Raw genomic sequence first — 72,089 nt, 5'->3', positions numbered from 1 at the left:
GACATTATGAAGACTTGGGGGGAGATACACATGAATCAAATGCACTAAACTGTAAATCAAATAATTGTAAGAAATATGAAATTGTAATTTTGACAGGTGCAATAAAGAAAAGTCACATTACATGGCCAAATGAGAACCTATAATAGGGAGCTTCAGTCTGGTCAGGGAAGGCTGCTCTGAGGAGGTGACCTGGGGCTGACATCTAAAGTATGAGTAGGAGTTCACATGGGGATGAGGGTGGAAAAGAGCATTTGCCCCAGGATGGGATAGAAAGAAAGCCAGTGAAAGAATGGAGAGCAAGATGAGGCTAGAATGATAGAAAAGGCCACACCATATAGGGCGCTATAGGCCATGTTGGGAATTTGTTTTTATCCAAGGAGTATGGAAGCCATTCAAATTGCTGAGTGGAGAACTCATCAGAGGTGAGCCAGAGTGAATCTAGATGAGCTGTTTAAAAAGCTATTGAAGTGGTTCAGGATGGTGGTAACTTAGCCTAAGATGACGGTGGTGGAAGAGATGCTGAAAAAAAATCAATTCATGTGTCTAGATCAATCCCTCTTCTACAAAGCAGTTGAACCCACACAGAGCTGGCTTTGTAATAACTCATAGACACCCATTCACTTCTCCAGAAATCTCCCCTCTGTACCTAAAGGATTGGGAAGGGGGAAAGAAGTGGTCTGCTGTTACCTCAATTCATTCAAGCAAAGCATTGTGCAGAAACATGTCTTAAAATTAGACATGTTCTCTGGAACATCTATTATTAGGATCTAAAAAGAGCCCCAGGACTCTCTTTCCAGCCTAACACCCACCTATAACCATGCACTTTGGGGCCTACTATTTACTCTTCATGACTGCAAGTTTGATTTATGTACCTGGGAATTTCAAAGCTGGGAGGGATTATAGAAGTCATCATCACCCTCAACCATATGCAAAAATTCCTATATTTCTGAAAAACGTCTCAAACAAGAGTCAACTCATTCTATACCCAATTATACTAATTGTTAGCATCACAAATACAAGTCTTTCATCCTGTCCCCAAGCCTCTGGGGTCTTTAGAGTTTAAGCATCATCTCACAACTGCCCATAGCAAATCCTGACATTCTTACAGTTACCTACTCTCTTATTTACTCACAACAACTCCAGTTTACAGAGGCGTTAAGTGCCATGCCCAAGGTTACACACTAACGACACTTAGAGTCAGCACCCCTCATAAAACATTGCTTGGAATGTAATCAGAATTCTATACTGTGCATTCTGTACTGTCTGGAATGTTACAATGAACACATATAACTGACCTGGTTTTCCCAGTCTGTGCTGGTCTACTTTCACTAAATTTTTATACTTGACAACTTTTTTTTTTGACAGATAAAATTCTATGTATTTATCGCATACAAGATAATATTTTGAAGGCTTAACTTATAAATATTTATATTTTAATTATTCATTGACTAATTTTTAAGTGTACCTGGTTTTTGTCCCCATATAAGCAAATTCTGGGTAGGAATCATATCATGATTTTCTCCCTGTATTTTAACTGTATTAGGCACATAAAACATGATTAATAATGATTAATTAGTTGATTTATTAAAGGAAATCACAATTTTTTTTTTTTTTTGAAACAGAGTTTCGCTCTGTCACCCAGGCTGGAATGCAGTGACGTGATCTTGGCTCACTGCAACCTCTGCCTCCTGGGCTCAAGTGATTTTCCTGCCTCAGCTTCCCGAGTAGCTGGGACTACAGGTGCCCACCACCATGCGTGGCAAATTTTTGTGTTTTTTGTAGAGACGGGTTTTCGCTATATTGCCCAGGCTGGTCTCGAACTCTTGACCTCAAGCAATCCACCCGCCTCAGCCTCCCAAAGTGCTGGGATTTGAGGTGTCAGCCACCATGCCCTGCCTGGAACTTACAATTTAAAAATTTCATGGCAATACTGCTTTTACTCATGCTATATATATACAAACATTTGCAGAAATCCACTTTTTTGCTTTTTTTTTTTTTTGAGACAGAGTCTCTATCTGTTGCCCAGGCTGGAGTGCAGTGGCTCGATCTCAGCTCACTGCAACCTCTGCCTCCTGGGTTGAAGCAATTCTCCTGCCTCACCCTGCTGAGTAGCTGGGATTACAGGCACACACCACCACACCTGGATAATTTTTGTATTTTTAGTAGAGATAGGTTTCCCCATGTTGGCCAGGGTGGTCTTGAACTCTTAACCTCAAGGAATCCACCTACCTTGGCCTCCCAAAATGCAGGATTATAGGTGTGAGCCACCACGCCCAGCCAAAACTCCACTTTTTTTCTACTAGATGATTTACAGCTGTTTCAAGAGGCTGGATTTCTCTAAACTTTGTCTCATCTCGCTAATAGTGGGCTCACAGAAATAGCTTGTGAGATCTCAGAAGTTGATTGCATTTGTGTGACAGACTTGATGTGCTAAAACACCCCAGAAAATATCTGAATCTACCACGTTTTGTCCAACTGAAACACAGTTGGCTGGGAGCAGTGGCTCATGCCTATAATCCCAGCACTTTGGGAGGCCAAGGCAGTCTTCTACGTAATTAATTTTAAAACCATAAAAAAGAAGAGGAAAAAGAAAAAAGAAACACAGTTGGTAACAGATGTACTCATATTCTATCAACTTTATAACCATACCAGTTTTTATAGGTGGGTGGAATTTCAGATGTGAGAGATAGGAAGACTACATAGAATATACTCTCAAGAGCTCTTTAAATTGATATCTCCACCAGACACTAGAAACAGCAAGAGAATTTTGCCTAATACCCAATAAACAGCTGAAAATCAAACTTTTATTGTCTCTGACTGTAGACGCTTTGTCCAATAATTGAGAGTCGCTGAATCTCCATCTCCTTTGCAAAACACCTAAATTTTGCCTCTAAACTGTCCACAATCAAGTGAAATATTCTCTTGTGGTTTCTGTAAACTACTGAGGTTAAAGTACCATTCTTGAAGCAGGCAATTAATAACATAGTTACTGTATATTTCTACATTACATTTCTATAGAATTGTCTGCACCACTTGTTATCAACTTTCCCGTTAAAATATTGCACCTATTCACAACAAAGAACAGGAGAATGGATATTGGTTACACAACAAGCAGTGTCATCCACAATATGGAAGGATGACTTAAAATCAAATACTTGGCACAGACTGTGGTAGCAGCCAGGGGATCAATCAGGGTACACATATTATTCTTCTTAAATATTTGTAAAATATATTAGATCTCTAAGCCTCAGTTTCTTTTTCTGAAGAAAAAGGGATTATAAGCCTACCTGTCTCCTGGGGTTGTTGTGAGGGTAAAGTAAGCTAATGTGAGGAAAGTTTTAGTGGAGTGCCTGGCATGTAGTATGTGCTCAATAAAGGCTGGCTTTTATTTGTCAGTGAATGGATCATGTGATGATTTATTTGTTCACATTTCTACTTTGGGAAGGAGAGGCAGCTTCTCAAGACCCATGTCATTTCCAACAACCTGTTTCACATGGGATACAGTGGAAAGTGTCCAGTGGTGGCAGTCAGTGGACTTGAGTTCTGTCCCTTGCAGACTTATGTGCCAAATTGGGAAAGTCACAAAACATAGAATTACAGGACTTGACAGGGAGAGATTCTGTCTAGAGAATCTGGGGCTCCTGAATGGTGCCACTGCTCCTTTCCCTTCAACTCTACTGCCTCCCTCTTTAAAAACAAAACAAGGAAGGCCGGGCATGGTGGCTCAAGCCTGTAATCCCAGCACTTTGGGAGGCTGAGGCGGGCGGATCACAAGGTCAGGAGATGGAGACCATGCTGGCTAACACAGTGAAACCCCATCTCTACTAAAAGTACAAAAAATTAGCCGGGCATGGTGGCGGGCACCTGTAGTCCCAGCTACTGGGGAGGCTGAGGCAAGAGAATCGCTTGAACCCCGGAGGCGGAGCTTGCAGTGAGCCGAGATCACGCCACCGCACTCCAGCCTGGGCAACAGAGTGAGACTCCATCTAAAAAAAAACCTAAAAAACAAAAAACAAGGCCGGGTGCAGTGACTCACGCCTGTAATCTCAACACTTTGGTAGGCCGAGGCAGGTGGATTATCTGAGGTCAGGAGTTTGAGACCAGCCTGACCAAAATGCTGAAACCCCGTCTCTACTAAAAATACAAAAAATTAGCCGGGCGTGGTGGCAGGTGCCTGTAATCCCAGCTACTCAGGAGGCTGAGGCAGGAGAATCCCAAGAACTTGCGGGGGCAGAAGTTGGAGTGAGCAGAGGTCGCACCACTGCACTCCAGCCTGGGCAACAAGAGCCAAACTCCATCTCAAAAAAACCAAAAAAACAAATACTACCAACAATAATCATAATTAGCTGAATTTTAGTTTTCTAAATCTGCAATTTAGTGTTCTAATCTGCAATTAAGATATTAATGTTTGTCTTTACTCATATGATTACTGTGAGAATCGAATTAGATAATGTAAGTCAAATCATGAAATGACATGCTATAATCGAATCTTACTAAGTACCATGGACTTTACATGCATTGTGTCATATAATTCACCCAGTATGGAGTTGTGGAAGAAACTGCTGGTTGGCCCCAGTGTCTGCTCTTCCCCTTTTCCTTAGATATAAAACCTCTGCTTTTCAGCTGGGCTAAAATAAATTTAAAAATACACTTCCCAGCCTCTCTTGCAGCTAAATGTAGCCAGATGTCTATGTTTTGGCTAATGAGATATAGGTGGAATTTTAGTGTGTCACTTCCAGGTAGTGTTGTAAAAGGAAGCTGGCATGCTGCTGTTCCTCCCTTCTTTCCTGTTGGCTGACTGGAATGCTTATCATGGCTGCAACTTGAGAAGCCATGTCAGATCATAATTCAGTAGAAGTGCAGAGCCACAAAATAGAAGGAAATAATCTGTTCCTTGAAAGTTTTCTGAGTCATTTAGAGGAAGCTGGAGATATCCCTTTACTTTACCCTTTGTGAACTGGAAGTATCTGAGATAGGTCTCAATCAATTAGAAAGTCTATTTTGCCAAAGTTAAGGACGCATGCCTGTGACACAGCCTCAGGAGGTCCTGACAATATGTACCCAAGGTGGTCAGGGCACAGTTTGGTTTTATACATTTTAGGGCGACATGAGACATCAATCAATACATGCAAGATGTACATTGGTTTGGTTGGGAAAAGTGAGACAACTTGAAGCGGGGAGGCAGCTTCCAGGTCATAGGTAGATAAGAGACAGATGGTTGCATTCTTTTTAGTTTCTCATTAGCCTTTCCAAAGGAAGCAATCAGATATGCATTTATCTTAGTGAGCAGAGGGATGACTTTGAGTTCTGTCTGTCCTTTGTCCGCAAGGAATTTCCCTGTGGACAAATTGTGAGTGAGGTATGTAGCTTTTTTATCTTAGTAGCTATCTTTTTTAGGAATAGAATGGGAAGCAGGTTTGCCCTAAGCAGTTCCAAGCTTGATTTTTCCCTTTGGCTTAGTGATTTGGGGATCCCACGATTTATTTTCCTTTCACACCTTAAGTATTTCAGCATGTGTTTCTGACCTTAAAGGCATTATCTTAATAACCCCAGAACACTGATCAAAATCAGGAACTATAACATTGGTACATTACTATTAACTAATTCATAATACATATTCAAATTGTATTAATTGTCCCAGTACAGGTTGAGCATCCTTAACATGAAATTTCAAATGCTCCCAAACCCAAAACTTTTTGAGTACTGACATGAGCCGCAAGTGGAAATTTCCACACATAAACGTTAACACAAACTTCGTTTCATGCACAAAATTATTATTACTTTATTTTCTTTTGAGACGGAGTCTTACCATATTGCCCAGGCTGGAGTGCAGTGGCACCATCTTGGCTCACTGCAACCTCCACCTCCCGGGTTCAAGTGATTCTCCTGTCTCAGCCCCCCAAGCAGCTGGGATTACAGGCGCATGCCACCATGCCCGGCTAATTTTTGTATTTTAGTAGAGACAGGGTTTCACCATGTTGGCCAGGCTGGTCTCGAACTCCTGACCTCAGGTGATCCGCCCGCCTTGGCCTCCCAAAGTGCTGGGATTACAGTCATGAGCCACCGTGCCCAGCTAAAATTATTTAAAATATTGTATAAAATTATCTTCAAGTTATAAGGTATATATGAAACATAAATGAATTTCATGTTTAGACTTGGGTCCCGTCCCCAAGATATCTCATTATGTATATGCACATATTTCAAAATCCAGAAAAAAAAATCTGAAACACTTCTGGACCCAAGCATTTTGGATAAGAGATACTCCATTTGTTTTGTGCTTTATAGCTTCTTTTCCCATCTCTAGGATATAAGGTAGCATTAGGCATTGATTTTATTGACATGTCTCTCGTCTACTCTGGAAGAAATTCAACTTCTATAATTAAAAACTTGATAGCTAACTGGAATAAAGCGAATTTCCTTAAGGTAAGGATAATAAGAAAACAAACAAAATGCGTAATAAACATCATCTTAAATGGAGAAACATTAGAAGTACTCCTTTTAAAATTAGGAATAATAAGCCAGGTGCAGTTGCTCACACCTGTAATCCCAGCGCTCTGGGAGGCCAAGGCGGATGGATCACCTGAGGACAGGAGTTCGAGACCAGCCTGACCAAAGTGGTGAAACCCCGTCTCTACTAATGTAGCAGGATAAGCCGCAGACAAAACCCCTCAGACACCAGGTTAAAGAAGGAAGAGGCTTTATTCGGCTGGGAGCATCGGCAGAATTGCGTCTCAAGAACCGAGCTCCCCAAAGAAAGAGTTCCTGGCCCTTTTAAGGGCTTACAACTCTAAGAAGTCCACGTGAAAAGGTCGTGATAGATTGAGCAAGCAAGAGGTGTGTGACTATGTCCACAAACACTAGCGGCAGGGGTAAGCAAGGCAAGTATTTCTCTATACCATTGTCTGTGATCTATAGATAGCACGAGGAGTTAGGGTGGGCGTTAATCTTTTTTTTTTTTAAGACAGAGTCTTGCTCTGTCGCCCAGGCTGGAGTGCAGTGGCACAATCTCGGCTCACTGCAAGCTCCGCCTCCCGGGTTCATGCCATTCTCCTGTCTCAGCCTCCCGAGTAGCTGGGACTACAGGTGCCTGCCACCATGCCCAGCTAATTTTTTTGTATTTTTAGTAGAGACAGGGTTTCACCATGTTAGCCAGGATGGTCTCGATCTCCTGACTTCGTGATCCGCCCGCCTTGGCCTCCCAAAGTGCTGGGATTACAGGCACGAGCCACCACGCCTGGCCAGGGTGAGGGTTAATCTTTAACCTACAGGCCTGGCCAGTGGCGCCGATCAGTCTGTTATTTTTCAGTTTTTACTTCCTCCTTTTCTTTGGAGACGGGACAGGAGGAGAAATGGCCTCTCTCCTCACTAAAAATAGAAAAAATTAGATAGGCCTGGTGGCGCTCAGGAGGCTGAGGCAGGGGAATCACTGGAACCCAGGAGGCAGATGTTGCAGTGAGCCAAGATCATGCCATTGCACTCCAGCCTGGGCAACGAGAGCGAAACTCTGTCTCAAAAAATAAATAAACAAAAAATAAAAATAAAATAAAATAAGGAATAATAGTGCTTACCATCATTCTTTCTATGTAACATTCTATCAAAGATTCTATCAGTCAAAGTCAGCACAGTAACACCAGAAAAGCAAAATCATAAGGATTAGAAAGGAAGAAATACTCTTACTATTTGTAGATGATACGACTGCCTACATAAAAAACTAAAAGGGGGTCAGGCACAATGGCTCATGCTTGTAATCCCAGCACTTTGGGAAGCCAAGGTGGGGAGATCGCTTGAGCCCAGGAGTTCAAGATCAGCCTGGGCAATATGGTGAAACCCTATCTCCACTAAAAATACAAAAACTGAGGTGAGAGGATCACCTGAGCCCTGGGAGGTCGAGGCTGCAGTGAGCCGTGATCACACCACTGCCCTCCAGCCTGGGCAACAGAGTGAGACCCTGTCTCAAAAAAAAAAAAAAAAAAATAGCAAGGGGCTGTATTTCGAATCCTGACAACAGACAAATAAAAAGCGTAATTTAATTTAAAAAGACACCATTACCAATAGTTATGAACCATACTAAAAGAGATGCAAGAGTATTCATCAAGTATACAAATTTTCCTGAAAGAAACGAAATAAGACCTAATTAAATGAAAAAAATCCATATTCACTGAAATACTTTTTTAATAAGGAAAAATAATTTTTTTATAGGGAGACTTTTTTTTTGTCTTTTTCTTTCCTTTTTGTGGAGAACAGGGTCTCGCTATGTTGCCCATGCAGATCTCAAATTCCTGGGCTCAAGCTATCCTCCCACCTCTGCCTCCCTAAGTGCTGGGATTACAGGTGTGAACCACTCTGCTTTATAATTTATAAGAAAGAACAAAAATTTAATATAGTCAAATACTGGTGGCAGGGTTGGGGAAAGTGATGAGGATTTCTTAGACAAGATACAGAAAGTGCTAACTATAAAATGTTGATAAATTCAATCTTATTTAAATTAAGAATTTGTTTCTTAAAAATCAGCTTAAATTGTGTGAAAAGATAAGCCACAACTAGAAAAAGATGTTTGCCATACATACACTCTATAATAAAGGATAAGGATCAAGAACATGTGAAAAACTCATATACCTATAAGAAACATACAATTCAATAGAGGAGCAAAATACATGAGTAGATATTTCATAGATGAAGAAATATATATGGCCAGTAAACTTATAAAGAGATATGCAACCTCACTAGTAATCAAGGAAATAAAATATCAAAACCACAGAGACATGCTATTTTATGTCCATTTGATTAAAAAAAGTTATAAAATGTTAGTGACGTGGATCAATAGGATCTCTTATACACTACTGATGAGACTGTAAATTGCTAAACACCACTTTAGAAAACAATTTGACATTATCCTGTGAAATTGGACATTCAATATAACCTTTTTTTTTTTTTTTTTTTTTTAAGAGACAGGGAGGGTCTCACTATATTACCCAGGCTGGCCTTGAACTCCTGGGCTCAAGTGATCTGTCCACCTCAGCCTCCTGAGTAGCTGGGGTTACAGGCCAGCTTCAATATAACTTTTTAATCCAGTAATTCCACTCCTAGATATCCTTCACCTCTCCATCCTATCCCAGGGGAATTCTTGCATGTGTGCCTCAGGACATATGAATAAGAATCTTCATCATAGCACTGCGTTAGGCCATTCTGCGTTGCTATAAAGGAATACACAAGACTGGGGTAATTTATAAAGAAAAGAGGTTTTAACTGGCTCATAGTTCTGCAGGCTGTACAGGAAGCATGGTGCTGACATCTGCTCAGCTTCTGGTGAGGTTTTGGCCTGCTTACAATCATGGCAGAAGGCAAAGGGGGAGCCAGCATATCACATAGTGAGAGTGGGAGTGAGAGAGAGTGGAGTGACATATACTTTTAAACAACCAGAACTCTGGAGAACTCACTCACTATCACGAGGACAGCACCAAGCCGTGAAGGATCCTCCCCCATGATCCAAATGCCTCTCACCAGGCCCCACCACCAACACTGAAGATAACATTTCAACATGAGATTAGAGGGGACAACATTCAAACTATATCAAGCACTCTTCATAATAGCACAAAAAGTAAAAAATACTCATAGCCCAAATCAAAAGAAGAATGGATATATAAGTAGTAGTATATTCAATATAATGGAATATTTTACAACAATGGAAATAAACTATAGCTACTACGTATGATAACATGCAAGAATCATAGTAACACAATAAATGAAAAATGCAAATCTCAGGAAATTATATATAGTGTGTTGTTCAAATACACGTTTGTATAAAGTTCAAAAACAACCAAAAGGAAAAGAATATACTTTTAAAGTATGTGTGTGCACACATGTGCAAGCACACACACATGAATTCTTTAAAATTCCTTTAAAAATTCCTTTACAAGGCAAGGATTGTTAAATGCTAGATTCAGGATATCTATGAAGATGGGCAGTAGACAGGATAGAGGAGCAGCATTTAGGTAGATGTAAATTACTGATAATTTTCTATTTGTTTGAGTGCTGGATTGAGTGCTGGGTTCAGGGATATTCATTATGTTATTAATAAATAATAAACGTTGAAGGGCCCATATATGGACCATTGATGATTGTATACCATGAATTAAAGATTACAATTAATCCAATTCTATGTACCCAAGTTCAAAGAGAAAATATATTAATAATAGCAATCATTTATACAGTGCTTACCATGTGCCAGGCACTGTTCTAAGCTCTTTATATAGTTTAACCCATTTAATTTTCCCTGTGAGGAGAAAACCAAGGCCCAGAGAGGTTACCAGTAACTCTTCTGAGGCCCATAGCAGAGCTGGGATTTAATCCAGGCTCGCAGCCTCCAGAGTCTGTACTCTTAATCACTACCCTATAAGGTGTCTAAATAAATAAAAGAGATAATTACGGCTTAGTCATGAAAAAGTTATAGCAGAGTGCTTTCTATAACAATATTAAAGGAGGAACCACATGGACAGCTCTGTAAGGATACTAAAACCCCCTGAATTGTATTACTTTGAGTGGGTAAACTTTATGGTATATAAATTATATCTTAATAAAGCTGTTTAAAAAAAACCCTCACAGACCACAAATAGTGATTTTGTAACACAAACTGGGTCCTGAATGCTTGTTTGCTACTTGTGGGACTTAATATTTGCCTAAGGGTAAAAAGATACACTTTTTCTGCAGACCAAACAAAATAAACCTCACTGTCAAGACACCACTCATTTTATGAAGGAAGATGAAATAGAAAATTTTAATCTGCTATTATGGATAGAAAAAAATTTTCAATTCCCAGCTTTAGCCTCTTTTTTGCATCTGCCAGGAAATTGGATGGCTCTCAACTCTCAAGATAAATTTCATATTGCAGTTGTAATTTTTTGTGCGCATATTGAGGATACACAAACAATAAAACCTAGGAAAGATGAGGGTGGAAAGAGGACATTTGATTGAAAACATACACATAAGTTTAAGATGCCAGTATGTTTTCAATCTTTATTAAGCTTAATTTATATACCATAAAGTTTATGCATTTAAAATATATGATTCTAAAATTAGCTGGGCGTGGTTGTGCATACCTGTAATCCCAGCTACTTTGGAGGCTGAGGCAGGAGAATCACCTCAACCCGGGAGGTGGAGGCTTCAGTGAGCTGAGATTGCATCACTGCACTCCAGCCTAGGCAACTGAGCAACACTCCATCAAATAAATAAATAAATAAATAAAGTATACAATTCAGTGGTTTTTTTTTTTTTTTTTTACTATCCTTACAGAGCTGCTCTGATGCTCAGGGAATCTGCTGGTAACTTAACTCTGTTTTCTTTCATTTTTTTCTTTTTTGAGACAGAGTCTTGATCTGTCGTCCAGGCTGGAGTGCTGTGGCACCATTTCAGCTCACTGCAACCTCTGTCTCCTGGGTTCAAGCGATTTTCCTGCCTTCGCCTCCCGAGTAGCTGGGATTACAGGCGTCTGCTACCAGGCCTGGCTAATTTTTGTATTTTTAGTAGAGACACGGGGTGGGGTTTCACCATGTTGGCCATGCTGATCTCCAACTCCTGACCTCAAGTGATACCCGTCTTGGTCTCCCAAAGTGCTGGGATTACAGGCGTGAGCCACTTTGTCCAGCCCTGTTTTCATGACCACCGAAAATCCTCCTCACCTAGGTCAGCTCTCCTCACAAATCTGGCCATTGATCACAAAGAGATCAAATGAAAGCTCAGGTTGCACCTTAACAATTCCAACATCAACAGCAAAAGAAGGGTTCAAAGTCCTGGCCAACTAAACCATGGGTCACTTTTATCCACTTTTACACATGTGCCCTCTCTAAAGCACACATGCAAACAGAGGATAAAACCTAACTTGGTTGGGTGCAGTGGCTCACATCTGTAATCCCAGTGCTTTGGGGAGGCTGAGATAGGAGGATCACTTGAGGCCAGTAGTTTGAGATAAGCCTGGGCAACATGGCTAGACCCCATTGCTACAAAAAATTAAAAAATTAGCTTAGTGTGGTGGTGTGTGCCTGTGGTCCTAGCTACACGGAAGGCTGAATGGGGAGGATTGCTTGAGCCCAGGAATTTGAGGTTGCAGTGAGTTATGACTGCACCATTACACTCCAGCCTGGGTGACAGAGCAAGTCCCTGTCTCTAAAACAAAAACAAAAACAAAACAAAACAACAAAAAAGAAAAAACAAAACAAAAAAAAACTCACTAAGCAGCTTTATGCTTTAAAGCAGGGGTTCCCAGACCCCAGGCTGTGGACCAGTAATGGTCAGTTGCCTGTTAGGACGTGGCTGCACAGCACGTGAGGGGCAGGGGAGGGAGCATTACTGCCTGAGCTCTGCCTCCTGACAGATCAGCAGAGGCATTTGATTCTCAGAGGAGGGCTAACCCTATTGTGAACGGAGTATGTGAGGGATGTGGGTTGTGTGTTCCTTATGATAATCTAATGCCTGATGATCTGAGGTGGAACAGTTCCATGAAACTGGTCCCTGATGCCAAAAAGTTTGGGGACCACTGCTTTAAAGAACACAAAGGATTTTCAGGTAGTATCTGCTGGAAGCCAGGGGAGGGGGTAATTTTGGGGGCAATAACACAAAGGAAATGAAAACAATCACTTCTTTTAACTACAGCATGGATCCAACTTATGTCATTATTCATTTGTTGTGGAAACACACACACACACACACACATACACATCACAGGCAATATTTTGGCTGTTACTCTTAATGGAATCTAGGCCTTTTCCATCTAACCATAACACTTACTAGCACTCTTGGCTCCAGGCAGATTTCCAGTCCCCCTAGGCAAGCCTTTGTACTATAGCCAGCTGCGGGCAGTAGCTTCCATCAAGCTCCCTGGTATTTGAAGTGGCAAGCCACTAAGCTTGGCATGCCTCTGGTGCATGTTCACACAGACTGGGTGTCTATTTATCTCCCTGAATTATTTCTCTCAAATCTTGTGCTCCCTCAACCCCTATCTTGAAGTTTGGAAAACTACTGATTTGGTCATTATCTTTTTCTTTGATCAGTGAGTCACCTTAGCAGGTCAATTTAGGTTAAAAAGTCACTCTGGTGCCTGGTTTATTATCTCGATTGGTTATTACATTGAGTAATCAGATAATGGCTTAACTTCAATTTCCATTTGTGGTCTATTAATATAACCTTGAAACAGATTTAAACCCAGCTATAACTTTTTATTTCATGCTTTTACAAATAATGTGTTCATGTGTTTTTTATCCTCCAGCATCCAGATTTTTATCTTTAAATACCATCTCCCACTAAAAGGAACCAGAGCTCTCTGGAGAAATGGCTGATTCCACAACTGGGGCAGGAAATGTATCAGATAAGTCTGGAAGAAAATAATGGAGAAAGGAAGAGTGGGAAGAGTGACGCAGATGAAACAAGATTGACATGATTTGGTAATTGTTGAAATAGGGTGTTGGGTACACATGGGAGTTCTTTAAAGTATTCTTTTATATATTTTAAACTTTTTCCATAAAAATAGTTTAAGGAAAGTTAAAAATGTTATTTTTTAAACTGAAGGAGTAATAGCGCCCTTTGTAGAAACAAAAGATTTCTACAAAGAAAAGTCAAGTCTCCCTCCTACTCCAGACCCTCGCACTCCTCTTCAGGGCAATCCTAGTAACAATTTCCCGTGTATTTGTCAAGAAAGTTTCCATGAAAATATATTTTTTAAATGTACATACTCATAAATACAAACATTTTTAAAACCACAAATGGTAGCGTATTATACACATTATTTTATGCCTCATGAAGTTTTATTTCCCATTTTAATACAATGAATATGTCTACAGATTACAATATTGTGGATTTTTTTGCTTTACAATTGAGCTTCTTCCTTCGAGTTTCTTTGATCTAATCAAGAGATAGAAGGCCTACAGCTTCACATTCCTCACGATTATTTACAAAAAGAAGGATGGCTCAGCCAAGGCTAAATTTAGGTTACAGTCCCTAATCTTAACACAGTTTTTAAGTTTAGGTTTCAGCTTTTGGGATATTATTGTTACCTTGAAAAATGTCATGTTTAAAAACACCTCACACCCTCTACTATAGATTGGATCTTGGGAAATAGGGTTGAGGACCGATCAATACAAGAATCCTCTTAACCTCCGCCCCGGCGCGAACCTGGGAGGGCTGCAGACAGTCTAAAGGCTGTGGTGACCTCAGCGCTGCGTCCCTCCAGCAACCAGCGAGTGCTGGGGCACAGGCCATACCCCCCTAAGCTCGGCATCGCCTGCACCTCTCACAGGTGCTCTGTCCGCCACAGTAACGCTCTATGGAAAGGAAAGTTGTACGGCGAACGACTGAAGGAGCCAAACGAGGTGGATCTGGAGCGGCCGCAAGGTGCCTGTGCTGCTGGCTTTTGACACACAATAAGAGTGCCAAGGGATACAAGAAGCCACAGGGGGAAAAACAAGTGACATATCTGCACGGAGCTTAAATTTCGCTTGGTGATTTTCAGGGTAGAAGCATTACATATTAAAAACACTGCTATTTTAGGGGAATACAGAATTTAAAAATCCACACAGATTCGCAACATAAAACATGCCGCCCAAAGACACGTCCGCGGTGTCCCGACAGTTCCGGCTCCGCCCGCGGGCCACGAGGCGGGGAGCGACGGTCACTCCCCTCGGTTACCCGGAGTACTTGGGCGGGAACGGGTAGCTCGCGGGAGAGACGGGCTCCTGGGCGAGGGCTGCGTCCTAGTCGCCCTGCTTCTTAGCTCTCGAGGTCCCCCGTGTTACGTGTTAGCACCGCCCGGGGGCGTCAGCATGACCCGAGGCTGCAGGAACGGTGAACTCTCTGCCCTGCGGGCCCAGGTGACCGCGGGCGGCGCTCTCCCGCGCGGGGGGGCGGGGCCCCCCCCCGGCTGTTCACTCAGCTACCACAGCGACGTAAAATGGTGTCCGCTAGGCGTCCCAGGACGGCTTCCTGAGGGACTGGAGGGCCCCGACAGCCGGAGAGCCTGCCTCGCCCCTTGGCCGGCACAGGTAGGACGGCGGGGAGCTCAGAAGTTTCGAACTCCAAGGGCCGAAGCACAGCCAAATATCCCACGGAACTTAACAAATGTTTGTGAGGAGAACGCCGAAAACGCGGGGAGGCGGGGCTGGCGCACAGTCACCCTCTCGCGACATCTAAGTGACGTCGCACAGCAAGCACGTGTTCTGGTCTTTCACCTTCAGTCAGCCTCCTCCGTTATACAGGCCTACCCCTTTAAGCGAGTGATGGACAGTTATTTCAGCCTATCAACTTCCTTGCCGACATCCAATCAGATTTAAACTTCTTTTAGCCGCCGGAGGAGTTGGAAAAAGGGGGTCGAAAGAGGGAGCTTACCGTCTCTCGCGATATCGCTGTGAGCCTGCCTCTCTGGAAAAAACGCCGAGACTGATGGCCCGACCTCCCAAATAGTGGCTTAAAGGACGGGTTTACAAGCCAATGAAAGGGATAAGGAGGTGGGGTTGCTGCTTTCACTGAGCAAGAGGTACCGTTACAGGGCAGACTTTTTGTCCAATCAACACCGCAACACTTTGGGTCACGTGACCGCAGAGTGCGAGGGGCGGAGCTACAGTCTGGCGCGAGGAACCGTTAAGATAGACAACAAATGTAACCAATGAGGTACTCCGACTAGGGGGTTGGGAACCCAATAACAGTGGTTGGGCGGGCGCCTTCCTGGAGCGCGGGGAGATGTAAAGATAGACAAATAATTTTCCCAATGAGACTGTAGAAGAGAGAGCTAATTGGCCAATGAGGACTGCGGGGCGGGACCCTGTGCCGCGGCGGAGTCCAAGATGGCGGCGTGCGGTTCCGCTGTGTGAAACGAGCGCGGGGCGGCGGGTTAATCAGCTCCGCGGAGACGACCTCCGACGACCCGCAACAATGAAGGGAAAAGAGCGCTCGCCAGTGAAGGCCAAACGCTCCCGTGGTGGTGAGGACTCGACTTCCCGCGGTGAGCGGAGCAAGAAGTTAGGGGGCTCTGGTGGCAGCAATGGGAGCAGCAGCGGAAAGACCGATAGCGGCGGTGGGTCGCGGCGGAGTCTCCACCTGGACAAGTCCAGCAGTCGAGGTGGCAGCCGCGAGTATGACACCGGTGGGGGCAGCTCCAGTAGTCGCTTGCATAGTTATAGCTCCCCGAGCACCAAAAATTCTTCGGGCGGGGGCGAGTCGCGCAGCAGCTCCCGGGGTGGAGGCGGGGAGTCACGTTCCTCTGGGGCCGCCTCCTCAGCTCCCGGCGGCGGGGACGGCGCGGAATACAAGACTCTGAAGATAAGCGAGTTGGGGTCCCAGCTTAGTGACGAAGCGGTGGAGGACGGCCTGTTTCATGAGTTCAAACGCTTCGGTGATGTAAGTGTGAAAATCAGTCATCTTTCGGGTTCTGGCAGCGGGGATGAGCGGGTAGCCTTTGTGAACTTCCGGCGGCCAGAGGACGCGCGGGCGGCCAAGCATGCCAGAGGCCGCCTGGTGCTCTATGACCGGCCTCTGAAGATAGAAGCTGTGTATGTGAGCCGGCGCCGCAGCCGCTCCCCTTTAGACAAAGATACTTATCCTCCATCAGCCAGCGTGGTCGGGGCCTCTGTAGGTGGTCACCGGCACCCCCCTGGAGGTGGTGGAGGCCAGAGATCACTTTCCCCTGGTGGCGCTGCTTTGGGATACAGAGACTACCGGCTGCAGCAGTTGGCTCTTGGCCGCCTGCCCCCTCCACCTCCGCCACCATTGCCTCGAGACCTGGAGAGAGAAAGAGACTACCCGTTCTATGAGAGAGTGCGCCCTGCATACAGTCTTGAGCCAAGGGTGGGAGCTGGGGCAGGTGCTGCCCCTTTCAGAAAAGTGGATGAGATTTCACCCGAGGATGATCAGCGAGCTAACCGGACGCTCTTCTTGGGCAACCTAGACATCACTGTAACGGAGAGTGATTTAAGAAGGGCGTTTGATCGTTTTGGAGTCATCACAGAAGTAGATATCAAGAGGCCTTCTCGCGGCCAGACTAGTACTTACGGCTTTCTCAAATTTGAGAACTTAGATATGTCTCACCGGGCCAAATTAGCAATGTCTGGCAAAATTATAATTCGGAATCCTATCAAAATTGGTTATGGTAAAGCTACACCCACCACCCGCCTCTGGGTGGGAGGCCTGGGACCTTGGGTTCCTCTTGCTGCCCTGGCACGAGAATTTGATCGATTTGGCACCATACGCACCATAGACTACCGAAAAGGTGATAGTTGGGCATATATCCAGTATGAAAGCCTGGATGCAGCGCATGCTGCCTGGACCCATATGCGGGGCTTCCCACTTGGTGGCCCAGATCGACGCCTTAGAGTAGACTTTGCCGACACCGAACATCGTTACCAGCAGCAGTATCTGCAGCCTCTGCCCTTGACTCATTATGAGCTGGTGACAGATGCTTTTGGACATCGGGCACCAGACCCTTTGAGGGGTACTCGGGATAGGACACCACCCTTACTATACAGAGATCGTGATAGGGACCTTTATCCTGACTCTGATTGGGTGCCACCCCCACCCCCAGTCCGAGAACGCAGCACTCGGACTGCAGCTACTTCTGTGCCTGCTTACGAGCCACTGGATAGCCTAGATCGCAGGCGGGATGGTTGGTCCTTGGACCGGGACAGAGGTGATCGAGATCTGCCCAGCAGCAGAGACCAGCCTAGGAAGAGAAGGCTGCCTGAGGAGAGTGGAGGACGTCATCTGGATAGGTCTCCTGAGAGTGACCGCCCACGAAAACGTCACTGCGCTCCTTCTCCTGACCGCAGTCCAGAATTGAGCAGTAGCCGGGATCGTTACAACAGCGACAATGATCGATCTTCCCGTCTTCTCTTGGAAAGGCCCTCTCCAATCAGAGACAGACGAGGTAGTTTGGAGAAGAGCCAGGGTGACAAGCGAGACCGTAAAAACTCTGCATCAGCTGAACGAGATAGGAAGCACCGGACAGCTGCTCCCACTGAGGGAAAAAGCCCTCTGAAAAAAGAAGACCGCTCTGATGGGAGTGCACCTAGCACCAGCACTGCTTCCTCCAAGCTGAAGTCCCCGTCCCAGAAACAGGATGGGGGGACAGCCCCTGTGGCATCAGCCTCTCCCAAACTCTGTTTGGCCTGGCAGGGCATGCTTCTACTGAAGAACAGCAACTTTCCTTCCAACATGCATCTGTTGCAGGGTGACCTCCAAGTGGCTAGTAGTCTTCTTGTGGAGGGTTCAACTGGAGGCAAAGTGGCCCAGCTCAAGATCACTCAGCGTCTCCGTTTGGACCAGCCCAAGCTGGATGAAGTAACTCGACGCATCAAAGTAGCAGGGCCCAATGGTTATGCCATTCTTTTGGCTGTGCCTGGAAGTTCTGACAGCCGGTCCTCCTCTTCCTCAGCTGCATCAGACACTGCCACTTCTACTCAGAGGCCACTTAGGAACCTTGTGTCCTATTTAAAGCAAAAGCAGGCAGCCGGGGTGATCAGCCTCCCTGTGGGGGGCAACAAAGACAAGGAAAACACCGGGGTCCTTCATGCCTTCCCACCTTGTGAGTTCTCCCAGCAGTTCCTGGATTCCCCTGCCAAGGCACTGGCCAAATCTGAAGAAGATTACCTGGTCATGATCATTGTCCGTGGTGCGTCCTAAAGTCCATGTGTAACTTGTATTTACTACTTTGACATGGTTCCTGTTTTGTGATGTGTAATGGGATACAGCATCAGATGCAATTTTCTTTTTAGTTGTTAGTTGTAGCATTTTCTTTTTTATATTTTTATAAACGTCTTTAAAATAGAAATCAGGACAGTTTAGCTATTTTTTTGTTTGTTTAGCTATTATTTTAAGTGAAAGGGATGCCCTAAAGGTAGTAGGCAGGCAGACAGATTTGCTTTACTTAGGAGTTCCCACCCTTATGAGTAATTTCTTTTCTCTATTCAGTTGTTTTTTTTTAATCTTGAGCTTAAAAAATCCTCAGAGTTACAAAACCAAAATTTTGAAAAGTCAGAATTTGGAGAAAGGAGTCCACTGATCATATAAAGAGAGTAATAGCCACCTAAAAATGACTCGATTGGTGTGTAGGTAAATAATTCTTTTACCAGAAATGTGTGTGACTGAAATTTGATCAGGGATCTCAAAGATATGCTGGTAAATTGTATAGCAATGTAATTATTTTAATCAGGTATTTGAGTATTTCTTAAGATACAGTTTATTCCCAGAGAGTTTGCTTTAACATGCATTTTTTAAATCATTTGTTCTAGAGTTCTGTATCCCATATATGCACTTTTGGTTTGTAGCAGTAACTGTTCAGTAAAAATTAAGGACTGTGTTACAAACCATATATGTCTTATGCTTACACTAGTATGCAAGAAGTGAGTAGGTGCTTTTAAAATCAGAATTCTTTGGTCAGTTATTGGTGTGTGGTGGTGTTTTTACTGACTTTTTCAGAGAGGTGTAGCAGGTACAGTTCTAATCTTGCATATTTCAAAACTAAGTGTTCTTCATCAAAGATGAGTTTTTGTTTTTGTATCAGTTCAAATTTCTGGTTTCAATAATAGAAAGAAGAGTTGTCTGCAGGCTCATAGTCATCTTTTATTTCAGTGGGCATTTAAATGAGCCATATTTGGATTGCAGAATTTCTTAAAAAGTCATCATAAAATGCCTTTGACATGCTCTTTTAAAATTTTGCTTGTCTTTTTATTTTCATATTTAAACAGTAGTGACATTACATTATTGAAAATGTTTTGAACATCTTGGAAATTTTATGTTCAATATTCTCACTGCTGTCCAGCTACGGAATTGAAATGTCAGTGTAGGAAAACCTTTTTTAATTGTTTTATTATCCCAGACACCCGGAATTAATACAGGATCATTTAACTTAGCCTCACAGTTTTTTTTTTTTTCCCAAAGGTGAGAATGATATCAACCTCTGGTTCTCAACAAGGACTTTTGCTGCTTAACAGTAATGGATTTTTTTTTTTTTAATCTATCCCCTCTGTCCCACCCCTAATTTGTCAGGTCATTAGTAAGTATATTTTTCTCCCTTGATTTAAGTGCTGAAGACTTCAGCTAAGACCCTTGATATTTAATTATGATTAGAGACTTTTGGACCTTCTGGATCATGGTCATGTTTGTGTTCTATGAAAGTGACTTAACTTGAAGCCTGGCAGAACCCAACTGTTTTCTTTCTGTTATCAAAGCTGGTAGTTTTGAAATAGCACCAATAATAACCCAGGGAAATGTCATGTAATTTTTATTTTCCATTATGACAGGTGTCTGATGCATGTCAGCACGAAAGTGTCATCACTGCTGTGTCATCCCTCTTGGTTTTCACTATGCATCTATAATTTTTTAAGTTTGCAGGTTTTGTGGGGGTTTTTGTTTGTTTGTTTTTAAACTGGAAAAACTAGCCATTTTGAGAGAAGGAAGGTTCTAGGCTCTGAGCATGAAGGTCCTTGTGCCTCTTGGGAAAATACCTGAAATCCTATAATGAAGACTTTTGATGCTTCTTGCTTTCAAAAAGCTGTGCTTGGTATGGAGTAGACACCTGTTCAGAAACTAATGCAAGTGTGGAGTCTGCATACGTGGGCTCATAGTATAATTTGTGGCCAGCTACATTTTTCCAGTTTAAATAAACTCACTAACCATTAATTTTTGAATATCTTTTGTTGAGATAGTTGGACAAATGATTTTGCTCTTTTGGAGAGTGAAGTCCATGACATCTAATTTTACTATCATCCAAAATGTGTGTTTTATTTCTTTTTTCTTTTTTTTTGTTTGTTTTTTGTTTTTTGTTAGTGTGACAGCTTACAGAAGAGTACTATGTTTTTGCTCCATGTTTGTTTGAATCTTTACCTGACATTGCCGCTTTTGTTAGGTCTGGGCAATTTGTGCTTCAGTGTTTTTGAAACAATGGCTTGATACCATTTCTAAATGTATGTATTATAAAAAACTAATTATGTTTAGTTGGTCATTACCTACAGAGTGCCATAGTCCACATGAACCTCATATTTGTACTGCCCATTCTTTTGTGCAGGTTCATAATATCCATAAAGTATCTAGTTAAACCTTAAGAATTCGAATGAAAGCAAAAGTCTAAAACCGGTTCTACTTCTCATTAGCCAGGATTTAATAATCCCAACATTGAATGTTCTTTGTAACAACCAATTTTTTTCTATCTTTCTTCTTTAATTATTTTAATGTAGTTGATTTTTCTGGAACTCAGTTAAAATGAATGGAAAGAAAACTTCAGGATATCATTTAATGACTATTAAGTATTATTGGTAAAAACGTGAAGATAAGACTTTTAGATCACAGCTTCAAATTTTATGGAAAATTAAGCAAGCAATACCTAGCCAATAGTTCTGCTTAACTTTTTGGTTAAGTATTTTGTTGGGATTCCTATAAATAATTTTTCACACAAAGTTTTAAATTTCTGGTGTACTTTGACTATCAACTGAGAGTGGATAGAGTTTTTCTTTTGAGGATTACATCTTAAAATGTCCATCACCTGGCTGGTTATAAGCATTTGTCACCTTTTGAAGGTAAAATATACTCTGGCCCTTCTTGACTCAGTTACAGATCATTTTAGATCCAGTAATAAGAGTCAGGTGTTTGGTTATTGCTTTCAGAGTCAGACATTGTTTAGGTTTATTTAAAAACTATTAGCAGGTTTTCACTGACAATGCTTTTTTAAAAATAAAAAATGTAAATCCACTTTTTTAAGGCGGATTGTTCATTATGCATATACAGCTTGAACTATAGTTTGGGTCCATATAGGAACCAATCACCAAAAACTCTGGTAACAGAATTAGGAAATCCTCTTGAGAAGAGGGCCTTAATGACCTTTTATGTGAAAAAAATTTTGGAGAGAATTTCTGGACATTTTTTTTTCTGTCTCTCTCACAGGGTTTGGTTTTCAGATAGGAGTTAGGTATGAGAACAAGAAGAGAGAAAACTTGGCGCTGACCCTGTTATAGTGGTTATAGTGGTGTCCCTAAAGGGAGAAAATGATTTCAGGTAACCACAGTGAAATGTTAAGCTGAATGAAGAGTTTTATATGTATGGTTTAAACAGAGTTGAAAAGTGAGATTCCTGAAGTGTTCTTTGGCTGTTTAACAATTATTTGTATGAGTGTTTTCTTAAAATAATGGCTGCTGTCTTTGGTAACATAGATGAGGGTGGATTTTTAAATGGCTTTGTATCGACCCCTTTCTACAATAATGGAGTAGTTTATGTTGCTCCATATAAATTACAGAATGAAAATAGATGGGGCAAAAGTTTGACTAAACTTCACCTTTTTATAGTTTCACTTTTTAAGTTATATTTAGAATATATTGATAGATTATAAATTGATTGTGAAACTTTTCTGAATTTTTTCAACATGTTTTACTCAGTTACATGAGTATAAAGGATATTTTCAGTCCTGTTATCTTCAATTGCAGTCTTTAAAAAAACCCACCCTATTGTTCTACTTGTTATATGTCTATTCATACAGTAAATTCATTTCAAGGTTTATGCCAGTGGGTATTATTGGTGCTTTTTGAAGTTGAGGTGAACCATCCAGGAAGGTCTTGTTAATGTTATGTTCATCTATAATGGCATAGGGGAAATATATATATTTTTAATATTGTAAACATTTGTACTGAATAACCTTTTTTTCCCCCCTCCGCAAGCAAAACTGGTTGAACAGCGGATGAAGATATGGAATTCAAAGCTCTAATGGACCTTTTTGAAGAGAAGTTGTGGCTTATGTGGAGTTTACATGGGCCTCTGATGGAAGAAAGCTAATCTGTTTAGTATTTGTGCATTTTACTAAAATGGCAGCTTAAAGTTGTGTATCTGCTATTGTGATGCCAATGCCGGTGTTTTAAGTGGAAAAAAAATGACCTCTTTGCTTTGTGCTGTGTACACAAGATTTCTGGAAAAGTAAAGAAAAACCCTTTTTATGGCTCACACAGCTTAAGAGTAGCTGTCTCTCAAACGTGCGCTCACAGTTGAGCTGCTTTTGTTTTATTCTAAATAAATTGTTTCTTTTGAGGAAAATGTTTTTCTGCCTGGAAGTGAATTGACGGCAAACCTTTGACCCCTTTGTTTGCAGCCGAGGGGGTGCTTGCTGCTGCTCAGATCTTGTATGTCTTGAGCAAGAAGCAGGGAGACCATCAATTTCATTTTGACTATCACGGTGTGTCAATTCTGAAGGATCACTAGTGTTACTGTTGACCCCCTTTGTTTGCAGTGAAGGGGATCATTTGCTTCTCGGTTCTCAACGTGATGAGGAAATGGTGCTGTTTGCTGGCACGCAAGAAGCCGGGGCAGGCACCCTAAGCCTCACCACAGTGCCTGAGTCGGGGGCTTTTGCTGGTTTGAAGAGCTGGAGTTGCTGAAATTTAAGTTTTGATTTATTTTGTTCACCCATCACGTTTGGCCTTAGTTTCATTTTTAATTTGAAGAAAAGTTTGAAATTGCTTTATCTTGCACTTAACATTTGCACCAAATTGCCAAAAGAAGGAGAAATGCTCCGTTTGCTTTTTAAATGTTAATGATGATGTTAATAAAGCCTTTCCTGACACATTTGAGGAGCTCCTCCGTCTCCAGGGGCTTCTTACCAGAGTTATGCAGTGATGGGTTTAGTTCTGAATGGATGAAGAGTTCCTGAGAGCTAGCGTTTGTAATTAGAACCGTTACTTGGTATCTGTGCCTTATTTGACCTTTGGTTCCACATGCCTTGGATGTGCATGCACCGTGACGGTTTCATAGGTACGAACGCACACTCAGGCCCAGTCACTTCGGTTGGTAGTACAGATTGTGAGGAAAAAGATGGAGGCATCCCTAAGGAGGAAAAATGTTTGCCTTTAGTTCCTGCATTATCCTGTACAGAGGGGCTCCTGAGTTTTGGAAGCCTGTTCCCAGTACAGGAGAACAACTCCCCTGTTTGCAGCAGGAGACTTCAGTGCACGGTGACAACGCTGGAGTTCAAGAGGAAGCCAGCAATGCTGCACCATTGGCTTCAGACACCATTGTTGTTGTTTGCCAGTTTTAAACTTAACTAGTTGCAGACGAAGACCACCTTGAAATGCAGGCTTGTTGGGCTTGTTTTGAATTTTAACCTCGGATGGAAGAGCCCTAGTGCTGTCTGTCTCCATGCGGGATGATGATTGCTAGGCAACAGGTGATTATCAACAAAGGATGCCACGGTTATACTCTGCAAGGTGGTGTTCCAGTGGCAAACAGCTGTATAAACTCTTGTAAACAGGTAAGAGGGTTTTTAGAGGTCAAAATGCATTATAATTAATAGGGTGAGGGCTTTTAATGTTTTGGGTCTGTTTCTCTAGATGGAAGCCTTAAGGCACTCTGCTGCCATTACTAGCTTCCTTCACTGAAGTGTCATATTTCAGGTCAGAACTTTTGTTCTACTTGATATTTTTAAATTTATTTTTAACATTAAAAAAATACTTTTAATGTGGGAGCCAAAGTTTTAAAATCTTGGTTATGGATTTGGGACCTATAGCCTTTATGTCCTTTAAAATTTTGACATTTGCTGTTAACCTCGGCCTTTACCCTTAGTCATGATTTAATGATGCAGGAGGACTTACTGCTGTAAAAACTTTGCTTGTTTACGAATACTGATTTCTAAACTTCAGAGTTAAGACATTACAGTGTATAACAGCAACAAAAGTATGCCATCAGATTGTGAATGATACATATTTTAGCCAGGATTTTTTCTTTCTTTCTTTCTTTTTGTCCCACAGAGAGATTATAAAATTAGGCAACCTTAACTTTAGGGAAATTAATAAGCGGTGTTGAGAAGTCTGGCTTTTTTTTGTCTCCCCTTAACATTTTCAGTATTTATTTAGTTTTACCAGCCTTCTGAGCCCTTCTTCCCCACATTAATCAAATTTGAAGCTTTGGCAACTTATCACAAGCCCAGCTTTGTTAGTATATAATACAACTTAGGTTTCCTTGCTTTATTTCAAATGGGATCAAAATTTTTGAATAGAATTGTTATTTTTTCATCTCTTCTGGAAGACATCCAGTATCTAGTAACTACAATAGCTGATCTATACTAGCTACTTTTTCCACAAGATAGAGCTCCTTGGATTGTTTTGCTAGGCAGCTTATGTACCCATACTTTGATATAGTAAAAGGGAAAAAACGAAGTACAGTGGAATTTTTCAGGTTCTCAGTGTGTCATAAGAATTTTTAAAACAGCTGGTTATGAGATGATGGCTGCCATCTGAGGCTTTTCTAAATGATCTCTCCCCTGCATTTCTTTAAACATTTTATACTTGTTGGAAATGTCAGTTTTCAGTGTGTTTTCTTTTTCTTGCTGGTTCACACCATGAGCCTGCTGAGTGGTTTTTTCCAGTTAGTAAGCAAATATTTTAAATCACTATGGAGATTTAGAAAGATTATGTTACACTTTCTACATATTTCTATATGTCTGGTATCTTTTTAAAGTTTCAAGCTTCATCTCTGTAGTAAGAACAAGGAAAAAAAGTTGCAGACAGGGCATTTGTTTATTTGTGTATAAAACTATGTCATATAAAATGGGAAGGTACACAGCATGACAATTTTTTGAAATTACTCATGAAATCATTTTATTTATTCCCATCTGCACTGTGAAAAAAATTAACTGGACTGAGTGTTAGATTCAGTGTTCTGGTTTTATAAATTGGAAACTTCTCTTTTGAAGTATTTGTGTGGTTTCCCAGTGTCCTTCATATGATCTAAATTTAGGATTCTGTAAAGGAACTACTTCCAGGAACACCTCCAAGTTGACTTGGGCTCAATTTGAAAAGCTTTGTTGTTAGTACTAAAATTGAAAATGAGGATTACCCTGATTTCAGTAAAACAACCCAAATTTTATAAATTGCCACTTCAATAGCTTAAGTTGTATAATTGTTTATAAGCTGTTTATCTGAGGCAATATATTTAGTGTTTACAGCTTATAGAGCATCTATTTTTCTTCTGACAATAGTGTATCTGATTATGGCTTCTGACCATCACCTCTATCTCCTATTTCAGTTTAGTCTTTTTGAGCTTCCCTGTTTAAAGATCCTTTAACTTAATAACTTGAATTATCTAGTTTTAAAATCTTGGCAGAGGGCCGGGCGCGGTGGCTCACGCCTGTAATCCCAGCACTTTGGGAGGCCGAGGCGGGCGGATCACGAGGTCAGGAGATCGAGACCATCCTGGCTAACACAGTGAAACCCCGTCTCTACTAAAAAATACAAAAAATTAGCCGGGCGTGGTGGCGGGCGCCTGTAGTCCCAGCTACGCGGGAGGCTGAGGCAGGAGAATGGCGTGAACCCGGGAGGCAGAGCTTGCAGTGAGCTGAGATCGCGCCACTGCACTCCAGCCTGGGCGACAGAGCGAGACTCCGTCTCAAAAAAAAAAAAAAAAAAAATCTTGGCAGAGGAATTTATTGAATAACAAAATTCCTTCAAACCCCAGACAAGTTTGGTCTTAACAACAAATAAGTTATTTTGACCAATCTATTCTCTTCAGCAACTTGTACTCTTAACTGGAGAAACTATTAAACAGATGAATAGTTAATTTCTAATGATTTTTTTTTCCTGTCGCCCAGGCTGGAGTGCAGTGGCATGATTTTGGCTCACTGCAACCTCTGCCTCCGGGGTTCAAGCGATTCTCCTGCCTCACCCTCCTGAGTAGTTGGGATTATAGGTGTGTGCTGTCACGCCTGGCTGATTTTTTGTAATTTAGTAGAGACAGGGTTTCACCACGTTGGCCAGGCTGGTCTCGAACTCCTGGCCTGAAACAATCCCCCCACCTCAGCCTCCCAAAGTGTTGGGATTACAGGCACGAGCCACTGCGCCCTGCCTCTAATGAATTTTTATGGGTGATATAGGTGTATGAATGAGCATATGAACAAGTTACTTGAAACTGGGATGGTCAAGAAAGGCTTTACAAAAGAATTTGTTAGAGTAGGACATGGAATGGTGGAGAGAGGTTGGGATGGACGTGTCAGGCAGACAAGCATAAGTAAGAATATAGCAGCTTGTGGATTGATGGGAAAGATAAGATGCAAACTGAAGCGTGGAATACTAGTAAAATGATTGGGTCAACAAAAATAGGGAATCCTGAAGGGTAGGCCAGTTTGAGGGGTGGAGAGTGGAAACAGATCATTTGGGGCACATTGATAGCAGTCATTTATTGACTGTCTACTTCAAGCCAAGGATTCTGCCAAGTACTGTACACACATTGTCTCATTTAAGTCTCACCACAGACCATAATTTGACAGTTTAGTGATAGAGCCACAGTTCTAACCAGGCCTTTGTCCCAGCTAAGGCTCTCTTGGTTACCGTACTTGTGGAGGCTAGGAATGAGATTAAAGCTGCAAACCTGAAAAAATGGGCAATGGATTTCAAACTATAGTTTATGAACATTGGCAGTACTTGGGAAACGTACAGGCCCTTGGTACCTCCCTAGACATTCTGGAATTTGTTAGGACCAGCATGACTTAGGAGTCTTTGTTCTTTTACAAACCCCTCAGGTAATTCTGATATATTCTGTGGTCAGTGGGCCATGTGTTGAGCAACATTGGCCCATAGAGAGTAGAGTACTAAGGTAAACTTAGGATAATGTCATATTTGAGGCATGGGAAGAGAAGATGGTGCTGGAAAAAAGCCTAGATAGGAAAAAAAGAAGTGTGTTGTCTCAGAAACTGAGAGGAGCTTCTAGAAGATAACTTTAAAGCTGTTGCAGCAGACAAGGAGAACAAAACTGCAATTGCCATGGAATTTATTACTTAAAATTGCCACTTAAGTAACATAACAGTTTTCTAGTCATGTAATTATTTCTCCAAGAAACTCAATCTAGATTACTATTTAATTTTGCCTCATAACAGTCCTGAAGATGGGCCACTGTTTTGTTTATGAAATGGTAAAGGGACACCAGAAAAGTTTTGTGACTAACTGAAGGATACACAGCCAGGAACTGATTGAGGTATCTTTGAGTTTTCAGATGTCTATCTAAAAATACTGTGACTGCAGTCTTAAAATTGAAAGTGATGCTGGGATTGAGTGTGTACACATGAAACTTATTTCCATTAATGGACCATCACCTATATCTACTACTCCTAAGTTATCAATAGGATTGAGGCAAAGGCATTATAGGTAAAGTTGAGTGTATCTTTGTCCTGTAAATGATTATTTTGAATTACAGTATCTATACTGCATTTGTGTTTGATAAGTATAGCCAATGAACTATTCAAATATTTGAGTACATATTATATATCAGACATTATTCTAGATCTTGGGAGTGTATTTGTGGAAAAAAAAAAGACATTTTTCTCTTTTCTTGTGGAGCTTACAGTCTGGTGGAAGAAAGGAGGTGGTAAGCTATAAATTAGGGCCTTTAGGCTCCAGACAAAGGGTTTGGATTGTATTCTAAGTGCTGATTGCTATGGGAAGACATTGTAGGTTTTTAAGCAGAGAGTGATGTGATTTGATCAAGATTTGACTACCTGTCTGAGGAAAGTAATGAATTTCCTTCAAATGCCAAAGAAAATAAGTTACTTAGCATTTCACAGATTCTCTGTCAGATTGTAAATATGTTCCTGTTCAGAGGTCAGCACTGTTCTTTTATTTAAATACAATAATAAAGATTTTATTTCTTTTTAGGGCTCATAGTTGTTGACCATCCTGAACTTTCAAAGCAGTCTTCCTTCTGAAGATGCCTCATTTTCTGAATATGCTGCTTCATATTTTCTGCTTTCAATAAACTGTCATGACAGTTTCCACTGTAGTCATATATATGACTGATACAACACACTGACCATGCTTTCTATATTTCATAACTTGCAGTTTTTCTAGTGATATTTAACCAGACTCCCTTGCTAAAAAATAGTTTAGAGGGTCTTTTTGTGAAATGGCTGTTATCCTATGCAAATAAGATACATGTGTGTATACAGTTTTTAAGTGCTGAATTTATCTGACCTTTCTGAGGTAACCAGCAGATTCCTTTTTACCTAGGAAAAGGACTTAATGAAAAATTTTTATGCATCAGCCTAAGTCATTACACCAGTGTCTGCAATATAATTATTACAGGTAAAATTATTAACACTTTGGGATGCTGTATTTGTATATGTTTTTTATTACACAGTTTAAGACCTATTGGGAAAATTAATGTTTCATAAAATTGATTTTCATTTTAGCAAATAGAAATTGACTATCAGAGGCCAGGCGCAGTGGCTCACGCCTGTAATCCCAGCACTGTGGGAGGCCAAGGTGGTTGGATCATGAGGTCAGGAATTTGAGACCAGCTTGGCCAACATAGTAAAACGTGTCTCTACTAAAAATACAAAAAATTAGCCGGGCGTGGTGGCGCATGCCTGTAATCCCAGCTATTCGGGAGGCTGAGGCAGGAGAATCGCTTGAACCCGGGAGGTAGAGGTTGCAGTGAGCCGAGATCACACCATTGCACTCCAGCCCGGGTGACAGTGCAAGACTCCGTCTCAAAAAAAAAAAAAAAGTTGCCTATCAGGCTGGGCGCTGAGTCTTGCACCTGTAATCCCAGCGCTTTGGGAGGCTGAGGTGGGAGGATTGCTTGAGCCCAGGAGTGCAAGATGTATCTCTAAAAAAAAAAAAAAAAAATTGAGTATCAGTAGTTTTACCTAGCTCCCAAGATAAGTATCTTTCTTTCTTTCTTTTTTTGTGATGGAGTCTTGCACTACTGCCCTGGCTGTAGTGCAATGGCGTGATCTTGGCTCACTGCAACCTCTGCCTCCTGGGTTCAAGCGATTCTCCTGCCTCAGCCTCCGGAGTAGCTGCAATTATAGGTGCCTGCCACCACACCCGGCTAATTTTTTGTATTTTTAGTAGTGTTGGGGTTTCACTCTGTTCGCTAGGCTGGTCTTGAACTCCTGACCTCGTGATCTGCCCACCTTGGCCTCCCAAAGTGCTGGGATTACAGGCATGAGCCATCGCGCCCAGCCTACGATAAGTATCTTAATATACGTCATTTGTGTATATTTATGTACAGAAACACTTCAGTAAACTAGACCCCTTAATTGGAATTTTTCTGCATTCTATGGCAGAGGTCTCAACTCTGGCTGTACAATGGAATCACCTGAGGAACTTTAATAACGATGACTGGGGCCCACTCTCAGAGATTCATATAAATTGATGTAGATTGAGTGGGTTTCTGCAAAGGCCCAGGTTTGTTTTCATTTTGTTTTAAGTGCTCCCAGGTGATTGTAACGTGCAGTCAGGGTTGACAACCACTGCTCTAGAGACACATTTTATACCTACAAACACACACAATCAGCCTTTTAAGGATTGCTTGAAAATCAAAACACAAAACTTTGAGAATGTAATTTGGGTTCAGTACAGTATGTATATTGCTCGGTCTTCTAGAATCTGTTATTGAAGTGTGGTCCTCAGACCAACAGCATTAGTCTCAGCCGGAAGCTTATTAGAAATGCAGAATTGCAGGGCCTTATCCCAAACCCACTGAATGGAACAAGATCCTCAGGTGATTTGTACATATATAAGTTTGAGAAGCAGTACTTTAGATGTAGATATAAATGTTCTGTGTGATAAAAATTGATAATTAGAATCTTCTTCCATGTGCATAGGATTCTCAGATTTGTGCATTAGTCAGTGACATTTACTGTAAAGCATTTTTAAAAATACTTTCAACAAGAAAAGTGGAACAAAGGAGTTCTTACTTAGTGAGCCTCAGGTGACCAGAAAATTACCAGAGGTCTCTGTCACCAAGGTAGGGGAAAGGGTTACTATTTTGCCTATCCTAGTTGGTTGGTTCTTGATTACTTTGCTCTGCTTATCTCTTTTCTTGCCTTCCCATTCTATCCTCGTCACCTGTCTTCTTTATGAGATAGAAAATGTTACTTTTTTACAAGTACAGGTGCAGATATTGGAGACACTCTGCTAATAGGTGCTGCAGGATTTAGGAAATTTGGTAGTGGTAGGTTTAGAGCTTTCTGTGAGGGGATAGTTATGGGCAGGATTGAGGAATGGTTCCTAATTGCCTTTGTTTCTTAAGTGTAGTATACTAACTTCATAAATCAATTTTCCTTACATAACAAGAATCAAATACCTATTAAAGTACACAGTGACAAATAATGTATTAAGATTCATATGTATTGAATGGTTCAGTATGAATGCTCAGGGACAAATAATGTATTAAGATTCATGTATTAAAGGGAATGGTTCAATATGAGTGTTCAGATAGTACTCTAAATTGCAGTGTATCAAATTAGGTTCAGGAAAGACATTTTTAGTTTTTTTTTTTTTTTTTTTTTTTGAGACAGTGTCTCACTCTTGTCATCCAGACTGGAGTGCAGTGGTACAGTCTCAGCTCACTGCAACCTCCACCTCCAGGGCTTAAGTGATCCTTCCACCTCAACCTCCCAAGTAGCTGGGACTATAGGCATGCACCACACTGGGTAATTTTTGTATTTTAATTAGAGGCAGAGTTTCACTATGTCACCCAGGCTGGTCTTGAACTCCTGGACTCAAGCAATCCACCTGCCTCAGCCTCCCAAAGTGCTAGAATTACAAGCATGAGTCACTGCGCACGGCCAGGAATGACCTTTTTTTTTTTTTTTTTTTTTTTTCTTTGAGACAGAGTCTTGCACTGTTGTTCAGGCTGGAATGCAGTGGCACCATCTCGGCTCACTGCAACCTCCGCCTCCCAGGTTCAGGTGATTATCCTGCCTCAGCCTCCCGAGTAGCTGGGACTACAAGCACGAGCCACCAAGCCTGGATAATTTTTGTATTTTTAGTAGAGATGGGGTTTCGCCATGTTGGCCAGGCTGGTCTTGAACTCCTGACCTCCTGCCTCGGCCTCCCAAAGCGCTAGGATTGCAGGCATGAGCCACTGTACCTGGCCTGATACTTTTAATATGTAAGTTTTTCATACTCAGAGGCACATGAAGAGATAAAATAATGTGTAAATTTTTATGATAAAAGAATCTCAAATACATTCACCAAGCAACCATGTGGATTTCAATTGAAAAATTGTACTCAATCCCACAATTTTAAAATTTCTAAATTGGTATATGTGACTTAGAGGGATTTTTTTTCATCAAGCACAACAATGCCAACGTCTCTAGAAGACTTTTCAAAGGTTCATTTGTAATTTATAGATTTCTCCTAGAAATGAGAGGTTTTTAGTGGAGACTTAACCTATGTCATCATTTCTCCTGACAAATTTCATTTGTTAAATTTACCCTTTGCAGTGCTGTAATCTTACTGAAAGTTCACTCCACAAAAGGAATGGATTCATCTGAACTTTAAGATTTAGTGAATGAAACTACTTTATAATGTATGAGTGCTTTTTTCCTTTAATGTAGTAGTTTAAAAGGGTTTTGGACCTTCAGAGACACCCTCTCTTCTGTTTGCTGCTCCTTAATTTTAGTAGTCTGAAGCCCTAATAAAAATTTTTTTAACATGTGGTGTTAGATCTCCCTCCTCAATATTTTTTAAAGCCAATTTTAAAGGGAGCATTTCTAAGTACAGTAATTGGTTAAACATCTTTTTTCCCCCTGGGTTTCTTTTTAGGAACTACTGACAAAAACCTATAGTCGACTTTGGGATCTGACTTTATTATTCAGCAACTCAAAGATGAGTTCTAATTGGCAGACTTCTGGCACTGGCACTTGTCCTCCTGTTTCTATAGAAACTGGGTTGGAAGTCAGAGCTGCACAAAGGGAAAGGGTAAGTTTCTTTTAATTCCATATTTATAAACCCATATCTTATTAACTGTGACATGTTGTCAGTTTTCACATAAGAATATACATCCTTGAACTAGAACTCAAATACGTACTACTGATTTTCACTTGAGTGGAAACTGACATCAAGTCACTAAATATAATAGGAGGGTTTAAATATGGATTTATTTTTCTTGTGACTGACTTCACATTTCTTGAAGCAGTGAACTCAATGTCAATTCGCACTTTCAGCTATTTTTAATTTGGGGGTCATAAAATTGTTTTTTATTGTCTTAGATCTTATTCTCTTGTACTTCTCTGGTAAGTGAAAATTGGAAGGACATTTTGAAAGTCTGCATGGATTATAAAATCTTGTAGCGAAGTCTGATTCTTCTTTCCATTATAAAGTACTATACTACTGATCAGTTTTTTTAGTCTCTCTACTCTCTTAGCCAAGCAGGATGAGTTCGTCTGTTGGGGCACATACATTTGTTTTCACCCGGGCAGACACCCATTATTTGTAGAACCTAAGACACCTGCCAGTTGGTGAGTCATCTTATTGCTATGGCTTCAGAGGACTGCTGTACAGCTGGAGTATTTAGGCTTGAAATTGTTTGATTAGGTATGATAAGCACATTCCTCTGATTTACAGGTTGCCATATATAGGTAACTTATATTGAACTGTGACTAGTTTTGAGGTAGTGGAGGGAAGGTAATATTTGCTGTTTCTCTTTAAAAGTTGTCTCACTTATTTCCTTGGTCCTGGCGTACTACCCTTAAGGGATGCACTTACTTTTTTCCTGCTAAAAGACATAAGATTGGTTGACACAAGTCAAAGGGTGGAACACCTTGCCATTACTTCTGCTCAATTTGTCACTTTTAAAAATAGTTTAAAAGCTGGAAGCTTGTCAATTGGAAAAGTAAACTCATTTTTAAAAATTTATTTTCACAAGGCAAATAATTAATGCCTTAAAGTGGCTTCTCTTTTTTAAAATTTAATTTAACTAATTCTACCCTGATGAATTCTCATTAAAAGTGTTGTATGCCTCCTTTGTTGGTTTCTGTTTTGCTCATTAGTGCTTGCACGAGGTAAAAATAGAAATGAATTTGTGGATTTTTTTTTGTTTGTTTGGAAGGTGGCTAGAAAAAACTTTAGTCTTTCGTTGTGTGCTATCAAGTATTCAGATGTATTCTCCACTACTTAATAAGGAGTAGCCAACTCATCCTGGCTTTAAAACTGAAAGTTCTATGTCTCAAGAACTCCTTTGTTTCTGTCTAGACCCAGACAGTCACCCTAATCCTAGTTCACTCTCTGTATCCCTAAAAAGGCCTAAGTTGTTATTGATTATCATTTTGAATGGAAGGAGATTTCATAATATACTAGCTTCTGTTGGAATGTATCAGGGATTACGTTGTTTATTTTTATTTTTATTTATTTTTTTGGGGTTCGGAGTCTTGTTCTGTCTCCCAGGCTGGAGTGCAGTGGTGCCATTTCGGCTCTCTGCAACCTCCACCTCCCAGGTTCAAGTGATTCTCCTATCTCAGCCTCCTGAGTAGCTGGGATTACAGGTGCCCACCACCATGCCTGGCTAATTTTTGTATTATTAGTAGAGACGGGGTTTCACCATGATGGCCAGGCTGGTTTCGAACTCCTGAGCTCAAGTGATCCACCCGCCTCGGCCTCCCAAAGTGCCAGGATTTCAGGCGCAAGCCACCATGCCTGGCCCCAGGTACTTTTTTCAAGAAATGACTTGTCTCTGATCCTAAGTCATGCCAGTCTAATTCTCACAGAAATAAAACATGAAGAATTTTAAATGGATTTTAAAAGTTGCTTTCAAGCACTTTAGTTATTTTTTTTGTTTGTGTATATGTTAAGACCATAGATGACAAATGTGAAACAATTGAGTAGATATTTGTGGCAAATGAGTAGCCACATGAGGCAAATATATAGATATAAAGCCTCATACAAGGTGATTCTGGCTTAAGAGAAACACTCAAGGCTTTTAAAAAGTATTGGGCTTTGGGCCAGGTGTGGTGGCTCATGCCTGTAATCCCAGCACTTTGGGAACCTGAATCGAGGATCACTTGAACTCGAGTTAAAGACCAGCCTGGGCGATGTGGCGAAACTCCGTCTCTACTAAAAATACAAAAATTAGCCAGGTGTGGTGGTGTGCACCTGTAGTCCCAGCTACTCTGGAGGCTGAGGGAGTCTGGGGCAGGAGAATTGCTCGAGCCTGGGAGACAGGTTGCACTGAGCTGATATTGCGCCACTGCGCTGGAGCCCAGGCAACATGAGTGAAACCCTGTCTCAATAAAAAGTATTGGGCTTTGGTTTTATATGAGGTCTTCAGAGAAACCACCGTCCAAGTTTTGCACTATGTCTCTCTTAAAAACAATTAAAATAATAGTGTATGATTTTTTTCCTCACATGGAAAAAGCTGATTTTACAGTTAGACAAATGTATTTACTGAACATATTTTGCAAACAGGACATAACACATACCTCAATTATTTGAAAAAAATCACAAAAGTATCATTTCAGTCCATATACGTATAATTGCTTTTAATAAAGTTAAACTCCTAGAGAATCATTAAAGAAGAAAAGCCAGGGGCCATGAGCTAATTAATCAGCACCAGTAATTAGGTTTTAAAATTGGCTTTGTTAAGGGCTAGCTTTAATCAAATAACTTGTTCTTAATTGCCTTTGTTCCTTATATATAAAATAGAAATAATAATAATACTTATCCATACTTTGTCACAGAATTAACGTGATGATAATGAGGTAATAGATGGGAAAGAACTCCAAATAGTTAACAGTACCATAAGGTAGAGTTTTAGTGTCAGAAATAGTATTTTACAATGACATATATGGAAAACTCCTTCTTTTATAATGATGGAAATATCCTAACAGTTTTAAACATAACCCAAGAAGTAGCAGAGAAGAAAGTATACTGAAGTATACTGAACTTTTATGTTCAAATTACAATAGCTCTACTAGATATGTGTGTATATTTTAAGGCTTACAATTTGTAAACACTCCAACTATTAATAATAACGTATTAAGGAATTATAAATGGCCCTGTACGTAGGCATTATTTTCTCTTTAATCAGGTTCACTGAGTATTGGGAGAACTAAGAAAGTTAATTATCTTAACAACTACATTATTATTGCATTGTAGCAGATGTATTTTGTGGTTTTAATTTTGACGGAGGTGGAGGATGGGGGGTGGTTCTTAGGTACTTTGCATATTTGCATTCTCTTTTTTTTTTTTTTTTTTTTTTTTTTTTGAGACGAAGTCTTGCTCTGTCATCCAGGCTGGAGTGCAGAGGCACAATCATAGCTCACTGCAGCCTCCACCACCTGGGCTCGAGTGATCTTCCTGCCTCAGCCCCCCGAGTAGCTTGGACTACAGGCGTGTGCCACCCTGTCCAGCTAATTTTAAACAATTTTTTGTAGAGATGGGGCTCACTGTGTTGCCCAGGCTGGTCTTGAACTCCTGATCACTCAAGTGATCCTCCCACCTCAGCCTCCCAAAGTGCCGGATTACAGGTGTGAGCCACCTGGCCTGCATTCTCCTTTTTGTTTCAATACAGACATTAAAATTTTAGGCCAATTTGAGTTAGATTTTTATTATAACTGCTTTCAATTAAATCAGCTTCATAATCTGTTGATACTGCCAAGAAGCCAGAGTAATGTAAAGGAGAAAGAGTAGGGTTTTGTGTTAGATTGTGTTTGAATTATTACTCCACTACTCACTGGGTATTTAATTTCTTTGACCTTCAGGCTGGGCATGGTGGCTCATGCCTGTAATCCCAGCATTTGGAGAGGCCCAGGTGGGCAAATCACCTGAGGTCAGGAGTTCAAGACCAGCCTGGCCAACATGGCAAAACCACATCTCTACTAAAAGTACGAAAATTAGCTGGGCCTGATGGCGGGCGTCTGTAATCCCAGCTACTTGGGAGGCTGAGGCATGAAAATTGCTTGAACCCGGGAGGTGGAGGTTGCAGTGAGCCCAGATCATGTCATTGCACTCTAGCCTGGGTGACAAGAGTGAAACTCCATCTCAAATAAAACTGAATTATTTTAAAAAATAATAATTTATTTGACCTTCAGTTTCTTCATTTGTAGAATGGGCATCATAGTATGGTATCTCTATCTGCTTCTGAAGGTTATCATGAAGACTAAATAGGATATTTGTCAGCTGGGTGCGGTGGCTCACACCTGTATTCCCAGCACTTTGGGAGGCTGACACGGGAGATTCACTTGAGCCTAGGAGTTCTAGACCAGCCTGGGCAACATGGCAAAACCCCATCTCTACCAAAAATACAAAACTTTGCCAGGCGTGGTGCACGTCTGAGGTCCCAGCTACTTGGGAGGCTGAGGTGGGAGGATCACTGGAGCCCAGGAAGTAGAGGCTGCAGTGAGCTGTGATTGTGCCACTGCACACCAGCCTGGGTAACAGAGCGAGACCTGGTCTCAAATAAAAATTTTTTGAAAGAAAATTGTTTTTTTAAAAAAGGTATGTGTCTACCTCAGTAACTGGTGTATTATTAGATGTTGAAGTGAAGTTATTCACCACCCTACTGCCCCAAGCGCACTTACTCATATGTAAGTTGTGTAATATTTGTTTCCTCTTTGTTTTATGGAATCTCTTGAGGGGGAAGAAAAAATCAGCAACTATTATGCTTTTCTTGAAACTCCATATATAGCTGGGATGATATTCCTGCATTATGGATTCCTAGAAATGTTTTATATGGCATCTTATTGTCCACAAAAATGACAACATAGCAGTAAATGAACAGGAACATCATAAGTTAATTGTTAATATGATGAACGCATTAGTTATAGAAGTCGTTAGCTTTCTGTAGTCTTGGGATTCAGGCTTTCTTAATTCACACCACCCAGGTTTAGAGGGCCTATTTCTATTGAGTAGGATAAAGAACTTCTCTGTTGCATGAGATTCATAAAACCTAAGAATTCAATTTGGAGTTCTTTAGTTGGTCCCACTTAAAATGTACAGCTTGCTTAGCTAGGAGGAAGGATCAGGTTGCTCTAGGTAGTTGAAGTCCCTTTTAAAAATAATTGCTACTCTAAAGAGAAGGAGGAATTAATGAAAGTGGTTCATAAAATCATTGATTTCTTTTATCTTTTGTTTTGACATGAAAGCAGAATGGACATTAGCAGCTACTATATATAAAGGGCATTTTGCCTGGTGTAAGTATATTTTCTTTTTCTTTTTTTTTTTTTTTTGAGATGGAGTCTCGCTCTGTTGCCCAGGCTGGAGTGCAGTGGCATGATCTCACTGCCACCTCCGCCTCCCGGGTTCAAGCGATTCTCCTGCCTCAGCCTCCTAAGTAGCTGGGACTACAGGCGTGCACCACTGTGCCCAGCTAATTTTTGTATTTTTAGTAGAGACAGAGTTTCACCATGTTGGCTAGGCTGGTCTTGAACTCCTGACCTCAAGTGATCCATCCGCCTCAGCTCTCAAAGTGCTAGGATTGAAGGTGTGATCAACCATGCCCGGCACAAGTATATTTTCATGGGTTTAGTCCTCACAGTATATCTGTGAGGTAGGTTGGTGATATTTTCATTTTACAGAGCAGGTAATTGGGTCTCAGATAAGTTAAGTAACTTTCATGAGGGCATATGGTAACAAGTGGCAGAGCTGATATTTATTGTTAGTTAACTATTTTTGCTGTTTGTATGTGTAAGGGGTGGTTTTTTTTCGTATTTTGTTACATGTAAAATGTAAAAATATTAGACATCCACATCTAAATGTAAAAATGACATTTCTTTTTTTTTAAGTCAGAAAACCAGTTTTCTTTTTTCTTTTGCTTTAGTCAGAAAGCCATAAAAACCATATTTAAATAGGATCAACTACTGTTTTTTAACATAACTGAGATTTGAACCGAGATTAATTTGGTTCCAAAGCTTATGCTAGGCCTTGGAGAATACAAAGATGAATGAAACCCCATTCATCTTGTTGATCTTGCAGACTAATGGAAAGGATTGACATGTGAGTTCATGTAGTACTCTGTTAAAAGTTAGATAGGATTCCAGATGAGAATGACAATGCTGGGGAAGATTTTTCCAAAGGAGGTAGCCTTTGAGTGAGTCAGATAGTGAAAAGTGAAATGGTGCCTGGTAGAGAAGGCATACATAGGCAGTGACGGGGTATGGAGCTAAAAGCAGTCTTCTAGAGTTTTTCTCTGTAAGGAATTAATAGACATTTTAAAGCAGAGAGGAATGGAAGAGTGGAATAACGATGATGGTAATAGTTTAAGAAGCATTTTGGACCAGGCATGGAGGCTCACGCCTGTAATCCCACCATTTCAGGAGGCCGAGGCGGGTGGATCACTTGAGGTCAGGAGTTTGAGACCAGTCTGGCCAAGATGGTGAAACCCTGTCTTTATTAAAAATAACAAAAATTAGCCGGGCATGGTGGCCGATGCCGGTGATCCCAGCTGCTTGGGAGACTGAGGCAGGAGAATAGCTTGAACTCTGGAGGCGGAGTTTGCAGTGAGCCGAGATCATACCACTGCACTCCAGCCTGGGCGACAGAGTGAGACCCTGTCTCAAAAAAAAAAAAAAAAAAAGCATTCAGAAGGAGATGCTAAGGGAGGTTGGTGGTATAAGAAACATCTTTTAATTTAAACATATTTCCCATTAAAACCACCTATTCAACTTTCATGTAAATCTTGTAAAGAGACGTTTCGATATTTAGTGTGAATATTTTGTTAATTAGATGTAGCAGAAAAATAACGCTTTGATGGGCAAAATTGCTGTTCAGATGATCTTGAAATAAAGAAGTTTTTAAAGCAATTTTTATATACTTTTTATTATTTAGCAATACATGTTTATCATAGAAATTTAAGAACCTAAGTAATACAAAGAAAGTAAGGATTACCTTTAATTAAGAACCTAAGTAATACAAAGAAAGTAAGGATTACCTTTAATCAATAAACAAAGATAAACTTTTGGAGGGAGCATATACCATTCCAGTCACTAAGTAAGGTTTTAATATTCAGATTCCAGAATTCTGATCAATCAATGGCTATATTTCACACTTCTTTAAAAAATTTTCTATCTTTACATATTTTAGTGACTGAATTACCATGGCGTAATTGAGAGTTTGGATATATTATGGTACATTCCGATTTCTATTTAATACATAAGGTACCTGATTAAAATTTTAGCCTATTTGGTTAAATACTAACAATACAGGTTGCTATTACTCTTGTCTTACTACCAATTAGACATTTCTCAGAATGCTAAAGCAAGAAGGAACCTTAAAAACTTATCTGGCCGCGCCCAGTGGCTCATGCCTGTAATCCCAGCACTTTGGAGGACAATGCGGGCGGATCACGAGGTCAGGAGATGGAGACCATCCTGGCTAACATGGTGAAACCCCGCCTCTACTAAAAATACAAAAAATTAGCTGGGTGTGGTGGCGTGTGCCTGTAGTCCCAGCTACTTGGGAGGCTGAGGCAGGAGAATCCCTTGAACCCAGGAGGCGGAGATTACAGTGAGCCGAGATTGCGCCACTGCACTCCAGCCTGGGCGAAAGAGCGAGACTCCATCTCAAAAAAAAAAAAAAAAAATTGTTTTCCTTCTCATGTTACAAATGTAGATGCGATGTGTTTCTTTCAAGCTTTTGTTTCCAATGACATTAGTTTAGGTTTTCTTTTGTTTAGCTCTCACTTGATTGCAGTCTTCTTTCTTTCAGGTCAGACTGTTTTTCCATCTTTCGGCCAATGGTACAAAAAAAAAGGAAACTGAAGAGAGGAGATAGCATATGCCAGAGAAGTAGAAAGAGCCATTGTATGTCTGGGTATAATCATATAACCAGCCTGGAAGGAAGGAATGATTTCTGTTAGGGAAGGAAATTTTGCCATTAGTAACTCTCAGCCATGAATAGCTCCTCAAAGCAAGGAGCCTCCTGTATTGTGACCCATTTGAACTTAGTGAAGCTTCTTAGCTGCCCTATTTTTCACTGATGAAGTTGAATCAGCTCCACCTGAGTTAGGGACTTACACCATCTCCAATCTTACAGTGGAAGTTGGAGAAAATTAGGAACACATACCATTTTATTTTACCATGAATTTTATTAGAAGACCACTATTATGAAGAAAATAATCATAAATTATTGTTTTCCAAAGAAAAAAAGAAGTGATAATAATCAGTTTTCTTTTTTTTCCTTTACTAAACAAAGACTTGAGTACTTACGATATTCCTGTTAATATTGCTAGGTGTTGAGGATACACTAGTGAGCCAAAACAGATATGGTCCTTGCCCTCACAGAACTTTAGTGGGGAGATAGGTACCAACCACATAAATAATATGTGATAAGTGCTATGAAGGGAAGGTGCAGGAGGCTATCAGAATATATGAGAAGGAACTGACTGCTTGATCACGTGGGTTAAACAATGACAAGTTCCCCCCTGAAATCTAAATGCTTTTTTTTTTTTTTTTTTTGAGACAGAGGCTTGCTTTGTCACCCAGGTTGGAGTGGTGTAGTGGCATGATCTCTGCTTTGCTTACTGCAACCTCCACCTCCTGGGTTCAAGCAGTTCTCCTGCCTCAGCCTCCCAAGTAGCTGGGATTACAGGTGCCCGCCACCACACCCGGCTAATTTTTGTGTTTTTAGTAGAGACGGAGTTTCGCCATGTTGGCCAGGGTGGTCTTGAACTCCTGACCTCCAGTGATCCGCCTACCTCGGCCTCCCAAAGTGCTGGGATTATAAGTGTGAGCCACTGCGCCTGGTCCTAAGTGCTTTTTAAAAGCATAAGTTGGAGGGTCTTCAAAGTCTTTTGGCTGATGGCACATACTAAAACTTAAGCGAAACACTTTTTTTTTTTTTTTTAACTGAGTAGGTGATAGCAAAGAATATTTATGCTAAGGCACATCATTGCAAAAGTCAACACTGAAAAAAGCAAATAATGTCCTTAGTATTATCATGACAATAATTTTGGCCTCCTGGACTTCCTAAAGGGTCTCAAGGATCTCTGGGGGTCTGTTGACCTCACTTTGAGAAGTTCTTTTCTAAAGTATAGTATGTATATTATATCTGATCACTTATTCAAGAAATTTCAGTGCTGTATGGCAGCACAGGTCTGGGTTTCAGGGATATACCCCTGAACAAAATAGATGAAAATATCTGCCCTCATGGAGCTTACATTGTGTCTTTGATTTTTCCCTTCTATCTTAGATCATGATGCCTCACTGGATATGTAGAGTATACCCTCCCCCACCTTTTTCTTCTGGTCTGCTTGTCTCATCTCCTCTTTGTTCTGTTATGGACAAAGAGGAGATGAGACAAGCAGACCAGAAAAAATTGACTTAATTTATTTTTATTTTATAGCTCTGTGTTTCCTATTGTTAATGTAAAAAATAAGTGAGTAGAATGTTTTATAACCTCTTAAGTTCAACTAACTTTAAGTTGCTTTTTACTTACTGACTCCTGTTTGATTAGTGACCTCTATTAAATGTTTCTTGGAGTTACTGGAGTGAAAACAACTGGACAAGTCTTTGTGTTATGTTGATTGTTATTGACCTATAGATCTCTAAGAAATAGGTGACTAGTCTCTGAACTCTTGTAGACATTTCTAGAAAGGAAGGAGTATAGAAGGTAGCAGTCCTTACCCTCCCATCCCTTGTCATTCTTGCCTTAGTCCTGCCAACACAGCAAATGTATTAGAGTATATGTGTCTGTGTATGTATATGTGTATATATAAAACCTGTGAATTATAAAATAGTGGTCTCAGAAGTAACACCCTGGGGAAAGACTAGGAATTCTTGGACAAAAAGGTAGACAGTGCTACTAAAATGTCAGGTAGCACAGCTAAAAATAGTAAAAATGGATTGAAGAGAAAAACTGTTTATAAGCCTTTTCTTTCTTTTCTTTCCTTTTTTTAAAATTTCTTGTAGAGACTGGATCTAAGTTACCCACGCTAGTCTCAAATTCCTGGCCCCAAGTCATCCTCCTGCATTGGCCTCCCAAAGTGCTGGGATTATAGGTGTGAGCCATCATGCCGACCAAGTCTTTTATTTTACACACACACACACACACACACACACACACACTCTTTCTCTCTCTCTCTCTCACTCACTCACTTTTTTTTTTTGTTTTTTGAGACAGAGCCTCGCTCTGTCACCCAGGCTGGAGTGAGTTGCGCAATCTCGGCTCACTGCAACCTCCGACCCGCAGGTTCAAGTGATTCTCTTGCCTCAGCCTCATGAGTTGCTGGGATTATAGGTGCCTACCACCACACCCGGCTCATTTTTTTGTATTTTTAGTAGAGATGGGGTTTCGCCATGTTGGCCAGGTTGGTCTCAAACTCCTGATCTCAGGTGATCCGCCTGCCTCAGCCTTCTAAAGTGCTTGGATTTCACTCACTCTTAGAATGCTGTTTCTGAAACATTAAGTATTAAAATATAGCCATGTGGCACATAACAGGACAAACCTCATGAGGTTATGATATGCATTTTTACTGTATCTGTGTTTAGATACATGAATACTTTGGATACACGAGTATCTTTCTATGTTTATATACAGTTGCCTACAGTACTCAGCACAGTAACATGCTGTATAGATTTGTAGCCTAGGAGCAATAGGCTCTACCATATAGCCTAGGTGTGTGTAGGTATACTGTTCATATGACAATGAAATCATCTAACAACACATTTCTCAGAATGTATCCCTGTTAAATAACTCATGACTATATTTAATATATTTTCTTACCAGGGCGGGGAATTGTTTAGCATGTTTTAGAATTATTTCTATGTATTTCCATGCAAAATTAGGTAAAATAAAACCTGGATGAAATAATTGTTGTAAATCTGTTTCTCCCAGTCATATTTGATCATTGAGATATTTATATTTTTTAGATTCTAAATTAAGATCCAATTGCCATTCAATAGGATAATAGTATACAGCTGAGTATTTAGTTTTAGGATGCTGTTTATACTAGCAAATATGAGGTAAAATGTAGGATGCAGAAATATACATATGACTGATCATTTTATGAAAGTATTAGTTGTTAAAATCAAGCTTATATTTAAGTGGCTACTAGGTTAGTTAAGTTTTGAGCTTCATTGCTATTGAAACATCTACTTTATTTGATTGGAATAACTAGCCATTCTCTACTGCTGAAAGTAAAAGGATTGGCCAGGCACAGTGGCTCATGCCTGTAATCCTAGCACTTTGGAAGGCCAAGGCAGGCAGATCACTTGAGCCCAAGAGTTCAAGGCCAGACTGGGCAATGTGGTGAGACCCTATCTCTACAAAAAAGAAGTAATAAATTAGCTGGGTGTTGGCCAGGCGTGATGGCTCATGCCTATAATCTTAGCACTTTGGGAGGCCAAGGTAGAAGGATGACTTGAACTTAGGAGTTCAAGACCAGCCTGGGCAACACAGTCAGACTTTGTCCCTATTCTATCAAAAATTAAAATTAAATTTAGAAAAATATTGGAAAAGAATAAAGAAAAAGTTAAAGAAAAAAAAGCCAGGTGTCATGGCACATGCCTGTAGTCCCAGCTACTCAGGAGGCTGAGTTGGGAGGATCACTTGAGCCCAGGAGGTTGAGGCCACAGTGAGCTGTGATTGTGTCACTGCCCTCCAGCCTGGGCAATAGAGGGAGAGCCTGTCTCAAAAATTTAAAATATATATATATATATATATATATATATATAGGGAGAGAGAACGAGTGTCTGATTTTATTAGATCTCTGTATTTTTTTGGTAACAGTATGAAAAATCTGTTCAGACGCACTTCGGACCCTAAACGGTTTAATGCTTCTAAGTAAATTTTTGTTTTTTTTGAGAGGAATCTCACTGTCGCCCAGGCTGGAGTGCAGTGGCGCAATCTCCACTCACTCCCAGCTCCGCCTCCCGGATTCACACCATTCTCCTGCCTCAGCCTCCCGAGTAGCTGGGACCATAAGCGTCCGCCACCGTGCCCGGCTAATTTTTTGTATTTTTAGTAGAGACAGGGTTTCACCATGTTAGCCAGGATGGTCTCGATCTCCTGACCTCGTGATCCGCCCGCCTCGGCCTCCCAAAGTGCTGGGATTACAGGCGTGAGCCACTGCGCCCAGCCAAGTAAATATTTTTAAAAGAAAGTATTGTTGATAGTTCAGAAGCCACTGTATTCTCACCATTTTAAATGGAAGCACACACATAAGTTGACATTCAAAAGACTAGATTCCTTTGTGGTCATAGCATAAGCATTGTGAACGTCAGAGAAAGACAAGATTACATACCAGTTATAATCTAGGATAATGTGCATGTATCTGAATGTTCACTCTATGCCTGGTATTACTGTATGTAGCCAGCACTCTGAGGAATAAACTGGCAGCTGATGCAGAATTAAGCTGAAGACCTCTGTAAGCATTTCCTTGGTGTCTACAGGCTACCTGCGTCAGATTTACCTGAGATGCATGTTAATAATGCAGATTCATTGGATTCTGTCAAGCATAACTCCATCCTGGGTGGCACTCAGTTGATTCTTACACACAGTAAAATTATTATTTAACAGTAATAATTATTGTATTTGAAGTTACTAGTCCAGACTCTTTTCTTATATCTATGGCTATAGGACTTGTTTTAGGCAGAAATGTCTAGTAATGTTTCCTGTGATAATTTAAAACAAATAGGAAGATTGGGCTGAGCTTCTTTAAACACTTGTGCAAACCAGTTTTTTTTACAGTCAGTTAAAAAGGAATAAGAATAATCATTCAAGTTAGATATTTAATATAGGATTCTGAACTCATTTTTTAAGTGTTAATATTTTAAAACTATTCCACATTATTTTATGTGTTAGGCCATACATGTTTCAAAAGGAATTTAGCATCCTGTCTAAAAAGTATTCATACCTTCAGACATCTCAGAATCTCAGAACTTGATTGTTAAGCTAAGTTATGAATCTTTTTTTTTTTTTTTTGAGATGGAGTCTCGCCCTGTCGCCCAGGCTGAGATGCAGTGGTGCAATCTCGGCTCACTGCAACCTCCTCCTCCTGGGTTTAAGCGATTCTCCTGCCCCAACCTCCCAAGTAGCTGGGATTACAGGCGCGCACCACTACGCCCAGCTAATTTTTGTATTTTTAGTAGAGACAGGGTTTCACTATGTTGGTCAAGCTGGTCTTGAGCTCTTGACCTTGTGATCTACCTGCCTCAGCCCCCCCAAAGTGCTGGGATTACAGGCGTGAGCCACTGTGCCCAGTCATGAATCATTTTTATTAGGATTACTATGTAAGTTTACTATTGGTCATCTTATTGAAACTTAACATGGCCGGGTGCAGTGGCTCACACCTGTAATCCCAGCACTTTGGGAGGCCGATGTGGGCGGATTGCTTGAGCTCAGTAGTTCGAGACCAGCCTGGGCAACATGGTGAATCCCATCTCTACTAAAAATAGAAAAAATTAGCCAGGCATGGTGGCACACGCCTGTAGTCCCAGCTACTCAGGAGGCTGAGGTGGGAGAATCACTTGAACCTGGATAAGTGAGCCAAGATTGCACCACTGCACTCCAGCCTGGGTGACAGAGGGACACTCCATCTCAAAACAAAAAACAAACAAAAAACTTAGAAGGTCCTTAATTCCAAAGTTTCTTGGTGCTAGTTCTAAAGTGGTTGAAAATTCTGCAGGTGACTGGTCAGAGTTGAATCAGAACTCCTGTGGTTGGGTTGTAGCATAGTGGCAAATTTCCAAGGTGTGCAAAGACAATTTTCCTCTCATCCCTGGGGCCACTGGAGCCACCAGCTGGCTATTGGCAATCTTATTCTTTTACTTTGGGTGTATTGTGCAAATATTTTCTATATGTGCCATGATCGGAAAAATCTTGGGAAGCTTGGCTTAGCAAATTTAAATTTCAGGGCCTTTTAAGATGGGAACTCAGTAAAGTTTCCTTGATAGAAATTTGCAATAAGATTTACTAGGAATGCTTCAAGTATTAGCTCTGTGCTGTAATTTTTATTAAAAGGATTGTGGTGTCTATTAGGATGTGGAAGCTGGATTCTTTGGCCTTGCAAAGTGTGTTATAAAAGGGAAGAACTCCTCTTCTTAAACCACAATAGAGAGCTATTTGGAATTTATTTTTGATGCTTTGTAGGTATTCATCAATCTTAGGAAAACTGAATCAAAGTAAAAATCTGTAAGGCTTTGTAGTTTATGGGGAAAATAATCACTAGATACATAAAATATTTACTTTTTTTTTAGCCTTTTTTTCCCCCCACAGAACAAATAGAGGACAGGGCTTTGCTCTGTCTTCTCACTTTCTCCCCACTCACCCCCAACCTCCAGAGTGTGTTTTCCAAGTAAAATTTTAGGCCATAGAGAAATTCGTAATTGATAGGCCAAGGTGACTGATAAAACTCTAGAGGTCAGGATTGGTAATAGTGGAGCGAGGACCAGATGGAATTTTTGTTTAATACTGTATCTGAAATTGAGGATGGGATAGATAGGAAATGACCTATCATTTCATGAGGAGATGACTTTTCTGTGATAATGGGACAGAGATGAGCTTAGATGAATGAATATATATTTTAGCACTTACCTTTTTCCATAAAACACAAATAGACTTGGTGCAAAATTACCAGTCTCACTCCATGGTATTTCTGATGAGATCGGTAAATAATAGAGACATACTTCTTTAGGAGCTAGCTGACTTTAACATATGCTGGAGTACAATTGACTTACAACTATTTGGCGTTAGAAATGATTTTTCTAGGGCTTGGTGGGGGAAAAAATACTCGTGAAATACCTGCTTGACTTAAACTTCAACATATTTTAAAGTCATTTTATTATCCCACAACTCAGAATGTCTTCAATTAAAGGTAAGAAAATAAGGTGATGGGCTACAGTGGCTTAATCAGGTGTTCAGTTAATGAAGTAGAAGAAGGATACAGATTCTAATAATTCACAGTTTTGGAGGTTCTAGACTGTTCTTAGTATGAAGTCCTGGCAGTGTATGTGGCAGAGTGAATAATGTTTCACGACCTGGTGAGTCATGTGAGGACTGTGAGTAACTTTTATCTTCTGTGTGTCCCACATAGCATATAACAGTACTATGCTAGTGATTTGCTTGACAGTTATTGAATGAATGCTAAGTTTCAAATATTTATTTGATAGTTACTTGATTACCAAGTAATCAAATAATTACTTATAGTGTTTTAGGGAGTTTTCAGAAGATATTTGTGATTAAATAAATGATTATATATGTATATTAGCATACTGTATGCATTTGTCAGTTGGGAAAGAGGGGAATATGGAGAAGTGGGGAACTGCATTCAGTTTTTATTTTATAGGCAACTAATATGGTCCTTTGGTTTTATTTTAAAATGAAACTGAGCCTTGAGCATTTTGAGCTTTCATGTCAAATGCCTTGAATGGAAGAGTAGGAATTTCATGTAAGTAGCTTACATCTGCCCTGTATGTTGGAGAATGTGATTAGATATACTTGCTTTTCTGCCCAAGGCACTATTTTTGTATTTATATTGCTTTTTGCAGGTTTACTTCTGTTAACAGGGGTCTGTGAGAAATAAGTCTTAAAATATCAATACTTCTCATTTTTCCACAGCCTTCCAAGGCTTCCATCTTTGTGCCAGTGTGTAGTTCTGGGTGCCATCTAACCCCAAAAGCAGCAGTTGGGTTTGGATGAGCTGTGTGACATTTGGCCTACACTTAGGTCTACTCACCACCCTGGTCAGGGAACCTGGAACAATCCTAAAACTCACCTACTCTAATGCAGGCCATATTTTTTAATTAAAATTGAAATTGTCACTGAGTATTGGAATAAGAAGGGACTTTGGGGTGGAGTGGGTGAGCAGGGTATTGTCTTACAGAGGAGTTGTGGGGACCGGTAAGTTTTAACTTTCATCCTTTCAATCTCTCAGTTTCAGCAAAGATCTTATAAAGAATTTTGTTGCTACCATTATTTCTTAAATTCATGAAAGAAATGTAAGAAATTGAGGTGTGTAATTTTCTTGCCCGTATTCTCTATATTAAAAAAAAATAAGAATATGGTTCTATGAATTTCTTGTGCTATTTTTGCTTTCCTTGAATTATTAAAATATGTTGCATAGAACTAATATTGTTTTCTTTTTTATTTTTATACAGGAAGGAGAGAAATATTGTTCATGTAATGTGTTACCTTTTTTTGTCTGTGTGATCTACAAGAGCATGGCTGAAATGTTACCATTTTTAACTAGTGTTTTGACTGAAGATTATTATGAAAAGTTTTACTTTTGTTAGATTCCTAATTAAAAATGCCTATACTCTTTTATAGGAGTTTCAACTTTTGCAATTTGGTAATAACAGATTTAGGTAAGTAAAAAATGAGAATCTCATACAGTTCTGAAGATCTAAGTTTGGTTGAGAATTTAATGTTTCATCACCAGTAAATTCAATTAAAGACTTTTGATTCAATTAAAGACTCAGTTCTGCCTACACCTGCAAGAACTGAGATGATCTGTACATCAACATTTCTGATGTTTCTTTGGTAGTTGCTGCTGGAGTCAGAAGTTAGGAACAAATCTAATGGCCTTTGTAACGTCCTCTGTCATTTCACGGAGGAATGACTTAGAGGAACAAAGCTTTCTGTGATTTCTTTCTTCAACAGATGGCTAATGGCACAGCATTGCAGTTAGAATCTTGTTTAAGATACTAGGAGCATGTCCTGGACTAAAAATTTCTACATAAGCTTTAGCAACAACCTTAAAGCTTCCTTTGACTTTTTTGTAGAGCTTACAGAATGTATGGCTGCCTAAGTAATAGTCTCTGAATTAATGGGTAAAAAATATATTATGAGTTTTTTATCCTCACGTATGGTGCTAGGCTATACTGGATTTGGGCTAACAAAAGCTTGTTAACTTTTTTTTGTCTCATTGACAGAAGTATTTTATATCTCATATTTTACATTACATAGGTGTGTGTGTGTGTATGAAATAAAAGTTTGAAAATAAAGTGATATACTCTTTTTTAATCTGCTCTGTGGTAGTCTATCTTTTTTCATAAAAACAATGAGATCGTGACCCAACAAATTTATTTCAGAACTCACATATATACCTGTAGCTTTTTCTTTTCAGGTAATGGTCTTCAGAAACTTGACTTGTCTTCTCGAGTATTGAACTATTTAAACATTTTATTTTAAGAAGTATACAAAGACACATAGGACATTAAACATGTTATAGTTTTGTTGCTTGTCTTTTTCATTTGAGTAAGATATTCTATGCCCTTGTATTTGTTACTTCCTTGTACTTTTGGCCCAATAGGCTTGAAAAATTCCAAGGCACTACTGGGACAGCCAATGAAGAAGGATCAAGATTGAAAAAAATGCATCAGCAAACTGTGTTTGAGCTCTGTTTTCTGTATCTCACTGTCCTGGGTACTAGCCATAGAGTAGTTGTGCAAGGTACTTCTGGTATTTGGCCTCCTTTTACTAGTCCCTATATAACAATTCTGGGCTTTACTTTATAATTCTAGCCTGCTTTCCAGGTATGAAATGTAGGCTAAGTGTTAGATAGCATGGGAAGGGGTGTGTTCATAAATGCAAATAAGAGAGTTGGTTGCATATTTATGTAAATTTTTTCTTTAGAATAAGTATGCCTTAATTGAACCTCAGCTATTGGCATATTTTTTGTTCCCAGTAATAATTTTTTTTTTTTTTGAGACGGGGTCTCACTCTGTCACCCAGGCTAGAGTGCAGTGGCATGATCAAGGCTCACTGCACTCATTCCTGGGCTCAAGCAATCCTCCTGCCTCAGCCTGCCGTGTAGCTGGGACTACAGGTATGCACCATCAAACCTGGCTGATTTTTAAAATTTTTTTGTAGAGATGGTGCCTCACTATCTTATCCAGGCTGGTCTGGAACTCCTGGACTCACACAATCCTCCCACCTTGGCCTCCCTAAGTGCTGGGATTATAGGCGTGAGCTACTATGCCAGGCCCTCTCAGTAACAATTCTTGTTATCCTTAGTTTATAGTCTCCTTCTTTTAATATTTACTTTTTCTGAGTCTTTTTTTGAGATGAAGTCTCGCTCTGTTGCCCAGGCTGGAGTGAAGTGGTGCAAAGTGAAGTTGGCTCACTGCAACCTCTGTCCCCCGGGCTCAAGCAATTCTCCTGCCTCAGCCTCCCAAGTTAGCTGGGATTATAGGCATCTGCCATTACACTCGGCTAATTTTTGTATTTTTAGTAGAGACCGGGTTTCACCATGGTGGCCAGGCTGATCTCAAACTCCTGACCTCAGGTGATCCACCCACTTGGACCTCCCAAAGTGCTGGGATTACAGGCGTGAGCCACTGTGCCTGGCCCCTTTCTCAGTCTTAAGAGGTATAAACTTAACATCATTATGAAACTTAATTTTTTAAAAAATGATAGTAGGACAAAATTAACTCCCTTCTGTCTTACTTCAGGACTAAAAGAAGCAAAAGTAAGTTTTAGGCTAAGTTCCTTTATGTGGATGATTAGAAATGTCATAGTAATTTGTATACTGAAATACATTGAGAACCTGTGGTGTGTGAGAAACTAAAGTTTAGGTCTGTTCCCTAGAAATATTTCTGTGTGAGTATTCAAGTTTGTAATAGTATTAGATTAAATATTCAGCAAGTACAGAATGTCCAATTAGGTAAAAAGTGAATGTAAAACTACAATTTGAATCTTAAAGTTAACTTACATATCAGAACTCCCCAAATGTTTACTGTACTTGTATATAATAATTTCCAACGGCCCCCAATATCCTCTCCATAGAGATGGGGCCTTTAGGCCAAGTATCCTCCCATCCTTGGTACCGACAATTTGAAGGGCCTCTTTTCAAAGAGAGATACTTAACAGATAGATAACAGGCAATCTTGGACATCCATATGGCACATCAGAAGAACAAAAGTGTCAGGCCTATACCTTTCAAGCTCTATAAAAGTGACTCATGTTTAGATACAAGATGCTAGTCGTTCATTGTTTTTTTGTTTTGTTTTGTTTTTTATTTTATAGAGACAAGGTCTGTCTGTTGCCCAGGCTGGTCTTGAACCCCTCAGCTCAAGTGATACCCCCGCCTTGGCCTCCCAGAGTGCTAGAATTACAGGCGTGAGCAATTGCTCCCAGCCTTTTTTTTTTTTTTTTTTTTTTTTAAGCATTATGGGTCTTTGAGGCTCTGAAAAAACTCTGGATTGTCTCCCCAGACAAGTAGACATAGATCCAGTGTCTGCCCTACAACTCCCAAGAATATAAGAATCTGCTTAAGGCACATCTTAAGATAATACAAGAATCTGAGCCTTCAGATTTTCCTGCATTGGTGGTGGAGTGAGTAGATACAGGAAAAGCAGAAATAATCTGTTTCTTTTAACCTGATACTGTCATTACATGTTACCATTAATCCTGGATCAGTTTTTCCCTTTTATTGCTATTGAAATTTGTTCAGAATGTGGTGAAGGTGTTACCTGCTATAGGTGGTCCAGAAAGGACAGCCATCCCAGCAAAGAAACTGGCAAGTCCCAAAAACCTGTTTACTGTAGAATTCCTACACAGATCAACCTGTAGGAATTAGAATTCAGTGTTAGCCATATTAAGGGTGAAATTCTATAGAGACCTATGCCTAAAAGGGACAAATACTATTTATATCATCTCAAGCTATGAACAGTGTGACTTCTGGGGTGAGTTGGTTGGCTTTTTGCCCCCAATATTGTGAAAGAGCTGAGGACTAATAGCGAACAGTAAATGCTAGGCAGGCAGTGTTTTCAGTTTATTAGTAAGAACACAAGTTTTTATTTTCATTTTAATTTTTTAGGTGGTTCATGGGTACTTTTTCTTCCCCAAACCTTGCTGCTTTTCTCTTATTAGGAAATAATATTTACAATATGAATTAATAGTGATATTCTTTTTGAGACAGGGTTTCACTCTGTCACCCAGAGTGGAGTGCAGTGGTGTGATCTTGGCTCACTGCAGCCTCCACCTCCCAGGCTCAAGCGATCCTCCCAGTTACTTCCAAGTAGCTGGGACCACAGGTGCGTGCCACCACACCTGGCTAATTTTTTTATTTTTTGTAGAGACGGAGTTTCACCATGTTGCCCAGGCTGGTCTCCAACTCCTGAGCTCAAGCAATCCACCTGCCTCTGCCTCCCAAAGTGCTGGGATTACAGGTGTGAGCCACCACGCCCGGCCAGACGGTGATATTCTTGACTCCCCTAAGGCTAAGTATCAACCATTGGTTTGTAAGTAATCAGATATCACAAGGAGTTAATTTCAGCTTTAGGAAGCTTGATTTTTGCCTGCACTTCATATAATATCCTGTAGCACTTAACGCTAATATTGATAGAACAGAAGTTTTCTAGGAAATCTGTTGCAGCATGTTTAGGACCGGGTTCTAAGGAGAAGCCATGAGACTCCCAGGGGTTCCCAGAACACTGAAGTGTTTGTATAAGTATTTTGGTTCCATCTGGGTCGAGGACTTTGCGTCAGTTTAGGGTAAAAATGGAGAGGAAGTATAAAACAATGGCCCTGTGAAAGTACACAGGACCAAGGCAATAACTTCAAGAGAGAAACCACACTGGTCAGGAAATCCTTTTTTCTCTTGAAGTGTTCTCAGGGATCTTTTCTTTAAGATTGTGTCTTAAAAGGAGCCAAACAAGTTTCTGGAGCTGAAGGAGACAAGTGAACACAATCCTAATCTAGGAGACTGATAAGTAAAAAGGAATCCTGCTGATCCCTTTTTTGCTTTAATTTTATTCCTGTCCCATGTGGATAGTCCTCTCACCATCCCTCCCCCCTCACACACAAGATGAGTAACTGGACAGGATATAGCTGCAGAGTTTCTAAGGTCTTTGAAATGATTTTTTAAGTTACAAAATTAATACAAAATATGTATTTTGGGGAGATTGTTACTGATACTTGCTTTTACTAAATGGTTTAACAATGTTAATGAGTGTGTCTACTCACCAGTACAGGCAGTATCAATGCCAGGTAACCACCAGCAAAGATGGCAAAGCAGATGGTGTAGGTCATAAGTAGTGGAAATGTGGTGGCTAAAGGAGCAAGCAGGTTAGTGATGCCACAGAGGATGAGGTAAGACTTGTGGTAATGATACTTCTTAATCCAGTTTTGATCAGCAACCCATCCAGAAATAATCTGACTGACCGTCTCAAGGATACCTGGAACAATATTGAAATCTTTTTATTTTCCTGGTCCCTTTGAAAAATGTGAATGCATACAGCATCATTTCCCAAGTAATATGATCTCATCCTGAGGCCAGGATATGTGAGGAAAAAAATGATTTGATTTCTGTACCAGTAAGCTCTATTATATACTTACCTATTCCAAATACATTTAATAAAATAGCAAAAAAGTCTCCGCTAGAGTAGTGTAGAAGACCCATGTAGTTAGTGTTTTTTTCTGATTGTGTTTGGAAAGCTTACGTCACTACAGTGGTAATCCCTGGTTACAGAGGACCCTGGGCACAGAAGGCCATGCAGTCTCTTCGTCTAAGAGGTCCTGCAAGTGAGAAAATGAAGTTTCTAAAAGACAAATAGACCTTCAGGTCAGTGTCTTGGGGAAGTCATATTGTAGAAGATTGGAGTATAAATAAGTCTTCTGTTAAAAAAGGAGATGGGCCGGGCGCGGTGGCTCACGCCTGTAATCCCAGCACTTTGGGAGGCCGAGGCGGGTGGATCACGAGGTCAGGAGATCGAGACCATCCTGGCTAACACGGTGAAACCCCGTCTCTACTAAAAATACTAAAAATTAGCCGGGCGTGGTGGCGGGCGCCTGTAGTCCCAGCTACTCGGGAGGCTGAGGCAGGAGAATGGCGTGAACCCAGGAGGCGGAGCTTGCAGTGAGCCGAGATCGCGCCACTGCACTCCAGCCTGGGCGACAGAGCGAGACTCTGTCTCAAAAAAAAAAAAAAAAAAAAGGAGATGTTGGGACTCATAATTGCATACGAAGTTTTAGGAATTAAGTCCTCCAAAGTTTATGCTTAATTTGAAAATATGTAGGAAGTTTGGAAATGGGAGATTGTATTTTGGACCACTGCACCTGGCCAAGTCCCTCTCTCCTAGATCAAGCATTCTGTCTTTAAACAGTTTTATGAGTAGTCAACTAAAATAGTTGTTTTTATTTATTTATTTATTTTTATTTTATTATTATTTTTTGAAACGGAGTCACGCTGCGTCACCCAGGCTGGAGTGCAGTGGTACATTCTCAGCTCACTGCAAGCTCTGCCTCCCGGGTTCATGCCATTCTCCTGCCTCAGCCTCCTGAATAGCTGCTACTACAGGCGCCCGCCACCACGCCTGGCTAATTTTTTGTATTTTTAGTAGAGATGGGGTTTCACCACGTTAGCTAGGATGGTCTTGATCTCCTGGCCTCATGATCCACCTGCCTCGGCCTCCCAAAGTGCTGGGATTACAGGCGTGAGCCACCACGCCCGGCCAGTTGTTTTTATTTTTAATTTACATTTTAACTTATTTTAAATATCAGACAATCCATAAGTGACTAGCCTTAAAAGTCATATTTATCTGTTTTACTATGAGTTCAAGGGGAAAATTCCTTAGCTACAAATAATAAAACATTATTGATTGCTTACTACAGGCCAGGCACTATTCTAAACTCTACATGCATTGCTTTTTTGGTCCTGACAATCTTATGAGGGTAGATACTATTATCCCTATATTACAGATGAGGAAATGAAGGCACCATGAAGCAAAGTAACTTGCTGAAGTTCCCACAGTTAAGAAATACAGAGCAGGAGGTCGAGCCAGGGAAGTCTTGCTCCAGAACCAATCCTTGAGCCACTGCACTGTGCTGTCTGCCTGGGGTTTTCTGTTCCTTATAGTGGCTATTGCCATTGAGCATCAGCTTTTTGAAATTTCCGCATTTATCCAATAAATAATGTCTACTGTGTCAAACACTGTTATATGAAGATGAATAAGACTTGATTTAGGGTCCACTGTCTAGTAGGGGAGCCTGTGTGCAGTGACAGAGATCTCTTCCGGGGAAATGCCCAGGTGCTCCATCTAGCCTCAAAAATTTTACTTTCTCTGGCCCTTCTACAATTCCTCTTTTGTTTTTCTTTAGCTTTTTATTAAAATGTAATAAACGTGTAAAATTAAGTTGATCTTTCCTTTTGGGTAGGAGGCTGATGTAGGCTTTCTTACCTGCTACAGAAACAAGGTAAGAGGCATCCATGATGTCAATCCCCAGTGTTTTGGCTCTGGCTACCAGGTGAAAGGTAGGGATGAAGTATGCTAACTGACTGAGGAGAAAAGACCAAGTAAATATGTAGAAGAAAGGATTTCTAAAGAGAGAAATGTCAAAGAGTTGTTTGCAGCTCCACGAAATAACCTTATCACTTTCTTCATCACTCTTTAATAACAGTCTGTTCCTGTTAGGCCCATTGTAGAACTCTTCACTCTGATTTTGTGAGACTATTAAATTTTTGCTAGGTAGTCCAGCCTTCTGCGTAGTACTGTCCTTGATGGTAGACTCTTCTGTCTCATGGCAGTGTGTTTCTGTTGCACGTGCCTCTGGACCATGTGCAGACAAACTGCTGCCTTTATCTTTAATACCAGAATTGTTCTCACTTTTGATATGGATGGGTCTTAAGAGCATACTAGAAGGCACCAAATTCAATGCGATAGCTCCAAATAATATAAGGGCACCTAAATAGGAGGGAGAGATTGAGCAATTAAAAATAGCCTTTCAATTCACAATACTGCTTTGTGTTCATAGGCTCAGAAGAGGCCCCACTGGCATAGCCCATTAATTCTTGAAAACATTACTTTGTCTCCGATTTGACTTATTAGTCATATACACTGATGTATCCATGTAATAATGTAGTGCTTTGGAGATAGAAAACCAAAAAGCTGCACCAATAGATGGGATAAAAGGAGAGATGGTGGTTATTTGTGTTAAGGGGGGTGGGGGGGCAAGTTTTTGGAGGGAGAGGAGAGTGTTTCAAATGCTAAAAAATTAAATAGAAAATTTAAATATCCTGAAGTGAGAGTACAGATTTAGGTACAGAAAAAATAGAATAAGATGAAAGAAATCATTTGGAAACAGCCTTAGAAGAGGGGACAGCTGGCCAGGTGCTATGGCTCATACCTGTAGTCCTAGCATTTTGGGAGGCTGAGGCAGGCAGATCACTTGAGCCCAGGAGTTCAGGACCAGCCTGGGCAACATGGTGAAAACCTATCTCTACAAAAAATACAAACAAATTAATTGACGTGGTGGTGTGCACCTGTAGTCCCAGTTACTTGGGAGGCTGAGGTGGGAGGATCGCTTAGCCTGGGAGGTGGAGGTTGCAGTGAGCCGGTATCATGCCACAGCACTCCAGCCTGAATGACAAAGCGAGAGAGCCTGTCTCAAAAAAAAAAAAAAAAAAAAAAAAAAAAAGCAGGGGGAGGGAGGAAGGCATGGATAGCCTTTCATCCCATGACATTTTTTAGATCTTCCTTAAAAGATGACAGATGCTAATCTTGCCTTTGGAGCTGAATAGTTGCTTGCATTCAGCATGTCCTGATCAAAGCTATGATTTGTATGGTGCTTCTAAAGATAGAATGGGCTATAGGTTCTGCTATCCTATCATGGATTTGTCAGCTGGTCCCATTCACCATGAGACTACTGAATAGTTAGGAAAGATTCAACAAAACTGCCATGTAGATAGTAATAGGCATATGAATACACACATATACATGTATTTTTTCCAGTAGTTTAGGATTATTTTAATCCAGATGTCTTAGTTACAAAGAAAATTGTGAGATGAATCATTTTTTATTCATTTGTGAAAATTTATAGTTGACATTACATAAACTATTAGGGAACATACTCTTTTTACCAAAGTATTTGTTTCTTTTTTATCTATTTCAGTGAGTCCGATGGGGGAGGAGTTTTTTTAAATGCAGATTTTTGTCTTAAAGGGAAAATGGGAAAAGTGAGGGTTTTTGATGGGGCGGGGACGGGGAGGAAGGGGGAAGCCTTATTTCCCCAGAAGTATCGCTTTTACTGCAAGGTGTTTCCAGCTGCATGGAATGCCCTCCATCTCCTCAGACATTGAGCCCTATGGTGAATTCTGAGTTGCTTGTGTGAGCTGGCAAAGCCTGCAAGTATTTCAAGATCTCTTTTGCGTATGTATTCTCCAGGGAAGAGAAGCATGTTTACTTTAGAAATTATGCTCATTTCCTCTCTTGCAATACCTTGTGAAATCGATTGCTCTGAAAGTCTTAACTTCCGTTTCTCAAAGGGAGAAAGCTGAACGCTAAATCTTGCACAGTTGATAGTAAATAAACTTAGAATGACGTACCTGTCCAGTCATACAGATCTATCAGGAATTTCGTAAAGGGTGCCAAAAGAAAAGTCAGTCCCATCCCAGAACGGGCAATAGCTGTAGAAAGAGCCAATCGTTTTTTGAAGTATTTGGTAGTTACCACAGCAGCCACTTGGTATAAGAAAGCAGAACCCAAACCTAAAAGAAAAACGTAATAGTTTAGAATCACTCTCACATTAAGTGGCTTGGTACCAGAAAAGATAATCTCCTGGATCTGAGATAATACAACTAGGCCTTTTGGACCCAGGAACAGTAGAAGGGAAGAGTCCTGTTCCATCTTCTATGGATGGATGCATATATATATATATATACACACACACACACACAGACACACACACACACACACACACACATATACATATTTTGAGACAGGGTCTCACTTTGTCACCCAGACTGGAGTGCAGTGGCACAATCTCGGCTCACAACAGCCTCAGCTTCCTGGGCTCAAGCAATCCTCCCACCTCAGCTTCCCAAATAGCTGGGACTACAGGCATGTGCCACCACTGGCCTGGCTAATTTTTGTATTTTTAGTAGAGACGGGGTTTCACCATGTTGCCCAGGCTGGTCTCGAACTGGACTCAAGCGATTCACCCACTTTGGCCTCCCAAAGTGCTAGGATTACAAGTGTGAGCCACCACTCCTGGCCTTCTATGGTCACATAATTACAATGGACTCACCAGGTAGAAGTCCCATAGTCACACAAAGAAAAGGAATACTTGTGGCCCAGCTGCTGATCAGATATCCACCAGTAACAAGGAAAGCCCCAAGAATGGAGGTAGTTTTCTCTCCAAGTATGTCACAAATAATAGCAACCAGGGGACCTTAAGAGAAGAAAGAAAGGCAATTCTTAGGTAAATAATGATCTGGCATCCCTTATCCTCTGATGGCGATTTAAATGAATGACAAGGAAAGCAAGAGGACTGTTTACTTTGAAGTATTACGTATTCTTCAAAAAAGATTTTCATATCGGGTTTCTTAATATCACTAGTCCCACACTATTTTAGTTTTTGGAAGGGGAGTTTAAAAGGAAATGTTGATTGTAAATAAGGTTTGGAGGGGAGGTGATTTGAAATGCATTATAGAACCTCCACAAAAAGATTGCATCTAGTGGTTAATGACTAGAATAAGATTGAATCACTTATCTGCTCTTCCACCCTGTTACAGCTCCAAATAAAAGGAGAAGAAATTGGTTCTATAATTTGTTTTGAGGCTGGACGCCGTGGCTCTTTAATCCCATACTTTGGGAGGCCAAGGTGGGCAGATCACCTGAGGTCTGGAGTTTGAGACCAGCCTGGCCAACATGGTGAAACCCCATCTCTACTAAAAATACAAAAATTAGCCAGGCATGGTGGCGGGCACCTGTAATCCCAGCTACTTGGGAGGCTGAAGCAGGAGAGTTGCTTGAACCTGGGAGGCAGAGGTTGCAGTGAGCCGAGATAGCACCACTGCACTCCAACCTGGGCAACAGAGTGAGACTGTGTCTCAAAAATAAATAAATAAAATTGTTTTGAATATACTTAGATAACTAGAACTTCATGGCCTAACTTCCAGGTTGAGGGCCTTACTCATTGAACCTATATTAAGGCATTAACAGACTAGAAAGGCAATGCATGAAATACTGAATCATGGCATTTAATAATTCTTCAGCTTTCTTTGTTTGAATGCTGATTCTCCCAACTTTGTTACTAAGTCAAGTGGAAGCTAAATATTGCAATTCCTTACTTTCTCAGCGTTACATATCAGTAAATGAACCTTAATTTTAGAAACTGAATTCCTATTCAGTCTTGAATAGGAATCTTGGAATTGCCCTTTGTGGTTCTTCTCCTTAGACAGCAAGCTTATTGCCAGCCTTATACCTGCACAAAAACGAAGAGATGACATGATGGATCCAATCCAACCAATTTGCTCTGAGGTGCCTTCAAACTCTTCTTGAAAGACCACAAAGAAAATTGCAAAAGTCTTGGTCATCCCCATCACAAACACATTCACCTAAATCAAAGCAGACCAGAGTACAACTCAGGTGGTAAGTGAGCCATTACAAAGGCAATTACGGCTACTAGAAGTTATGATTCCCTCAGCTTACTACTATTTACCAGTTTGCCTTATTGGTTGAGCCTCATTATACATCTTATATTTTATGGGGGAAGTCATTCCTTTTAAAGTAGCTAAGCATTTTAAATGGAAACATCTCATTTAATCCTCATTTCATGGCTTTGGAATAGGCATGCCAATGTTGTGTACCAAATAATTTATACCAAATAAACCACCCAGTGGGTTCACCTTGCCTGCTGCCTAGATACAGCTGATTTATCAAGACAGGAATTGCAATAGAGAAAGAGTTATTCCAACAGAGCCCATTGTGCAAGAGACTGGATTATTAGACCAATCAGTTTCCCCGAGCTTTTGGGGATCAGAGTTTTTAAGGATAATTTGGTGGGTGGGGGGCCAATGAGTTGGGAGTGCTGATTGGTTGGGTCAGAGATGAAATTCTATCAAAGCTGCCGTTTTGCGCTGAGTCACTTCTGGGTGGAAGGGTGGAGGGGGACCCACAACCAGATGAGCCAGTTTATTAATCTGGGTGGTGCCAGCTGATCCATCAAATGCAGGGTCTGCAGATTATCTCAAGCACTGATCTTAGGTTTCACAATAGTGATGTTATCCCCCGAGCAATTTGGGGAGGGTCAGTCTTGTGGCCTCCAGCTGTATGACTCCTAAACCATAATTTCTAATCTTATGGCTAATGTGTTAGTCCTACAAAGGCAATCTAGTCCCCAGGCAGGAAGGAAGTGGTTTTTTTTTTTTGGAAAGGGCTGTTAAAAGGAGGTTTGTTTTTTTTTTTTTTTTGGAAAGGGCTGTTAGTTTCTCTTTCAAAGTTAAGCTATCAACTAAGTTTCCCCCAAAGTTAGTTCAGCCTACGCATGGGAATGAACAAGGACAGCTTGGAAGTTAGAAGCAAGATGGAGTTGGTTAGGTCAGATCTCTGTCACTGTAATAATTTTATCAGTTATAACTTTGCAACAGCAGTTCCAAGATCAGGAAATTGAAGTTTGGAGAGGTAAAAAGTTGCTTAAAATAGGGGTACTGGAACTGAGATTTGAACCCAGATTAGACTGACTCTAGACCTGGCACTCTTTTACTGCCCTCAGTAGCATCTGTTAAAGACAGCTAATTCCAGTTACCTTTGTGGGAGAAAAGTGTTTGTCCAAAAGAGGAATAATTATTCCTGTCAGTTCTTAGATTAGTTTAGATTTAACTCTGCTGCTGAGCTGAGTACCTTCCTTCACTTGATATATAAATAGGTTGACCATAAAATGTATCATCCAAATTGAGACACTCAAGAGTGAAAAGGGGTGCTTAATTTTGGATTAACTGGGATTTGTGGCCATCTTAAGGTGAGGCCAGGTGCCCCATCCTTTTCTTTCTGCCCCACCTAATCTTCCTTACCTGTACTCCACTAGAATTGCTGCTTTGGAGATGAGGTTTTCTTTCTGTGGAGTATTAACTTTTATTTCTCAGAATTCTAGTTAGCCGGGGGGCTGTTAAGTGCTATTCCTTCTTTCCGTTTTTAAGTAACAGTCATGCTTTATCCCACAGGGGTCTAGAGGGGAACCTAGCCAGGGTTTGCATTCACTCTTAAAGCCCAGGTGTACTCTCTGTCTCCAGGGGTTTCGTAGCGTTGGCTTTTCAAGGCCACTTCTGCTTTCAACCTGGCCATGCATTGCTTATGAACCACAAAACCAGCTGGGCATGGAGGCTCCTGCCTATAATCCTAGTACTTTGGGAGGCCGAGGTGGGTGGATCGCTTGAGCCCAGGAGTTCAAGACCAGCCTGGGCAACATGGCGAAACCCCGTCTCTACAAAAAGTACAAAAAATTAGCTGGGCGTAGTGGTATAACACCTGTAGTCCCAGCTACCTGGAAGGGTGAGGTGGGAGGATCACCTGAACCTGGGAGGTCGAGGGTACAGTGAGTTGCGATCACACTACTGAACTCCAGCCTGGGCGACAGTGAGACCTTGTCTCAAAATTAATAATAATAAAAGAACCACAAAGCCTTAGGTTCCCCTTCATTAATTCCACTTTCTCGGCCCACCTGTTACAGTTCTATACTCATCTCGCTTGATACCTGCTCCCTGGACAATCATTTACTGTCAAGGTTTTAATTACCACCTGCATACTTATGGTGGTGTAGCTGAACAGGGTTCTGCAATCAGTCTGCCTTAACGTGCATCCAGGCTGTTCTTCCTACTGGGGCGTGACCTTGGGCAAACAACTTCGCACGTCACATGGGTTAAGCTTCCGCTTTTATGATGGGGGAGGTGGCATTGGGGATGAAAATATTACCTAGCTCATAAGACTGTGAAGATTAATTGAGAAAATTCTGATAAAGTACTTAATATTTGGCACTTAACACTCAAACAATTAACTGTGGTTTCCATTCTGCTTTCCCGAGAGCTTCAGACTCCTAATTGTCTACCATATCTTTATAACTTCTGGTCAACTTGTCCAAACATAAACTCACATTTCCCTTATCCTATGCCTACTCTTTTCAGTTTTTTCTATTGGTACCATCCACCCATTCATTTGAGTGACAGATGTGCTTTCTCTTAGACACCTCCCTCTCTCAGCCCCTGCTTTTAAATAATGGTCAAGACCTGCCCCCTTCTTTTCACCCCATCACTACTGGCGATGCTCAGAAATTGCAAAAGTGGTAGTGGTGAGGAAGAAGTCTCTTAATATACTTTTTCCCATTCTGATTTGATAAAAGGAACAAAACTTATTTAGCATGAACAGTGCTGTAAACGCCAGGACTGTATATTCAAAAGTTAAAAAGACGTTTTATCAGGCCCCCATTGAGGCAATTTATAACCATAATTTTCATCTAAGGCACTTCTGTCAGGCTAGAAATTAGGTTAGAAAATATACACAGATCTCAAATGACTTAGACTTTCTTCTCTCAGTTCATAATAATGTGATGATTGTGTCCTTTCATGAGCAAGGAATAATACAGTGCATCATTCTGTAAAGTAAACTTCCTTTTGTTCTATGGACGTGGGTTCTGTGCTGGTGTCTAGAGGATGTTGACCTCTATATTCTTAGCTACCTAAATTTAGCTAGCTACTGGTCCCCCAGTTCAGAGCTTTTCATCTCTGGTCTGTCCTTGGTGTCTGCGTGTAGCAGCAGTGAATGGTTAGGACTTGTCTCTAATAACTGGGTCCGTGTCCACTATGTATCAAGAAGACCAAGGGCAGAGCCTTTGCACCTACCATGCTTCCCGTCCCTTAACTTGAAGTCTTCCAACTTTGTTTCAGTTTTGACTCAAAGATATTAAAAATCTCTCCCAAGGTCTAGGTTTTTCCTTAGTTAATTTAGCAGACTACATAAATCTGCATTATTCTACATAATCCCATGTCTTAGACCAAGCTTGGTGGGTTTTAGTTCTGTTACCAGAGTCCACATCATACATTGTAAATGGCTTACTCCAAAATAAAGCAAAAACCCTAGAACTTCTCCAGTCCCCTCATTTTCTTTTTGTTTTTAAGAGCAGTTAATTGGGTTGAACCTGGCAGGAACACCTTAAGCAGGCCTTCCCCCACACCCCACCTCCAATAAGAGCTTCCTCACTAGATCGTTTTAATTATTGTCTGGGAAAGGAGTTGGATCAGCCTCAGTGACTTATTTTCAATACAGGCACCAGGCTTTGTCAGAGTTAGTTTTATCTAATAACAACTTCTTATCCTGCGTCCTTTTCTAGTATCACCCTAGCTCCTCCTGACCTTCACAGGCAAACTTCTGTAAAAAATAGTCTATTAGGTATCTCCACTTTCTGTCATTCTGCTACTCCACTGAAAACTAAAGTTCACTACCTTTGGCCCCCACTGCTCCACTGTACTAGCTCTTATCAAGGTTATTAGATTTCTTTGTTGCTAAACCAATAGAGTCTTGTTATTTCTCTCCTATTTGACCTCTCAGTAGCATCTGCTCGTCACATTTCTCTGAAATGCAAATCTATCACATCCCTGCTTAATTTTTCTCATTAGCTTGTCATAGCCTCAAGAGCCATTCTCATCTCTTCAGTTTCATCAGCTATCCCCTTCATCCTTATTTGTTTATTCATAAATGTGTGCAGCTGTCAATTCATCCATCCATCTATCCATCCACCAACAGTATTTTACTGAGTGCCTACTATGTTCCAGGCTGTATACTGGCACTGGGCTTACGGTAATGAGCATATACTCATGAGCAATGCAGACATAGACCCTGCCCCCATGGAACATTCAGTCTAGTAAGACGGACTGAATACAGAAAACAGTCATACAAATATATAAAGTGTGGTAAGTTGGTTAGAATGAATCTCTCTCTCTCTTTTTTTTTAAATAGGAAGCTCCCAAAGAACATTGTTATTTTTCACTTACTAGGAGCTCATCTGTTATAGAAAAGAACAGTTGTAAGTCATACAGAAACAAAAGCACAGTCATTCAAGTATCCACATTACAACTGTGGGGGATTAGCCCCTGAATTTATTGTTAACATTTTGAGGACCCAGTGCATTTTTTGTGCTTAGTAAGCAGTATCACACCCTAAAAGTGGGACAGTGTTTATTAATCTGGTTATTAGATGGTTTTTCCTATCAGCAACTAAATTGATCAAAAACCATTCTATCCTCAGAGGATAATGTAGAAAAAGTCAGGGTGGTTACTGGGGAGAAAGGCAGGAGAATTAGAGATCCTCACCAACAGTGCCTATTCTGCAAAGCCTATGATTTAGGGAGGTGGCCCAGCCCCAGGAAGGGCTCTCAGACTTAGGGCATCCTTTAGTTTCCCTATTAGTAACATTTCTAGGGGGAAAATGAGATTCCCCTAAAATAACATATTCTAGGGGGAAAATGAGATTGTTTAGTACTGAAGCTAATGTTTAGCAAGTACTACTATTATGTGTTAGGAGTTTTGTATTACATAAATCCTGGCTGGGGACCTCTGCCCCTATCTTGTCTAGCACTAGGGAGGAGGCCTGATGTTTTCCCACCATCCTATTTGTAGAGTTCTTAGTTATCTGCATGTGAACTATAGTATTATTAGAAGGCACCAAGACCTGTGCTACCTTTCCCCGTGAGCTGCTTACTGTAGGGCTGAGTAGGGGGGAAGTGTCGGCAAGAAAAGGGTGTTGTTTTTTTTTTTGAGTGCATCTCAAAGTTAATAGAACTCTGGAAACATTTAAGAATTGTGCAGCTGGTGCCACTCTCTGGAGAGCTGTGTGGGGCATAGCTGGGGTTCACCAACATTCTGGAATGGGCATGCTGATGATGCAGATCACCACTGTCACACCTCAACCCCTGGGAGGGTGAGGGAAAGAAGTTAATTTAAAAAATGGAATGCCTCGTCTAGTTGCTTATGGGTAAAGGAGAAGAATCAGGCTCCCCCTTCAAAATCCTTGTCCTCCCTTTCCAAACACATCGGAAATATAGATAGCATAAACTATAGTTAGTGGGGATGGATTGGGAAGTAGACAGCAGGCCAAACAGAGGAAATGTCCCCACCCCTTATCAGTGGAAGGGGCTGTGCTCACAGTGTTCTATCTATGCTGGGCTGAACTGGGGAGATCACCCCCAGAGCACTTTTTAGCACCTCCCAGTGCTACTTTTGGGATGGTTAAACGTATGATTGTCCCCAAACCCTAATTGCCATGCAGCCAGTACAGAACTGCTGATTGTGACTGAGCATTCTCAGGTTTAAGAGATGATAGGAAGAGTAGATGACTGGATTCAGGAACACTTCTGTTTGTTTGTTTTGAGAGAGTCTCTAGTGGTTGCCTAGGCTGCAGTGCAGTGGCACGATCTTGGCTCACTTCAATCTCCACCTCCTGATTTCAAGCAATTCTCCTGCCTCAGCCTCCCAAGTAGCTGGGACTACAGGTGCATGCCACTGCACTCAGCTAATTTTTGTATTTTTGTAGTGATCGGGTTTCACCATGTTAGCTAGGCTGGTCTCGAACTCCTGACTTCAAGTGATCCGCACACCTAGGCCTCCCAAAGTGCTGGGATTATAGGCGTGAGCCCCCACACCCAGCCCAGGAACATTTCTGCTTTTGCTCTAGGGGCATTTTCAACTTTCTCCTGGGTTCGGCATGGGCCTCTGACTTTAGCAGTATTTGGCAGCTCCTGGCCTTATTCCTGCCCACCCCTCCACTCAGATGCCAAAGATTTCCTAAGTGATCCTATTCGTAGGCAGCTCTGAGCCTTCCCAGAAAGCCTGCTTTTAGGCAATAGGAAGGGGGAAAAAAGCGAATTCTTACCAGGAAAAAATGAATCACAATCATCCATCCCCATCCTCCATCCAGGGTTTTAGTGTAAGGTTGGACCTTCCCCTCCCTCTTCAGCATGATGCCTCTTCTATTTTAAATGCAGAAGATCCCTGTGATAAATCCAAGACAGTTGATTCAGTGGACCAGAAACTAATCTAAACTTTTAAACTTTTTATCTGAAAGGGAATGTTCATACATTGTTGGTGGGAATGCAAATTAGTTCAGCCACTGTACAACGCAGTTTGGAGATTTCTGAAAGAACCAAAAATTGAACTACCATTTGACCCAGTAATCCCATTCCTGGGTATATACCCAAAGGAAGATAAATTGTTCTACCAAAAAGCCACATGCACTTTTATGTTCACTGCAGCATTATTCACAATAGCAAAGACATGGAATCAACCTACGTGCTCATCAACAGTGGGTTGGATAAAGAAAATGTGATACATAGACACCATGGAATACTACACAGCCACCATAAAAAAGAACAAAATCATATCCTTTCCAGCAATATGGATGCAGCTGGAGACCATTATCTTGAGCAAATTGATGCAGAAACAACCAAATACTGCATGTTCTCACTTATAAGTGGGAGCTAAAAATTGGGTACATATGGACATAAAGAGGGGAACCACAGACACTGGGGACTACAAGATAGGGAGGGAGGAGGGTTGAAAAACTCCCTATTGGATGCTATGCTCACTATCTGGGTGAGGGGTTCAATTATACTCCAAATCTCAGCATCACACAATATGCCTTTGTAACAAACCTACACATGTACCCCCTGAATCTAAAATAAAAGTTGAAATTTAATACAAAACAGAAGAAAAAACCTTTTTCCCTGTGATATAAAACCACTTGTAATTTTTTTTTTAACCCCTCAAGTTACAGATGAAGTCTGCCTGATGCAACTAAGGACTTAGTTACCTGGAAGGCCTGATCTCAGTGACTGTGGGGTGGCCACTCCTAGAACTGTACTCAGTGTCCCTCCCCCCAGGTCTGCAAGCCAGTTTCTTGGAGAAGCTGTGCGTCACCCTGCTGGTCCTCCGGGTGAACTCTTAAGAGAAATAGAAAGGGAAGGCGAGCCTTGAGTTTAGGAATTCTCCTTAGAAAACACTTGCTAAATGTAAATATTTTTGGAGCTAAACAGACATGACAATGAAATGCGATACCCGCTTATTGAATATATCCTAGATCAGAAAAAAAAAGTTCTAAAAGACAGTTTGTGGGGACAATTGGGGAAATTTGAATATGGACTGTATAATACAGAATACTGTACCAAGGTTAACCTCTTGGAACCTCTTCCACAAGAGAATATTCTTAGGAGATACATGCTAAAGTATTCAGGAGTAACATGACACTATGCTACCTTCTCCCAATCGGTTCCGTAAAATAAACAAGTATATGTAAAGAATGATAGCAAAAAGAAAATGTAAATGTTCTGAGGAAGAGGGAACAGTACTCATTATTTCCCCTGTCGGGTCGAAGGCTGAATGTTTCTAACTGGAAAGGAAAGTCAGCTGGCAGGGTATGCGGAATGGCCATCTGGTGAGCAGGCTGGGTGGGGAGAGATGCCAGTCGTTGTTAGAAAACCAACCCAGCACACAGTCCCATTCCCATCTTACCTTTGATGTGGTGTTCAGCAAAGAAATCCTCCACAGATGGGGCAATTAAGGAAGAAAAATAAATTACACCGTTTTCTGGAATGTTACTCTTTTTCTAAGGCATTTCATTTTGCTGCATTGTGATAACAAGTGAGCATTGTAAGAGCCAAGGAGGGCTCAGACGATTTAGGCCCTCCTGCTAGTGGACTTTACTTCCTGAGGGGAGGAGGAAAGACTGTGATTTGATGTCATCTCAGGCCCTCCCTCCACCCACAGTCACTCAGAAGGTAGAATTTTTTGCCGCAGGCTCAAAAGCAAGCATGAAGTAAACTAAGTGGAAAGTCCTTTTGGCGACTATGCTCAGGGCAGGGGGATGGGGCTCCAGAGCTCTTATACACTTGTCTTCAAATTTCCTCAGGGAACTTCTCACAACATGCTTATTTTACAGGAGACTATAAAACTCCTGGATGGGTGGCGAGAGAGGCATTTCCTGGGCCACAAACGGTAATCTTCAGTAAGCTCAACCCACTCGTGTGGCCTTTTGTATATTGACTAAAGATTCTGGTTACTAATTTGGGGTTTCAGACCCCATTTTAATTGCATTTTTGAGATCTGATTACCTCAACCACCTCCTGCAAAAGACGTATGCTCGTAGTAATTTTAATGAGATTGTTTTTTATTATATTTTGGAAATGGTTAAGGCTGAGACCCCTAGAAAATTACTGGGATAATTCAACTTTCTCTTCCCATTTCCTCCCTCTACCCTCCACATAAAACAAAACAAAACAAACAAGTCAAATGGGAAATTGTCTTTCGTCTCCCACACCAATATTCCAGATTTTAAACCAGAGTATATTTTAGACGAAAGGATGTGTTTTTAGTTTTATCTGGAAAATCTGCACATATTTATGCAGGTTCCTTTTTAAGAAGCAAGAGCCTTCTCAGATTCTTAAAATCAAACTCTGTAATACTTTTTGATTAAAGTGCTTGCAGAAGGACAGCTTAGTGGTTTGGGAGGGTGCCCTGTAAGTGTAAGCATGGAAGGATTATGCAGTTACATGATGCTGGTGGCAAGGATCAAATAAACATTCAATGGAAGGAGAAAACCCAAAGAGAGAAGGCAAATAAATGCTTTTCAGAGAGCTGTTTGTAATTATGAATACACTCTAGACAACTTTTTTTTTTTTTTTTTTTTTTTTTTTGAGACAGAGTCTCACTCTGTCGCTCAGGCTGGAGTGCAGTGGTGCAATTTCGGTTCACTGCAACCTCTGCCTCCCGTGTTCAAGTGATTCTCCTGCCTTAGTCTCCCAAGTACCTGGGACTACAGGCACATACCACCACGCCCAGCTAATTTTTTGTATTTTAGTAGAAATGGGGTTTCACCGTGTTGCCCGGGCTGGTCTCAAACTCCTGAGCTCAGGCAATCCGCCTGCCTTAGCCTGCCAAAGTGCTGGGATTACAGACGTAAGCCACCGTGGCCAGCCTGAAAACATTTTTCAGTAAACAAGACTGATTTATTTATTTTTTTGGTGGCACGCTTGTTGCTCTTTTAAAGCAGGGCAATCTGATTTCTTTTTTTCTTGAGACAGGGTCTGCTCTATTGCCCAGGCTGGAGTCAGTGGCATAATCATGGCTTACTGCAGCCTTGACTTCCCCAGCTCAAGCAATCCTCCTACCTCAGCCTCCTGAGTAGCTGGGACTACAGGCATGTGCCACCATGCTCAGCTAATTAATTTTTTTTTTTTTTTTTAAGAGATGGGGGTTTCACTCTGTTGCCCAGGCTGTTTGCAATCTCCTGGGCTCAAGCGATCCTCCCATCCTGACCTCCCAAAGTATTAGGATTACAGGCATAAACCACTGTAAGGAGCCAGCTATCCATAATTCTAATCACAGGATGAAATGATGCTAGGCTATATATATTTTTTTCTTACACACACACACACACAGAGGAATATATATATACACACATATACATATAGGAACATATACAACTGGGAACTTAGATTTCAGGAGGGTTCCTACCATTCCTTAAATGATAATAGTGAATCATTGTGCCTAACCTATGTAAACAATACATATATATGTGTGTATATATATTCCTATTCATCTTTGTCTTATAATAGGCTTTATATTGATAGAGAACTCTGATGCTAATGCCTGGGGTCAGATTTGAAATGCAGCAGAACAGCAAGTCATTCATAGAGGCCAAGAGGGCAGCAAAGTAATCAGAGATGAACTTCAAACATATGTTTCATAGAGGCACATGAACAGAAATGCAGGCTTGGTGATAATCTCAATTTTGTCATTTTTTCAGCCTGTAGACTCTGGGCAATTTACTCTCTTTGAGTCTGTTTCTAAAACTCTAAAGCGTAGCTAATATTTTGCAAGGTTGTTGTGAGGATTAACAATATATAATGTAAGATGACTGCACATTGGACCTACTATTGGTACTTTTCATGAAAAATAATTTTTGTTAGTCAAATGAGGCCTAATAGCAAGAAGAAAGAATTCTTAAGCCACCTTTGGGATATTAGTTAACATTTTGGCATCTGTACCCAATTGTCTTAATAAAGCTTGTAGGGTCTTTAACGAAACATAAACAATTCCCTCAACTTCTAACCTTTTAACTCTTGGCCCTAAAGCTATTCAGCAAGAATGCAGCATGATTTGGCAATCACCACTATTACCCTCATCCTATTGTCAAACATAGCCAGCCCAGGAATAATTTTTAACACTTATGGATTTAGACTTTAATAAGCTTTACCAACTAGAATTAAGATACTTTATTTTTAGTTGACTCTCTCCTTGCCCTCATTCAATCCTTGTTCACAAAGGAGTTAACATTGCTGGCCTGAGATTCCTATTCTTTGAAAGGCCTCTGGCTGGCAACTGGGAACTTAGATTTCAGGAGGGTTCCTACCATTCCTTAAATGATAATAGTGAATCATTGTGCTTAAACTATGTAAACAATACAATTTTTATGCTGAACATTTGCTTTTTTTTCGGGAGCTTGGAATTTTGATATGTGCTAGGCAGAGAGGGTACTTTGGTGACCCAGCCCCCTTGGGCACTGAGTCTCTACTAAGCTTTCTGGATTGGCAACATTTCACACATGTTATTACAACTCATTGCTGGAGGAATTAACTGCATCCTGTGTATCTTCACTGATAGAAGAATTCTTGCAAGCTTCTGCCTGGTTTCTTCTGGACTTTGCCCCATCCTCCTTTTGCCTTTGTTGAGTCAGCTTTGTATCCTTTCACTTTAATAAACCATGTAAGTACAACAACTAAATGCTCAGTCCTGTGAGTCATCCTAGTGAATTATCAAACCTGAGGGGTTGAATGAGTCTGGGTTCTCGAGAAAGAATAGAATATTCTCCAGAGCAAGAACCAGTCATGGGGGAGGAGATATTGAGGTTGATTTACTATGAGAATTGACTCACATGATTATGGAGACTGAAAAGCCTGCACTCTGGTCAGCAAGCGGGACACTCAAGAGAGTTGATGGTGTAGTTCCAGTCTGAGTCCAGAAGCCTGAAAACCAGAAGTGCTGATGGTGTAAGTTTTAGTCTGAGAGGGCCTGAGAACCAGGAGAGCCATTTGTGTAAGTTCCATTCTGAGTTTGAGTCCAAAGTCAGGAGAAGACTGATGTCCCGACTCCAAGACAGTCAGGCAGTGAGAAATTCTTTCTTAGCCTTTTATTCTATTCAGGCCTTTAATGGATTGCATGAGTTCCGCTCACATTGGGGAAGGCAGTCTTCTTCAGTCTACTGATTCAAATGCTGATCTCATCCAGAAACACCTTCACAGTTACACCCCAAAATAATGTCTAGCCAAATACCTGAGCATCCCATAGCCCGGCCAAGCTGACACATAAAATTAACTATTATAGAAGTGTCCTGGGACTCCCTCATACAAGCATACTTCAGCTGTGGCTCTGTACAGACTAGAAAATGAGCCTTTTCCAGCCTCAAGCTCTTTCCAGCACATCTTATGTTTCATTGATAAATTGGATACATTATATCCTACCTCAAAGGGTGCTGTGAAGAATAAATGAGAATGTATGTTCATTTATTTCATTCAAGAAAAACAATTGCTTCCTATGTGCCAGATGCTGTGCCAGAGGGGGATATGTGGTAGACACAGGGTGGCATGAGATGTGGCCCAAGGGGTTAGCAGGGGCTG

The 72,089-nt window shown here is 40.8% G+C and overlaps 2 protein-coding genes across 4 annotated transcripts; one reads left to right on the top strand and one right to left on the bottom strand.

Annotated features, from left to right (window-relative positions):
• The first annotated feature begins 15,763 nt into the window (after nucleotides 1-15,763).
• Nucleotides 15,764-23,046, top strand: RBM15 (RNA binding motif protein 15). Of its 3 annotated transcripts, XM_063700938.1 has the most exons (3): nucleotides 15,764-18,643; nucleotides 21,910-22,020; nucleotides 22,677-22,696. In XM_063700938.1, the coding sequence occupies exons 1-2, from the start codon at nucleotides 15,781-15,783 to the stop codon at nucleotides 21,978-21,980; spliced, it is 2,934 nt and encodes a 977-aa protein (XP_063557008.1). In that variant the 5' UTR covers nucleotides 15,764-15,780; the 3' UTR covers nucleotides 21,981-22,020; nucleotides 22,677-22,696. The 3 variants fall into 3 exon arrangements, with proteins under 3 accessions (XP_063557008.1, XP_004026351.2, XP_018870427.2); XM_004026302.4 differs by lacking the exon at nucleotides 21,910-22,020 and having other exon boundaries at nucleotides 22,677-23,046; XM_019014882.3 differs by having other exon boundaries at nucleotides 21,910-23,046.
• A 16,474-nt stretch (nucleotides 23,047-39,520) lies between these two features.
• On the bottom strand, nucleotides 39,521-68,204 carry SLC16A4 (solute carrier family 16 member 4). Its single transcript, XM_004026304.5, is given in 10 exon segments — nucleotides 39,521-40,498; nucleotides 40,501-40,548; nucleotides 52,127-52,220; nucleotides 53,622-53,833; nucleotides 55,835-56,338; nucleotides 57,979-58,140; nucleotides 58,680-58,823; nucleotides 59,859-59,991; nucleotides 66,293-66,411; nucleotides 67,927-68,204. Coding segments are annotated over 9 exon segments (1,494 nt in total). The 5' UTR covers nucleotides 66,380-66,411; nucleotides 67,927-68,204; the 3' UTR covers nucleotides 39,521-40,388.
• Between the last annotated feature and the right edge of the window lie 3,885 nt (nucleotides 68,205-72,089).

The sequence above is a fragment of the Gorilla gorilla genome, chromosome 1 (assembly GCF_029281585.2).
Source record: "Gorilla gorilla gorilla isolate KB3781 chromosome 1, NHGRI_mGorGor1-v2.1_pri, whole genome shotgun sequence".
NCBI lineage: Eukaryota > Metazoa > Chordata > Mammalia > Primates > Hominidae > Gorilla > Gorilla gorilla.
The sequence above is the reverse complement of the archived record's forward strand: the minus strand, read 5'-3'. Positions and strand labels throughout refer to the sequence as shown.

What these genes read in the sequence shown, in the direction of transcription:
- RBM15 (XM_019014882.3), top strand. Translation starts at nt 15,781, where the DNA reads ATGAGGACTGCGGGGCGGGACCCTGTGCCGCGGCGGAGTCCAAGATGG. An exon ending in GGTCATGATCATTGTCCGTG is followed by an intron (nt 18,644 to 21,909) that starts GTGCGTCCTAAA and finishes TCTCTCTCACAG; the next exon opens with GGTTTGGTTTTCAGATAGGA.